The sequence below is a fragment of the Anabrus simplex genome, chromosome 5 (genome assembly GCF_040414725.1).
Source record: "Anabrus simplex isolate iqAnaSimp1 chromosome 5, ASM4041472v1, whole genome shotgun sequence".
NCBI lineage: Eukaryota > Metazoa > Arthropoda > Insecta > Orthoptera > Tettigoniidae > Anabrus > Anabrus simplex.
This window is the reverse complement of record NC_090269.1, coordinates 214,391,280-214,463,368: the sequence shown is the minus strand read 5'-3', so window position 1 is coordinate 214,463,368 and position 72,089 is coordinate 214,391,280.

Sequence of the window (72,089 nt, the reverse complement as noted above, 5' to 3'; positions counted from 1 at the left end):
ATCATGCACCTGTCACTTTTTGTGTTGTAGAGAGACATTATCTGTGTTTAAGAATGTGCTGATAATCAAGGCAATTTGGAGAACTTAGTTGTAGGTTCAGTGTTTCAAAAATGTTGAAAATGTAACCATGTTGAACTGAATTTAATAGTGCATATTTTCCAGTTTGTTTTGCATGTTTTGCCGTATGACAGTGTATGAATGCATGAACATTTTGAGATTTGATAATGCATGGAAATCCGGGCTCTACCCATTTCAGTGACGTCAGTAGAAATGGTGCGATTAAGAGCAATGCTTTCATATGTAATACTCGATCAAATGAAAAACAACACATTTCTCACTTTTCACGCACGGCACTACGCTGCCGATCTAACAGTCCAAAGTTCCAGAGCTGGAATGACCAGGCCGCAGGCAGCCGTGATCCGTGAACACTCTTGGACTTTTTTCGGCGGAGGGTAGGGGGGTGGTGGTGGTTGTTCAAATAGTGGAGAGTCCCAGGGGAAAACTATGCACTTTTACTAATCTGTTTCCAAGTCGGAAAATCTCAATTCTCTACATTGGCGGGGGAAATACTATCTGACTTGGAGGCAATTTTTAATGTATATCTTGACCAGTGCACTACGTAAAGCAACATATGACCTGGGGTAACATACAAGGTAGGCGGCTAAAAGCACTTATTCTAACATTACTTACTTGCATGCGACGATGGGAAGATATCAGCGTTCCCCTCTAGCATGTAACTTAAGGTTGAGCCACGGATACCTTGTTTTTAAAGTGTTTTCTTAATTTAACTTAGTTTTGTAAACTTTAGGTTTCTAGGTTTGCTGGCTACACGTGTAATAACAGGAGCGGATGTGGTGTTATAAGGATGTACGAGTGTAGACCCCCGTTTCTCTTGTTCATATTGTGTTATTGTGACTAATCTTTCCAAACATTTCATGTATTCGTTCTTGCTTTCGATCATTAACTCACCCTGTCTTAGTCGCAATGTAGTTTGGCTTATCGTCTCAAATAGCGGGCCTTCCGCCCCGTTAGATTTTATTGTAGTCATGTCGTGGGATTGCTTGAGTGGGTTCAGCATCCCATTCTACTTGTTTTTGAACTTTCCTATTGATAATTCTATTTAAGTAATTCTTGGCCTTTTAGTACGAGCTACGGTTCCTGTTTTGTCCGGATCCCTCTGATCCAAATCATCTGTTGTTGCTTCTCTGTGACATAAGGGCAGTAAATGTCAAAAGGGTGAAGCTTATAAGCATTCAGGTTCATTGTTTCCTTCTGGAAATGTACTAAGGATGTACCTTGATGTGGGTGATAGGACCTTAGTGTCTTCAAGGTTGCTGTACGTCTCATATGGTTGTGCTATATACCAAAGATTTAAAGGCTAGTAAGTCTTGTGAATTGGGAGCACATACTCTCAGATTATTGATGAAACTCTAAAGCTTGAATTGTAAAGACTGTGGTTACATTCCCTTCTAAAAGTGAATTACCGATATTATTTGTTATTGTTGTTTGTTTGAAGAAAGAAACAAATGGAAAACCAAAAGGTATTTAGAAAATACATTCAAAATTTGAAGGATTTTCTTGTGGTTATTTTGTCCAGGATTCTAGGCTCCGTCGCTTCTTCCCCTCTACTGGCCTTGTGCGCAATACTACTACTACTACTACTACTACTACTACTACTACTAATAATAATAATAATAATAATAATAATAATAATTCCCAAATGTAAAAAATGGGAAGAGGAGACTTAAATCTAGAAGAGGAGTGGTTGAATTGATGAGGGAGAGAATGCTACACTACTATGATACTTTTTCAGGATGGACAATAACAGACTGACGAAGAGAAACTTTGTTTTCTCCTGGAGGGGAAAGAGAGAGCTGAAATGGTTTTGAGAAGTGAGGTTGGACTCGACAAAGTTGGAGGTTAGGGAAGACTACATAATAGACAGGAGATTGGAGAGACACTAGTGAGAAAAAAGAGATACAACAGAGATAAACAGACTGAGGAAGTGGGGAAAATGACGAAAACATACCTGCAGAGAGTAAAGAACGGGAAGGCTAAAATTAATGCAAAGTTTGCCAAACGTGGTCGAAACGAAAGCTATATCATAAAAGTAATGTTATTAGCTTTATGTCTCATGAATTACCTTTATGATTTTCGGTTCTGTTACATGCCTATAAATCTACGGATTCGAGGCTGACGTATTTAAACACCTCAAATACCATTGACAAAGGTGGGATCTAAACGTGTATTACCGTTATTAATTGTTGTTGTTGTTGTTGTTGTTTGAAAAAACAAATCGGAAAACCAAAAGATATTTAGGAAATGCATTCAACATTTGAAGTTTTTTGTGTGGTTATTTTGTCCAGGATTCTAGGCTCTGCCGCTTGAGCTCAGAAGGCCAGCGTTCCACACTTTGAGCTTCTCAACCCGGCTAGTGTTAAATTAGTTTTGGTTGCTTCATATAAGGAGCCTGTGATGGTCAACAGCTATCGTGTACAGTGGCGTAGTGGGTAATGGTGCAATCCTGGCAGAGTTCTGTTGAATTCTAGAGTGACAACTCAGAGCCGTTGGTTTTCGGCACTTTATAGGCCTACAGGGTGGTCGAAAACGACAACTGGGTATATGAGGGTTAGAGTTTTCGTTATACTGATAACCAATTTGAAAGAAATGATCCGCTACCTCACACGGTTGTCATTTTATGAGTTGCTGAATTTCACCAATCCGATCGCTTCACGGTTGAATTCAAATGGGCTTTGCGAGGCAGTGTTGCTAAATCTGCTTGTGGATTGAGATCGCCTTGAGAGAAACAATCACAGGAAACACGAATAACCGAGCTGACATGATCGCGCCATAGCTAATACGGTACGGTGAAACCAGTTGAAACTCACGCATGACTCTCAAACTAGTCATAAGCCACATGCAGATATAGCAACGCCGTCTCGCAAAGCGGATTCGAATTCGCCCGCGAAGCGATCTGATTGGCTAACTTCAGTTGCATATAAAATGACAATGGAGCGAGGTATCGAATTATTTTTCGAATTATTTATCAGTATAACCTATCCTCTAAAGCTCACATACCCAGTCTATGTTGTTTCCGACCACCCTGTATATCTCCCATGGAACAAAGTTTTGACTCGCTTCGGTCTTTAAACTGTTTTGAAGGGGCATAATTGATTAGGCCTGCTATTATTATTATTATTATTATTATTATTATTATTATTATTATTATTATTATTATTATTATTATTATTATTATTATTATTATTATTATTATCAACATCATCTATACTCCCAATGGTCTGATATTACCCCGTGAAAATCTCAGATCAGCCACCGAAATTCAGTCTGGCCCACAATCGAACGATTAATCGTTCGCATGCCAGTATTACCTCAAAGCGTGATACACAGAAAGAATCTGAAACGCATACGGTTAAATATTTATGATTTCATTTCAATTCGTATCGTATCATTTCATTTCATTGTTCAAGCTGTTTTTTACAGTTTTCACCAACTGATTTCCTAAACAAAATCTCGTAAGACGTTGGCTTTAATGCGTTGTAGCCAAGCATGTGGCCTCTTTGCACGTTATGATCGTATAGTTCGCTGAATATAACAGGCATTAATATAGTGAAAATGATTGTAGGTACAAACAGGTGGGACGAATGACACGAGGGCATTCACAATGAGTAGATGGAAGCTAAGTAAGGAGGAAACTAGACGGATGAATCTGTGCTCTTCACTGGGCTTGGATAGTAGGGTCATGAGAGGCGAATGGATGAGGATATGTTACTTAAGCGATTCTGGACTATGCTACGGAGGGTAAGAGAAGCAGAATGGTTACAGGGCGACGATGGTTGACTCAGTTTTAAGTGTAGAACAAGAAGTAGCCAGTGGATTGTGGAGATAGTTAGTAACATGACAGAGGCTTGTTGATTCATCGCCGAAAGGCGTAACGATCGAAAAGGAAAATTCATGAAGTACGTATCGAGTGAATTAACCCATTTCGTTGATCGACAAGTTACAATACCCCGCCGTGCTCTTAGCCACGCGACGGATATACGCATACAAACACACAACATATGTTTATTTTAATCAAGGCATTGGAGTCTAAATAAATTCAAAACCTAGAAACGTTAACAATGTAATCCAGATCTGAGACTGGAAGTTAGGATTCATATTGTCAAAGGGTAAAGTCGTATTCGTTATATTACATAGAGCAACACGCTTTAAAGAGTAGTATGATCGTTCAAGCTGCTGACAATGCAGCGGGCAGGAGTATATGCAATAAATAACATGCGTTTGTACCGAACATGCCGATACCATGTAATGATGAGTCATTCACACCTGTTAACACCTGGCCGCACTCTCTACTACAGCATACGAAACTAGTACGGTACCTGGGCTGTGCGGCAATACGTGTAAGTAGAGCGGGATTGCATAATTCCTCGATCCACAGGATGAGTTGAACACTCAATACGTTACACAAATGTCCTCTTTAAGGTTGTAGAATAGTTTACATGATATTTGAGAAACAATCACATCAATTGAGAAGTTTCTCAACTAGCTATATTTTCCAAACAACTTTATCTGACCAATTTTAGACTTAACACGTATTTCATATCAGAGTGAACCGCCTTTCCCCAAATTTGATAAGAGACTTGGCCACCAAGAAGCCTAAAATATTTTACATAAGTGATAATGTTGAACGCTCTCATATATTTCTGGAAGTTTAAGAACGCCATTCTTGTTCAACTAAACACGTAGTTTTATAGGATTAAGATGTGGTGACTGTATAGACTATTAATAAAAATAAAAATCGTTCAGAATGAATGCATGACTTAAGCATAATTTGGCATAGTTTTAAGGTTTGAATCAACAGATATCACGGGATTCAACATGTACAACGGAAATACTGCCCGCTCAAGTACGCTAATACTGCACAGTTAAATATTTTTCGTCAGAACTGACTGGCCCATATAAATTTTCGCTAACTTCAGCACACCATAATATGTGATTTTTCGTTCTTGTCTGTCTGTATCTTCTACCTTCTATACATATACAAATGAATTTTTGTTTGTATTTCTCGAATGGACTCAAAACTACAGTACCGATTTTGCTGAATTTTTCACAATTTGTACTTAATACTCCTGAGAGGGTTTGGGAAGTGATTTGAACGAAATCCGATAGGTAGTTATTTTAAGATGTGTATTTTTATGTCATTACGTTTATTGGTAAGCCTCACCAAGATTGGGTCGACTTGATGGACAGACTGTCGCTAGGCAACAGCAGCTTACGCTATATCATTGTAGTCCCGGTAAGAAATGCCGGATATAGGACGATGGGAACACGCCGCCATGTTTTATAAAGTACCTTTCTTGCTAGTGGGTCCACGACTGTGCCTGTTGTTTGAAAATAGCAATCCAACATGCCGTGATTGCGATGAACTTTGATATCATATGACCAACTTTTATAGGCTGTCCAGTTTGTAGAATGTAGCTCTGTATTAGGTGTGAAAAATATTTTGGAAACTGTGAAAACTGTAGAATATCAACAGTGGAATGACACGAGTTATCACCCACACCTAACAAAGAGGTTCTGGGGATTCCCAACCAATGAAGGCGAGTCTATATGTCATTGTATGTATGTTTATATAAATATGTTTCACATCTCCTCCTAAACCACTGGATCTATTTCCATCAAACTTGGTACACTTATGACTTTGTAGCAGGAGACAAACCGCGCGGAGGTAAATCACGCCAAGCACTCTTAGGGGGGGGGGGGGGGCGGCGGGGGGCGAAGGGGTGACATAAAAAATAATCGGAAGCAGTGTCGAATCCATACTTTTCGGGGTCGCTGAGATGAATAGTGACACATCAGATTTTTAAAGTCTAAGTTCAGCTAGGGACGCTCTGGTCACTAAACAACGCTGCCAAGTAGATAGCCCACTGCCTGTAGTAATATGTTCTCTAATCAGTACGTGACAGATTTTGGAATGATTTGATGATGATAATATCATTGATTTTACGTTACACACACTGATTTTACGGTTTCCGGGGACGCCGAGGTACCTAAATTTTGTCCCGCAGAACCACTTTCACGTGTCAGTAAATCTACCGACACGAGGCTTACATATTTGAGCACCTTAAAATAACACCGGACTGAGCCAGGATCGAACCAACAACTTGAGATCAGAAGTCCAGCGCTATACCATCTGAGGAATGAAGTAAACGTTGCTTTAGTTTAGTTATTATGGCTCTGCTCCCCTTAAATTCAAGCGGGAGACAACACCAGATTTCTTTTGAGCTTACTAGAAGCCAAGTGCACATCATTTCAGACCCCGAAATCAGTCTTAAAGTTGTGCCACAACTGCGATTCCTTTTTTTCTTTTTTTACAATTTGTTTTACGTCGCACCGACATAGATAGATCTTATGGCAACGAAGGTATAGGAAAGGCCTAGGAATGGGTAGGAAACAACCGTAGCCTTAATTAAGTTACAACCCCAGCATTTGCCTAGTATTAAATGGGAAACCACGGAAAATCAATCTTCAGGGCTGCCGACAGTGGGGTTCAAACCCGCTGTCTTCCAGATGCTAGCTCACAGCTGCGCACCCCTAACCACACGGCCAACTCGCCTAGAAGTTGGGATTCAAACATGGACATTGTAGATGGCAAAACTTTGATGCTAGTCCTGCAATACACTATGCGACTTATCACCTTCGATACTGTACCTATCGAAGCATTTTAAATGTCAAATAGTAACTCATTCTATGTCCAGTAGATATCCCCAGTCATTCCCTTTCATGCCTCTCGAGTAGATAGTGTCCTTCCTCGTAAATAAATTATAGTGTATCTTGTATAATCTTAAATGTGTCCATAGGCTGAAGACAACCGTGGTTAGCCAGGTATCCAGTAATTCACTAATGGTACACATCGCATATGTGGCGTCACTCTGACAGTGTGCACTGCATAGTGGAACTGCGGTCCCTACATCGATGCCCGGACGTGGAAAAGGGTAAGATTTGTGGTTGGGACTGGGACAAGGGGTGGAGAGAAAGAGAGAGAGGAATGTATCATAGTTTCCTTGTTTACAGTAAGATTATTTACAAGAATCCTAATATATATACACTGACTGACAGAGCAAATGCAACACCAAGAAGAAGTGGTCAGAACTTTATGCCAATTGCAGGGTAGACTGACGTCACTGAGCTATGCTCATGATGTGAAATGCGCCGCTGTGCTGCGCACGTAGCGAACGATAAATGGGACACGGCGTTGGCGAATGGCCCACTTCGTACCGTGATTTCTCAGCCGACAGTCATTGTAGAACGTGTTGTCGTGTGCCACAGGACACGTGTATAGCTAAGAATGCCAGGCCGCCGTCAACAGAGGCATTTCCAGCAGACAGACGACTTTACGAGGGGTATGGTGATCGGGCTGAGAAGGGCAGGTTGGTCGCTTCGTCAAATCGCAGCCGATACCCATAGGGATGTGTCCACGGTGCAGCGCCTGTGGCGAAGATGGTTGGCGCAGGGACATGTGGCACGTGCGAGGGGTCCAGGCGCAGCCCGAGTGACGTCAGCACGCGAGGATCGGCGCATCCGCCGCCAAGCGGTGGCAGCCCCGCACGCCACGTCAACCGCCATTCTTCAGCATGTGCAAGACACCCTGGCTGTTCCAATATCGACCAGAACAATTTCCCGTCGATTGGTTGAAGGAGGCCTGCACTCCCGGCGTCCGCTCAGAAGACTACCATTGACTCCACAGCATAGACGTGCACGCCTGGCATGGTGCCGGGCTAGAGCGACTTGGATGAGGGAATGGCGGAACGTCGTGTTCTCCGATGAGTCACGCTTCTGTTCTGTCAGTGATAGTCACCGCAGACGAGTGTGGCGTCGGCGTGGAGAAAGGTCAAATCCGGCAGTAACTGTGGAGCGCCCTACCGCTAGACAACGCGGCATCATGGTTTGGGGCGCTATTGCGTATGATTCCACGTCACCTCTAGTGCGTATTCAAGGCACGTTAAATGCCCACCGCTACGTGCAGCATGTGCTGCGGCCGGTGGCACTCCCGTACCTTCAGGGGCTGCCCAATGCTCTGTTTCAGCAGGATAATACCCGCCCACACACTGCTCGCATCTCCCAACAGGCTCTACGAGGTGTACAGATGCTTCCGTGGCCAGCGTACTCTCCGGATCTCTCACCAATCGAACACGTGTGGGATCTCATTGGACGCCGTTTGCAAACTCTGCCCCAGCCTCGTACGGACGACCAACTGTGGCAAATGGTTGACAGAGAATGGAGAACCATCCCTCAGGACACCATCCGCACTCTTATTGACTCTGTACCTCGACGTGTTTCTGCGTGCATCGCCGCTCGCGGTGGTCCTACATCCTACTGAGTCGATGCCGTGCGCATTGTGTAACCTGCATATCGGTTTGAAATAAACATCAATTATTCGTCCGTGCCGTCTCTGTTTTTTCCCCAACTTTCATCCCTTTCGAACCACTCCTCCTTGGTGTTGCATTGTCACTGTCAGTCAGTGTATTTACAGAGAACTCTTCTTCGAGCCCATCGAACAGTGTGTACGGTGTACTTGTGAGATCATTTTCTCTAACCGTAGAAGAAGTGCCTGTATTAACTGCAACTAGAGCTCCTGGATATGCAATATAGCCTAATAATCGGCAACGGGAAATATTTAACGAAGAGAGCAGTTTGCCTGCATGTTGTAATACATTCCCATGCCAGACTTCTTTGACTTCATAGATAAGCTGTTAAAGTTCACAGATAATCTGTTCAAGTGGACGTTTTTCTACCGCCATCAGAAATTACTAAACTGTTGCTATGGTCGCGTTCCATGGACTCAAACCTGACAAGGAAGGCTTTCTGCTAGTCAGGTAAACGTTACTGACAAAACTGGCATCACTGCAAGGCGATGAAACCAAAAATGTGTTTCGTTGCAGTTTTCATATTCAAAATTCAGCTTACGCGAAATTGACTTCACTATTAATGCAATGGTATTTATTGCGTATCTATTAGTCAATTATATTTTAATTACTTTCTTGTAACAGTTTGCTAGTTTGGAAAATTTAAGTTTTAGTATTACTAAAATAACTAACTTAATGTATTTCTTATAATTACAATAAACGAATACTTCTTCGGCAATTGATCGTCATTAATAATAGAGAGAGAAGTTCATTCTGCTCATTCACACTTTAAAACGACACTGTTGTTACTCCTCCAGCTCAGTTGACTGTGGGTGAAAACTCCACGTTCAAGGGTCTTTCCTGTCCTCATTATTATCGTCCTGACTTTCTTCATTACGATCGACCATGATTGGATGGAAATTCCCGTGCACATTTAGAGCTTACTTTAAAATATATGAGATGCCTTAGTCACTTTACTTCGAACATGTAACTAGTAAGTTTTGATACGTATTATATATACGGCAAGCTAAATATGAAATAAACCGGGCGAACTGGCCGTGCGGTTAGGGGCGCGCAACTATGAGGTTGCGTCCAACAGATAGTGGGTTCGGGCCCCACTTTCGGCAGCCCTGAAGATAGTTTTACATTGTTTCCCATTTGCACACCAGGCAATTGCTGAGGTTGTACCTGTATTAAGGCCGCTTCCTTCCCATTCCTAGCCCTTTGCTATCCCATCGTCACCATAAGACCAATGTGTGTCGGTGCGACGTAAGACGAATTTAAAAAACTGGACTAGTGTCATTATCTGAATTCTTCTTTTCTCAGCATCCAACATCACAATAAGGGCTTGAAGAGACTAGTTTTACTCTCCTCCAAAGCAGTCGGTCTTCCCCTAGCGTGTTCTCCTGAGAGAGATAAATCTTTGTTAACCACTCTATTTCAACGGTCAGATGAGAAAGTTGAAAAAGTAATAATGATAATGACGTCATTTTCTCCCTCATAGAATTAATTAAGATTGCAGTATCACCAAATATAACATTTCATTTAAATAACTTCCGGAGATCCATTAAGATTAACAAAGATATCATACGAGGTGCTGCATGCTTTTTTATTTTAATAAACATACAACTTGAATTCATTTCCCGGTCTAGTTCCGTTACGACGGGGAAAGAGCGAGCGAGAGAGAGAGAGACAGAGAGAGAGAGAGAGAGAGAGAGAGAGAGGAAATGTACACTGCATCTGGCGAGGGGTAATTGGGTCATTTGTTTACCTCGGGACTGAACTGCTGGCAAAGAGAGAGAGGTAGGGTTTTGCATTCAAATTCAATGGCTGTAACAGTTGAGGGTTGGCTAGCCCTCGTCTCTTATGCTTCCAACACCATGGCTAGTCATCGGCTTCATCGTAGGGCAAAAGCCAGTTCTTAATTGTGATATATGGAGATTTATGGCGCACAGGCCAAAACTTCTAATTGCCTCCGTGATTTTAATAGGGCGTTAATGAAATTTTAGCGTCCAAGGTTCGTTAATTTGCTATAAGGAAATTCTATACGCTGGTAATTGGATCTACGCTTATAACGCTTGACAGAAATCACCAAATACGGACAGTTATCACTAAGCTGGTGTTCTCGGATATCCCTGATTACAAACCGGCAGTATACTAGGTCACTTCAATATGAGGAATGTCATATTAGGAAATTAAAAATCTAGAAATTACTTCACTTTCTGTAATGCAGTGACACCTCTCTATATATTGTAGAGCGAGTCAATAACAAAGTGCACGTCAAGTATTTCCCATCTGTTAACAACATCAACACACTGTTCTCAAGTTTTTAAATGGCATTAAAGGGGTATTAAAACAATATAACCTGCATTTCCAATTAATTGTTAATAATCAGTTCCGATATGCATGTGTTCGAGTGGCGTGCGGTGAACACAGTCATTACCCCAGTTGCAAAAATGTAAAGTCAACATTAACATTATATAAGGCTACATTTTTCATGGAAAGGTCTACATGAGAAAGGTCTTTCAAGAATATATTCAACCACACACTCGCACATATTTCCAAATTGATATTCATGGCAGTGACGACACCATAACTTAATCTATAGGAGATTTTTAAAAATATACTTACAGTTTCACACGGTGACGGTTCATGATAGTAAAGTCATGGTGTTCACAAAAATACACTGGGACTATTTGGTTTAACTTAAAAGCCCTAACCAACCTGACTCAGAAAAAATTAACTGGTATTTTACCATCGCCGAAGTTTTATAGTTTCACTCGCTTACTGAGTAGACGTGCATCAACGACAAAGAGGGAAAATATTCGTCACGACGTATAGCATACGTTATATTCATGAAGAATGCCACAGGACTCGCAATACCTTCACCTATAATCCAAGAGTAACACTACAAAAATTCACTATATACCACCATTGCAGACAACCAAATACAACATTCTTCTACTTCGCGCTTAACTCTGTGTAAAACATATCGTCGTTGCCGGGACAAAACCTCCTTTGTGATAATACTTTTGGAGATATACTGACCCGCAGCACATACATTATGAAGAGCGAGAATGCCCTGACAATATTCACACAATATTGCACCTTAGATGACAGAACCTTATCGGCCAAAGTTCTAAGCTAAAATATTTCACGTAAGAGGTTTTGTCCCGGCAGCGACGATACTCTACATGAGCCATCGATGAATTGCTCGAAAAAACTTTATACAATCCGAAATCCAAAATTAAAATATATTTTTCTGTGTTACAATTGATTTCATAAACTGGTTCTATTTTTATTAGCAAGACGATGTGCAAGTGGCCATATTGTTAACATGCTGATATTTTTATTGCAGCCTCTAGCAAGTGGCGCTGAACACTTCGAATGTCAGGTATTAAAACTAACATGCCCTACCTAAGCTAGCTGGTCTATCGCCGTAAATTGCTGTCGGTGTGGGCCCATAGTCCCGCCCCGCTCCCAGGACAAGGATGCTTCAAGTGCATGCGTCAACCATGCGACTTAAATTTCGCTGGGGCCGGCAAGGAATTAAGGCCACGGCCGCTTCCTTCCCATTCCTAGGCCTTCCCTATCCCACCGTCGCCATAAGACATATCCATGTCGGTGCGACGTAAAGCAAATAGCAAAATAGCAATTAAGGTACAGCCCCGGCATTTACCTGATGTGAAAATGGGAAACCACGGAAAACTATCTTCAGGGCTGCCGACAGTGGGGCTCGAACCCACTATCTCCCGATTACTGGATACTGGCCGCACTTAAGCGACTGCAGCTATCGGGCTCGATTACACTCCAATTAGTTAATGAAAAAGGACAAGTTAAAATATTTCCAACTTGATGACCTTATGGTAGAAGAAGTAGACGAGCTAACCTGAGTGACGCAAACGGTAAGTCGTTCGTTCTTTCCACAAGATAACGGGTGAAATCTTGGTTAACGTTAGTGGCATTTGAAGATATTTCAATCCCATACATCCGTCTCGTTGTCTTGCAGCACAGTAAATAACGCGCGTATCTCTTAGTGTCTCTTACAATATTCAAACACTTTGGTGTGCATGAAAATCTGCAACAAATGAGGGGAATTGAGGCAAATGACAAGAAAAGGAGAAGAAGTATGGATATAATCTACTATTATTACTTTGAAAAATTTTCAGCGAAATTCCAAATGCAGAATTACCGACTGGTGTAATTTCACGTGGCGTCATTGCACTTATTTCTGCTGAATTCGATCCATGGTGTGTCCCAATACTGAGAAACTCTCTTGCTATCAGTAAAGTAATCCGTTGTACTGCAATGAAAGAGGATATGAAAGAATTCATGACACTAACTATACCAAACTATCCCTCATCGGTAGCACGCCATGGGTAGAGTCGGACGTCATATGGTGTGTTATAACTTGCTGATCCAAGTTCTGCAGTGAATGTTTCGGGTGTGTTATTGAACTTAACTGACTGTACTTTCTTATTCTTGTAGGCATCCACAAAGCATCCAGATCCTTTAATATTGTTCGTGGCAGTATATTAGTTGTCTATAATATTTCCCTTGAATTTACACGGCCTGTAATATTTTGCAACCGGGATGAATAGCTCGTACTACCGGGTACTAATTCTACCAGTGCTGGCCTTCTGAGCTCAAGTTGATGAGTTCAATACCGGTTCAGTCCTCTGGTATTTGAAGGTGCTGAAATACGCCAGCCTCGTGTCGGTAGATTTACTGGCATATAAAACAACTCCTGCCGGACAAAATTCTGACAATTCGGCTTCTCCAAAATACGCAAAAGCATTTAGTGAGACATAAAACCATTATTATTATAATATATTATTATTATTATTATCATATTATTATTATTATTATTATTATTATTATTATTATTATTATTTAATTTTTTGCTACGACTGATGATTTTTGTACAAATCTGCCTTAAGGATATTTACTCGCAAATATATGGTCAACCATTATAGAAACAGTGCAACTACGAGAACGTACAATGTACAAAAATATTTCATTTGATAAAATATGTTACTAAATCTACACTTTATGAATACGAAAACATAGGCTCAGAAACTTGAGTGATCAGCCTGTGTAACTCTTGGCGAGTAGGAATCCCAACTGCTTTTGCATCAAATCCTGTACCGCAGTAGAATTCATACACATTAACCTGAAGCCTTTTCTACATTTTCACTGAGTAAGCAATTTGTTTAGTGAAGTTTTGACTGTCATTAATATTTCGAAAACATTTGCCACCATTCAGTAATGGCTTTGTTAAGTTCAGCACGCAATGTTAACCTTTGCTGTGTTATTCTGAATGACCTTTACTACGGGTAACAAGATCTGCTTGACTTGCGAGGTTTATAGCTATCTGTATGAACATAATTTCACATTTCCAGTATGCATGGTTTTCACTGACGAATATAAACAAGTTGAGATAGAGATTGGTAAACAACTTCCCTAATGAGCAGGCTACTACAAGAACAAAGGATATCGACTAAAAATATTGCCTTCCAATTTGCAATATAGTATGTGTCGGATAGAAATAGCAAGAATCACAAGGTTCTGAAGTACATTTGGAAATACAGCATTATGTACAAAATGTCATATACTATATACTTGATTGCAGAGTATGTTATTGTAACTGAACCTCGTATTGCGGCGGATGGCGATGTCGTGAGGTCGTGTCCAGTTGAGACCAAGAGAATCCTACAACTATATAGTACATGTTATTTTGTTTTTCTCGGATAGGAGAGAGAAGTATTTTGGTCGTTTTAGTTAACATCTAAGGCTCTTAGGGCCTATCTAAGTTCAAAAGGTATCGGAAGTTACATTAATTTAAATTTAATCTTTCCTACTTGCCTTTCGGTACTGACATAACGAAAGAATCAGTCCTAGAAGTACTAAACTTTGCGAGTTTTGTTGCGTAAATTGTTGGTCAAAAACAGCGAAATAACAGGTGTATTACAAGTTACGCAGCATCCAGCTCATTGGATGAATGGTCAGCGAATGGCTTTCAGGCTTCGATTTCTGGTTAGACTGGAGACTTAGGCCGCGTCTGATTAATTTCTCTGGCTGGGTGTTGGTATTGTTCTCATTTACATACAAAACATCACGCTATCAAACCCCACAGAAACACTCTATAGTGAATACTTCCCTCCTCACACGTCTGGCGCCAGTAAAGGCTCCTGGCCGTAAATCTGGGCTGAATCCACAAAGTGCCGACCCCAAGCAAATGACTAAAGACAAGGAAGAAGAAGTATAAGAATATCAAATTAAACACACCAGTAATTTTATAATAATTACTTGAAACTGATCATGGATATATTCCACTCTCTTTACACGAAGTGACCATAACACAACGAATACAATAGAACAGTTATTCAATTCTGCTGCATGGTAACATACCTCACACAGGCGATACAAGCGGGTGGTCAGCTAAGCTCCGTACAAGCACATGGACTAGAATTACCCTTATAAGCGCGAGGGGATAAAGAATACGAACCTGAAAAATGAAAGAGAACAAACACTTCAATTAATATTATAACTGTAGATGCATTTTGAATTTTTCGGAAGGAAAAAAAGGAAGGAAGGAAGGAAGGAAGGAAGGAAGGAAGGAAGGAAGGAAGGAATAGTCTTCAAAACATTACATTTATTCAGTTATGAATATATCTTCCTTGTGAATTTCCTACTCTTTACTGAAACATGAAGAGTCCTTGGATTCTGATGCTATACTGAAATCATTGCACAGTTTCGCTATCTTAGGTTAGACAAATTTTGTACATTATTTAGAGAATTCTATTAGTAAATTTAACAGTGATATTAGATTTATACAAACATATTTATATATCGGTATATATAACGCTAAGGGGTATCCTTCATAAAAGCAAACTTGTGCACAAGGAAATCCTCAGTATCTTAAAAAGTCAGTATAATTACTTGTATAAAATTTACTTGTGCGCATAGACCATTGTCGTCTTTGATATATGGCCACCGTACTACCAAACATATTGTGTCACGCTATTTGTGCTCACAAGTATGCAATTGATACCATGTTTAGTGAGAACAAAATACCATAGTGCTATAGTGAGACCGTATGAAGCTACCAGTGGTTATAGAACCAAATAGATAAACTTAATCGTACCAGCTAGAGACGAAAATGAAGGAGTGAAGTTTGTGTGTGGATAGCTGAATTATCGGGAACACCGTCAATGATGAACAGGGCTTGGATAGTGACTTATAGAGACAATACTCGCTATTCGGGGTAGTCTACATCCTAACCATATGAGGAGATGCCTCCAATATCATATCGTATTTTGAAGTCAATACATAGTACCTTTAAAATAATACAGTATATCATTTGTTCACGTGTATTTCAGTGTCCTTTGAACCCAAGACCAGATGACTGAGGCCGAGAACGCGCCCCAGTGCCTGCGATATTCCATAATTAAGAAGACGTCGCGGAAGTTCGACGGTTTGGAGATCCGTTAGCAGATAACGTTCCGGTTCATCATGAAGATACCACGACTCCAGACGAACTCAGGACTCTCTACTAACGGGATGGCAGTCATGAAGCAGTAAAATACTGATTGGAGACTTTGGATGATGGTAGGTTATACACCATAAGCAATCTACCACTCTTTAGCATGAAAATCTCTTAAGGTCTTTAACATTTATATAAATTTGCCAGCATGCATTTCCATTTCAGGATAGTGGGTAGATAATGAGAGACGCACCTCCAAAAGGGGTGTGGTTTGTTTATTATAGGTTGTCTTCGGAGTGATTTCTTAGAAAATCTGCATGATTTAGTAGTAGTGCTGTATATGTTGCTACATGTGCTAGTGAAGTACCAGTAGGAGGGAAATTAAAATAAGTGGGTAGATTCTCGTTGTATTTCTATAAAGTAAATTAGTAAGGTCTGCTTAAACTTCAATTATTAATTTGTGTTAAACAGAGTCATGTTAATGCGTACGTGTATTGTAAGGATGGCTGTAATGAGAACACAGAAGACGCCCGGCTCGGGGTGTGAACTTGGCCTAGATAGGTTGCGTGTGCATTAGTGCTATAACAGAAATTCCTATTGGCAAGGATACTCGAGATATACTCTGAAATCATTTGGTTAGGGTGAATATTAGGATCATATGTGCGTTGTGCACGATGGTACGGGAAGATATAATAATTAGGAAGCAGACGAGGACAGTTGAAAGATATGCCGATGCCGCAAAGGGTCACTGAAGAAAGTGAATTTAGGCTACGTGAATGATGTCCGTTGAGGATAGGTTGCCAGAGTAATGTCGCGTTAGAAATGAATTAATTAAGTTTCCGGCTGTGGAGGTGATAAGTGTAGCCGCCCAGCTGTTTTGTTAGGGTGCTGTGAGAGTCCGCTCAGTGGGTCGAGGCATATGTCCCTTTTGAGATGAATGAACGAAGGGAAAGTGAAGCTTCTCGCCCCTTGCGATGAATTTTTTATCTGACTTGGGCCTGAAATATGAGATTTCTGGTCCCGTTCAGAAATATGTCCGTCCACCTAACAACGCACAATGAGAGAATATAGATTAGGAAGTAATTAGTTGTTATCATTGAAAGGCTGTGTATATTAATGAGTCAGTGCCCACGTAGGGCATTATGATAAATTCGTAGTTAGGGAATTTCAGCGAATAAGTCGAGTCGGAACGGCGTGGTTCGTTACCCGATTGGTACCGAAGCTCTTGGGTCGATACCAGATGACCTTTGTTGGGCCACAGACTCCAGTGAGCATTGTGTGTATTTATGTCTGTTAACAGAGATACGCTCCACCGGATTGTGTATCTTATTCTTTGTGTCCTGTGTAATTGTTTGAAGATTCATTTCTGGAGTTACAGGCTCGCAAGCGTTGTAATGTCCACATTGCAAATATAGTACCAAGTTTGTCACCCCGGAGAGATATATATGTTCGGCAGTATAGTAATTTGCAATTAGGTATTATGGGAACCATTATTAATAGGCGACCGCGGGATTTTCATGATTAGGTATTTTGGTGATTCACGTGAAACATACTTATTAAATACTCTCAGAAATACAAAGTACCATTAGAAATGCCAATGATACAACAGTGGTTAACAATTAGACTTATTGTATGTGTGTAATTTTCACTCATGTTCTTAATAAACAGAAAACCTTGAAAGACTAGAGATAGGAAGTTCATATTCATAGGACATGTTCACTAGTACGTTCTCCAGAAACGATTAGCATTTCAGTCACCTAAGTTCAGCATGTGTCTTGTTGACGAGTAGGCACTAGGTCCTCGATGGGCACTGATAACTTGTTCCATGTGTGATGGCATCGACGCGTACTGTATATGGCGCGAATTGCCATCGATGGGGTATAGCCATCCATGCTACATTCACCTGGTTCCACAGTTCATCTTTGGTGGTTGGCATTGGGTCACAGCGCCGCACCCGTCGCTTCACCATATTCCACACATTTTCGGTTGGTGACAAGTCCGGCGATCGGGGAGGACAAGGCAACAGTCTGACATCCTGTGACAACAAGAAGGCACGTATTCGTGCAGCAACATGTAGTCGCGCATTGTCCTGCTCGAATATAGGGTCTGAGATGTCTTGCAGAAAGGGTGTGACTACGGGTCGCAGGGTGTGATTCACGTAGGTCAAACTGGTCACAGTGCCCTGGACACGCACCAACAGTGATTTGTGATTGTACCCAATAGCACCCCACACCATAAGGCCATGAGTTGGCGCTGTATGTCTTGTGCGAATGCACTTAGCGGCGAACCAAAATGCGGCCATCATTTTCAAACAAACAGAACCTGGATTCGTCCGAAAACTCTATCTGCTGCTATTCCTGTCTCCAGTAATGTCATTCCATACACCATTGCTTTCTAGCATGTTTATGCACATTAGTGTACTACTGTCCTACTGTTGCGCCAGAGCCGAGGACGACGCAGACCTGCCCTTCAATGCCATTCGGATGAGGTGTCGATCTTCTCGCGAGATGGTCTGTGTGGTGCGACCAGATCCGTCTCGTCGTGTTCTATGGCCTTCTGTGAACCATTCTGTACACACCCGTTGCACTGCCGACACACTTCGTCCCAAACGAGCAGCAATTTCCCGGATGGATGCATCACGTTATCTCATGCGAATAATGCGCCCCCTTTCAAACTTACTCATTTCACGATACGGTTTTCGCATACGTCTTCGAGCCATCTTGCACGTCTGCTCATGTCTCACTGATCCATTACCTTCAGTTATAGCGACAACAGGAACCGTTGGCACGTTTTACCAGTCGGTGGTGGTGCATCGAAATATCGATGTGGAGCTTGAACCTGAAGGCCGACATGGTTCAATTCTAGTAACTTCTTCAGAACTTATCAATACACGTATTCTGTGAATACGAACTTCCTATCTCTAGTCGTTCAAGATGTTCTGGTTTTTATGGACATGAGTGTATGTTTCCTTCCACGGTAATAATTGCAGAGCGATGGTATATTTGCCATAGGGGCAAACAGGCCATTGACCTTTGTAATGTGTTGTCTGACTGTTGCCAGCTGTTTGAAGTAGTATGCATTTTTGGAATTCTGAGAGCGTATTTTTTTACATTGTATTTAGAAGTAGGAGATGGCAAGCCTGGAGTGACAATTACGAAACACCTACATTAACATTCTCAAGGACGATCTCTGTCCCAATCTTGCATTTATTTTCCAAATTTAGGTTTCAACGATCGGTAACATAACGTGGGTACGTATTTCACGATGAGATCGTTTAGCTCACTATCTGCTGTCAAGAAATAACAAATGCAAATGCTGGGGCCGTACCTTAATTAAGGCCACAGCTGCTCCCTTCCCTTTCCATCCTTGCGTCGCCGAAAACCTTACATGTACTTGTGCGACGTTAAACTACAAGCAAAAAGGAAAGAAAGCTGTCTTAATAAGAAACATAACAATATTCCATGGTTATTTAAAATAATTTCCTAGACGACGCAGCAAGAATACAATCAAAAATGAAAATCGTGTAATGGGTAATTATAGTTGGATATGAATGGACCGAGCTAGAGCTAGCAAATCGAACTCCCTGAGAAAATTAACGAAGATTGTGACCTTTCATCTAGATCCAGAATGGACAGCCAGAGTTTAGTACATAGTAATTGGACAGCTTTCACGTCAATATTTGTATTCACTCCAAACAGTAGAAAGCAGTATATTTACAACACACACCGAACTATAAAGCTTTTAACATTTTATTGCAACGTGAATGACGTGGGTGTGGATAATGTCACTAGTCTACATGGACTAGGCCGTATGCAGAAGTTACTGAAAAAGGAAGATAATAAAATTTAAGGTGTACACTTATAATCTATATAAGTAAATAAAGTTGTCGGGGGTCCGCTGTCTGTAATATCATACAGTATATTTTGTCAGTGTATGAGATAGACCCATTTATCCGTTTTAGTTGAACGCAAGACCGTATCAGTGGTTTCAAGCTTTTGTGTCTGTGTGTCTGTTCCACCATCACAACAAAACCGGCTGGATATATCTCGACCAAATTTCGTATCCAGTGTCTACTCATCTAGGAGCAGATTTCGGTATGCATATGATTTATAATCACTGAATAGACTGGAGGTCTATGGGAGGACCAAAGGAATCTATATATATAAAATAACTTGTCCTGACTGACTGACTGACTGACTGACTGACTGATTCATCATCGCCGAGCCAAAACTACTGGACATAAAGGAATGAAATTTTGTGGATACATTCATATTAAGATATAAGTGCTCGCTAAGATAGGATTTTTGGATATTCCGTCATTAAGGGGGTGAAAAGGGGGGGGTAAAATGTTAAAATGAGTGTACCTATATCTCAAAACTTTAAAAGTGTACAGATGTAAAAATTGGTATTTAGAATCTTCTTTAAAAATAAGGAAACACGTATTTTTTTGTTTTCAGAAAATCCCAACAGGAGGGGTGAAAAAGGGTGAAAATGGGGAAAAATGGGTTGAATGCGTTTAATCAGGATACCGGTACTTATATCTCAGAAACTGAAGATATTACAGATCTGAAAATTGGTACATTTGATCTCTTTAAAAAATAAAGAAACACGTATATTTTTGTTTTTGGAAAATCCAATTAATCGGAGGGTGAAAAGGGGGTGAATTTTTAAAATGAGTGAATCTATATCTCCAAACTTTTAAAGTGTGCAGGTGTAAAAATTGGTATTTAGAATCTTCATTAAAAATAAAGAAATACGTATTTTTTGTTTTCGGAAAATCGCAATAGGGGGAGTGAAAAGGGGTGAAAAAGGAGTTGAATGCCTTTAATGAGGCTACTTATATCTCAGAAACTGAAGATATTACAGACCTGAAAATTGGTGTTTGGGATCTCCTTTAAAAATAAAGAAACACGTATTTTTTGTTTCTGGAAAATCCAATTAAGGGGGGGTGAAAAGGGGGTAATATTTTAAAATGTGTTTATCTATATCTCGAAACTGTTAAAGGTTATAAATGTGAAAATTGGTATTTAGAATCTCCTTTAAAAATAAAGAAACACGTATATTTTGTTTTCGGAAAATCCTAATAGGAAGGGTGAAAAAGGTTGAAAAAGGGGTCGAATGCCTTTCATGAGTCTACTTATATTTCAGAACCTGAAGATATTACAGACCTAAAAATTGGTATTTGGGTTCTACTTTAAAAGTAAAGAAACACGTATTTTTTCGTTTTTGGAAAATCCGAATATTGGGGGGGGGGGGTGAAAAGGGGAGTGAAATTTTTAAAATGAGTGTGTCTACATCTTAAAACTTTAAAATTTACAGATGTAAAAATTGGTAGTTAGAATCTCCTCTAAAAATAAAGGAACACGTATTTTTTATTTTCCTGTAAATCCAAATAGGAGGGGTAAATGGTGAAAATGGGTTGAATGCCTTTAAAAAGGACACATATATATCAGAAACGAAAGATATTACAGAACTGAACATTTGTATATGGGGTCTCCTTTAAAAATAAAGAAACACGTATTTTTTAGTTTTTGGAAAATCCAATTAATGGCGGTTAAACAGGAGTGACAAATTGGGGTGAATTTTTTGAAAGACATATCTACAGAATATCTTGGAAACGTAAAATGTTACAGACGTAAAAAGTGGGTGTTTGGAATCTCCTGTAAATGTAAAGAAACATAGGTGATTTGTTTTTGGAAACTCCACAAAAGGGGAACTCAAAAGGGGTGAAATTTTAAAATGAGAATTTTTACAGTATATCTAAAAAACTTAACATGTTACAGAAGTGAAAGATGGTATTTTTTATCTCTATTAAACATAAAGAAACGTGTATTTTTAGTTTTCGGAAATACCACTTTGGTGGAGGGGGGTAAAAGTGACTGAAAATGGTGTTGAATTATTTTAATTAGGCTACTGATATCTCAAAAATGAAGATGTTACAGACGTGAAATTTGATATTTGCAATCTGCTTTAAAAGTAAAGAAAGACGTATTCTCAGAAAATACAATGAAGTGGGGGGGGGGGGTGAAAGAATTGAAAAAATAATTGACTTAATCGTATGAGAATACAAACATCTAATATAAACTAAAGTTGTTACAGACGTGAAAATTCGTATTTGGATCTCCTTTAAAAACAAAGAAAAACGCGTTTTTGGGGGGGGGGGGAAACCATCTTGGTGGGCGGGAGTTGAATTCCTTTCATGAGGACACCAAAATAAAAAACTGAAGAGGTTAAAGTCGTGATAATTGGTATTTAGAAGATCCTGTACTATTAAAGAAACAAGTATTTTTGCGGGAAAATTCACTTGGGGGGGGGGGGAGGGGTAGTAGTGTGAAACGAAGTGAAAAAAGTAAATAATTTTTATGGGGATACTTATATCTCAAAACTGAAGGTAATAGACGTGAACATTGGTGTTTGGAATCTCCGTTAAACATAAAGAAACAAGCCTTCTTTTAATTTTTCTTGGCGGGGGGGGGGGGGGGTTGGCAGTAAATAAACTTAACGGCGGTGGGGTGTAGAAGGAGGTGAGACCAATTGATTTTACTGTTATTAATGTACTTATAAGGATCTTCCATTGCTCAGGCGGCAGCACGCCATCCTCTCACAGTTGGGCTCCGTGGTTCAAATCCTGGTCACTGCATGTGACATTCGTGCTGGACAAAAGGGAGGCAGGACAGGTTTTTCTCCGGATACTCCGGTTTTTCCTGTCATCAGCCATTTCATTAATACATAATAATAATAATAATAATAATAATAATAATAATAATAATAATAATAATAATAATAATAATAATAATAATAATATTCCAGACCGTCGTCAAATGTGCGGACCGCGCTAGAAACGGCTCCTGGACGGTTAATGACTAAGAATGCAGTCCGGCCGCGGGTTCAGTGCCGCCAAGGCACCCAATATGACACCACGCCGGATCTCCTGAAGGATTTTATCCATATTAAAAATGATTATAGGAAAAGATGGCAAAGATTTACGGACCCAACTGACCGGGAGGAATACCTGAGCCTAGCCCGGGAAGTACGAAATCGATTGCTGGAAAGGAAGATTGAAAAATGGGAGGAAACGTGCCGTAAAATAATAGAAAACGAGTCCGATCGCGAATTTCAATTCATTCAATTATAAATTTCAGTATAATACCGTAGCGAATCACGGGTATCTTGCTAGTTATTTGATATTTTTCCACATAGGCCTACTTTTAATTTTCTGTAAAATCTATAGATTTCAAGTGAAACGTCACTTTATTACAAAAACCTCTTGTACTCTTCAAAGGACTGAGTGACTGACAGTCTTGCAAACCGACATCGAATCTATTTGTTGCCAAGGTAAAGTGCCAGCAGGGAAGTATCTTAATACCAATTTCGTTATCATTTATGATAACTTATGGCTGTTTGTTGGGTAGAAGGCGAGAGAGACGTCAATCTGCCATTCTGTGGGATATTTTCGGAATAACATTGGAGGTTACAATCGTTTCTGAACAGCGTTAAGTGAGGCCGTTAATATTTATACAGTACCGTGGAGTGTAGCGAATTTTTTCCCGCTGTAAGGTGTTATTTAGAGGTCTAAGTAATTCCAATTGATACTAATGCATGAGCATGGGTTAAATAATAAGACAATCCTAAAGTTTCAGAGTGCTTTAGGTAATAAGGGTCAATTGTTATTTTGTGTAGGATTTCAACAGAATTTTTCTCTGTGTATTTGGAGCATTTTATTTCATATCCTTAATACCTTCGCTGACAGATGTAGTGGCTGTCATGATCAGATTTTCAGTATGAGCCAAGTAATCGAACAATGTTACGAGAGAAATAGAGAGTTGTGTTTATGTTTCGTGGATCTGGAGAAACCAAATGACAGGGTACCGAGGGAAAAGGTGTTCGCCATGCTGGGGAACTGTGGAATTAAGGGTAGATTATTAAAATCAAAGGCATTTATGTTGACAATTGGGCTGCAGTGAGAATTAATGGTAGAATGAGTTCTTGGTTCAGGGTACTTCCAGGGGTTAGACAAGGCTGTAACCTTTCACCTTTGCTATTCGTAGTTTACACGGATCATCTGCTGAAAGGTATAAAGTGGCAGGGAGAGATTTAGGTAGGTGGAAATATGGTAAGAAGTCTGGCCTATGCTGACGACTTTATCTTAATGGAGGACTGTGCCGAAAGCCTACAGTCTAATATCTTGGAACATGAAAAGAAGTGCAATGAGTATGGTATGAAAATTAGCCTATCTAAGACTAAATTGATGTGAGTAGGTAATAAATTCAACAGACATGAATGCCTGATTGGTAATGCAAAGCTGGAACAGGTAGATAGTTTTAAGTATGTAGGTTGTAAGTTCTCCAAGGATGGTAATATAGTAAGTGAGAGTGAAACAAGGGGTTATAAAGCTAATGCAATGAGCTCGCAGTTGCGATCAACAGTGTTCTGTAAGAAGGAATTCAGCTCCCGGACGAAACTATCTTTACATCGGTCTGTTTTCAGATCAACTTTGCTTTACGGGAGAGAAAGCTGTGTGGACTCAGAATATCATATTCATAAGTCAGAAGTAACAGACATGAAAGTAGCGAGAATAATTGCTGTTACGAACAGGTGGGAAAAATTGCAAGAAGGTACTCGGAATTAGGAGATAAAGCTAAGATAGGAATGAAGTCGATGGATGAAGCTGTGCACATAAACTGACTGCAGTGATGGGGTCATTTGAGGCGAATGGAGGAGGATAGATTACCTAGGAGAATAATGGACTCTGTTATTGAGGGTTAGAAAAGTAGAGGGAGACCAAGACGACGATGATTAGACTCCGTTTCTAACGATTTAAAGATAAGAGGTATAGAACTAAATGAGGCCACAGCACTAGTTTTTATTTATTTATTTATTTATTTATTTATTTATTTATTTATTTATTTATTTATTTATTCATTCAGGAGCAGCAACAGCATAACGCCGAATTTCAAAGATCCGAGCTATGTACAATGTAAAATGAAAGATATACAATTATTTACAAAGGACACAAATAAACACAATAAAAACTGTACAATCATATTTAATACTTTTTTTTTTTTTTTTTGTTTTTGCAAGTTGCTTTACGTCGCACCAACACAGATAGGTCTTATGACGACGATATGACAGGGAGGGGCTAGGAGTGGGAAGGAAGCGGCCGTGGCCTTAATTAAGGTACAGCCCCAGCATCTGCCTGGTGTGAAAATGGGAAACCACGGAAAACCATCTTCAGGGCTGCCGACAGTGGGGTTCGAACCCACTATCTCCCGAATACTGGATACTGGCCGCACTTAAGCGACTGCAGCTATCGAGCTCGGTAAATACATAGTTACATAAACAACGATATTAACAAAGAAAAATACATTTACAGTAAATACAGCAGCAGAATAGGAAATAACAAGAAGGCAATAAGTTATATGAGAAATATCTTCACAGAAGGAAGGAAACGTTACGAAGATGTCCAGGTTCTTGTTGATAGGTAATGTATTAAACATTGCTGGAATACGTACAGAAAGAGACCTTTGGGTGAAAGAAAGCCGAGAGTAAGGAATACGGACTAACGTCTTCATTCTGGTGCTACGGGATGGGACGAGGAGGGGGAATAAGGAAGATAAATCTGGAGACCTAAATAGACCATTAGCTGCTTTGTATAGCAGCTTTAGGTCGGCTACTTTCCTCCGAGTAGAAAGAGTCTTGAGTTTCAGTTTCCCAAGCAGTTGTATAGTGCTTTGGTTACGACTTGCAAGGAGCCTGGCTCTTACGATAGCACAGAAAAAAAATTGTACATGGTCAAGGTGGTTGAGGTTTGAAGGAGCAGAAATAGAGCAGACTGGAGAGACGTACTCAACAATAGGTAAGATACAGGAAACGTAGAGTGCTCTGAGGGTATTTACATCTGTGATGTCAGAAAACCTGTAGAGTAAACCAAGGAGCGACATAGCATATGAGGTAACCCTGTTTATGTGCGATACAAACAACAATTTACTGACAAACTGCACTCCTAAGTCCTTTTGATTGTCAACAAGAGCAATCGATTGGTTCAGTAGGTGATATTCTTGTAGAACAGAGGATTTACGAAGTGTGAACAAAATGGTGGAACACTTGGAGGGATGATGTTTAAGACGCCATATAGTATACAAACCTGACAGTGAAACAAGTGCATTTTGCGGTTGGGTTGTATCTGTAGGAGAATCGATCCCTTTGAAGATTTTACAATCATCTGCAAAGAGAAGTATTTCACATGAATGGTGGGAAACAGTATCGATAAGGTCATCAATAAACAGTACAAAAAGAAGTGGACTTAGGACACTGCCCTGTGGGACACCAGAGAGGGTGGTGGTGGGAGAAGAACTGCATCCATCAAGGACCACGCGCTGTAGTCTTTCGCTCAGAAAGATATTAATTAGAGCTAGGAGTCTCCCATGCACGTTAAACCGTTCAGACCGGACGATAATTTGCGATATCCGACCTCTATCCACCTTTAAGAACGGGTGTGATATAAGCAACTTTGTGTGCAAGAAGCGTGTGATCCACGGTATCGAAGGCCTTCGCGATGTCGATATAGCATACATCAAGTTGAGAGCCCGCGTGGATGGCAGACGTGGCATGATGGAGGAGGATAGCCAAGTTAGTTACGCAGGAGCTTCCAGGAAGGAAACCATGCTGCTGAGGGGATATACAGGGTGAAGCGTAATTCGCGCACTCGGGCGTCGCAGCGCGACTCCTCATATGCCAGCAATAAAAAAATGTCTCTTACAAATTTTCGTCTTGCGAGTATATCCGGTAGAAAACGGACGTTGAAGAGTAGCAATCTGGCAACACTGTAACCACATGTAGGTAAACTACCGCTATGAGCACGTTCTCGTCGTGTTGTGAAGTTGGTGCAGTGGGTAGAGTTTTTGGTTGGCATGCAGGAGGTCGATGGTTCGATCCTGGGTTGAGGCGCATTTTTTATTTGCTAATTTCCATCTGACATTACCTACTGTAATACAGTAAGACACCGTTTCTGAGGTCACATGTATCCTACATTTACAACATTTTGTAACGCTGAAACAACAAATACCTGGTTAGACTAATAAGAAATAGACAGCTGAAACAAACAGGTTTCGCATCTAGTAGATGAAGTGGTGCGAATAAATTCACGCCCATGACGTGGAAAGGGCGCCTTTCAAAGCTGACCAATGAAAACGACTGTTCGTCCATTTCTAGGATCGTAGTATGTAAGTGCAAATGGTTTCTAGAGGACCCACTGCAATCGCTGTTGACGATTAAGATGTCAGATACCATACCACCTGGATTACATTTACGAAATAAAAAACAAACGCCTCAACCCAGGATCGACCACTCGACCTCCTGCATGCTAACCCAAAACTCTATCCACTGCACCAGCTGTACAGTACAACTAACTTCCGCTTACAGAGGTAGTTACCCTGCATGTGGTTACAGTGTTGTCAGATTGCTACTCTTCAACGTCGTTTTTCTGCCAGATATACTCGCAAGACGAAATTTTGTAAGAGACATTTTTTTACTGCTGGCATGTGAGGAGTCGCGCTGCGACGCCCGAGTGCGCGAATTACGCTTCATCCTGTATATGCAATTGTAAACGCAAGCAAATGCTGGTGGATGATGCTTTCACAAATGATTGATAAAGCAGGTAATATAGAGACCGGGCGATAATTTGCGATATCCGACCTCTGTCCATCTTTAAGAACGGGTGTGATATAAGCAAGTTTCCAGGAGCTCGGAAAGTAGCCGACTGAGAAGCACCGATTGAATATCATGCTAATAGGGTATGAAGGAGTTACTGCTGCTTTCTTAAGGAAGATAGGACTGAGACCATCAGGCCCAGTGGGTTTATTTTTTGACAAAGACGAAAGTAGGGAGTACACTACAGCTTTAAGTGGTAGAAATATTACTGTGGCTATGGGAAGTAACAGGTTTGATTTTAGGAAAATTAGCATACTGCACAGTTTAACAAAATTAGAGGTAAAATATTCATTGAATAGTTCAGGTCTATCTGCTCCACTGGCTACAGAACGGTGTTCGTTTTTTGTCTCTTCTGTTATTTGTAAGTGACCAGAACCTTTTACTGTTGTGTCGTACTTCAAGGCAGGTTCCGTTAATATATTCTGAGTAATCCCGCTTTAATAAATACTTGTGGTGTTTGCAAAGGTCAGAGAACATTTTATAACTTATCTCGGAAGGCACATTCTTCCATTGTCTCCGGGCTACCGATTTATTTTTGTTCAACACTTTTAGTATCACTCTTCTTCCATGGAGGGGATTTTCTGGACATCGGACGAGTAGGAATCAGGTCACGGATCACAGCAAGCGTCCAATCATAAAGTAAGTCCACCGCACCTTGAACTTCACCCACATGCAACAAATGCCATGGTAACAGGAACAGGGTACTATTCACAGCCTGCCAATCAACTTTATCCCACACAGGCACAGAGCTAAGGACAGGTCGATGACATTCCGGAGCACGGGGAGGGGTGAGAGTGAAAGTTGCTTCAACGGATTTGTGGTTGGAGTTGAAAATATTTTGTCCCACAGAAACATCAAGGCTCGTTATATGAAAGCAGGTAGTCAAGAAGACTATTTGCGCAGGTGTTTTCCAAGACATGCTGTTTGAAATTCAGTCCAGTAATATAGTGGTCCATATACCATTTGTCAAGGCTGACCTGTTGAAGGGGAAATCCAGGAGACAGACAGATTAAAGTCTCCTAGTATGACAATGTTACCTTTGGAATGAACGGCTTTAAGCACAGAGGAAAGAAAAGCTTCCGAATAGTTGAGATAAGAACGAGGTGGCCTATAGAAACACGAAAATAGATATTTTATGAAATGTAACTTCAACCCAAACAGCTTCACAGTCATTGATCAGGTCGGAGAGTAGGGTTGCAAATAGAGGATTGTGGCGACGTTTAGTAAATTCACAGAAGCTTGCTGACTGAACGCTGAAATGCATAATAGTCTATAATATATGGATGTGGTTTCAATGTAGAATTATCGGCGAAGTCTGAGGACTCTGGTTTTATTCCCTACTGGGAAATATGTATTGTAAGAGAACAAGGAGTGATAACCCTGAGTCGTTTCCCATTCAACCTTGCATTGGTGTCTAAAGCTTTCAACCTCTAATTTTCTTAAAGCATGTCTTGGTATTAATGTTTCCCCTTTCGACACCCCGGTGTAGTATAGGGTTAACCTATGTATCTTCGAGCCGCAAGCCCACTTAGGGTCTTAACGATTTCTGTAAGGAGTGCTGGTGTCTCAGCTCTTTGCCTTTTGTTTATGGCCAGTTATGTGCAGCCCGTTCTTTTACAATAAAGACCACGTAGTATGGGCAATTATACCCCTGTTTATTTATTTCTGCGTGTAACATTTTCCTTGTGTTAGTTGCCTTTGGGAACAGTGACTATTGTACCTGTTGAGCAAGCAAAACCGATAGGTTGTCAGGTGAAATTTTAGTGCGCCATAAGAAACTATGGTCACTATGTCGACCATTCAGCCAAAGAGGCGCTCATCATTATTGGAGAATGGATGTTTATACACATAAATATATTTTATGAGATACGTAATTATGTTATATGTACGGTACATATTTTCAATAATTCTGCTATAAATACAAACATTACTTTTTTCTTAATTTTTTTCAGTTCAATCTAAAAACTCATTTAAATAACTGTACATGATAATGAAAAATAATATGAACGCATCGTAACGTGAGCTTCACTGCACGTACTGGCTCGCTCATTCTCCGTTCAAAGGGGAATCCCGTATTCTGTGGAATGAACCATTGCATTGTATTCGAAAGTTCTTCAGTCACTGGTGTTACTTTGATTAACTCGGAACATAATACAGTATCATTAATTAAGTTCAACTCCGTGGCAAAATGGTTAGCATGCTAGCCTTTGGTCACAGGCGTTCCGGGTTCGATTTCAGGCAGGGTGTCGGGAATTATAACCGTATTTGATTAATTCCGCATACACTGGGGCTGCGTGTATGTCATCTTCATCCTCATCACGACGCGGAGGTCACCTACGGGTGTCAATTCAAAAGACATGCACCTGGCAAGCCGACCATGTCCTCGGACACTGCCGGCACTAAAAGCCATACGGCATTTCATTGCATTGTTGAACAAGTGAAGTGATTGGTGACATAATTCTGAAATTGTTCATTCCCGTTTGCAGCAATATTTTGCTGCATTTAGTGGAAATTTTAAAACTGACAGACAATTTTTGTTGTGTCATAAATTTGAGAAATATGTAAATGAGCAGCATCATACTTAGGTGTGGCAGCATTTAGCAGCTGGTAAACATAGAAGTAAATTCCACTTCACATTGTGCAATTTCAAAAATCTCTAAATATTCAGATTAATGCAAATAATTTTTTGCATGTGATATCCCTGCTTAGGGGCTGCCTGGCCGAGGCGGTAAAGGTGTGCTCGGTTCGCCCGGAAGGACGTGGGTTCGAATCCCCTTCAGGGAGTCGTAAAATTTAAGAAACGAGATTTCTTCTGGAGGTGCACATGGCCCTGAGGTTCACTCAGCCTACACCAAAAATGAGTACCAGGTTAATTCCTAGGGGCAAAGGCGGCCGGGCGTAGAGCTAACCACTCTACCCCATCACGTGCCGAGGTTAACAGTGGTGGAAGCCTTTACCTTGGACTCCTCCAAGGGCCTTCATGGCCTGTACGGAGGTGACTTTGCTTTTCTTTGATATCCCTGCTTATAAATTGAAAACCCCAGAGTTTAGAAAGTTTCTTACAAAATATACACATGTTGAAACACTAGAATAATCAACATTCAGAAAATTGTATGTCGCTGTATAATACGAACATTAGAATGAATCAGTCTCGAATGTGAAAATAAAACGAATATGGCTAACAATGAATGTATCAATATCTTTCCAAGCGGTGTTTTCTGTTAGCATGTAGAGCAACAACCTTCAAAACTCCAAAATCTGACACGTGCGAAGCCTGGTGCAGAGGCTCTGTGCACCGTGCATCAGTCCGACTCGGCTCGGTTCGGAGACCAGCGTTTAGTCTGGGCTCAACTCGGCTCGGATGGTGGAACGCTGATGAGCAAGAGAGAAAGGGGGAGATAGGCCGAGCGAGCGAGACAGGCGCAGGGAATGAGAGAGAGACAGCGCTATTGCTCAAAATCGAGGAGTGGGGGTCTGCACTCCGGTCAACCTAGCGAAGTCGTCTTTTGTACCTTGCGCCGCGCAATGCACCGGTGTATACACTCTGAGACGTGCTGATGTAGAGGATTGTCTGAATCGAATCCTGTAACGATGGCTTACGTATTCAACGAATGAGGGGTATTTCACCATTCTACGAGACTTAACAATACCTGTGAGTTTTATTATTATTATTAATATTATTATTATTATGACTAAGTAGGGTCAAATCTGATAATGTTTCACTGACGGATTCTGCTCCGTACATGATAAATTTGTTGACTGCAGCAGAAAGCATTTCCTATGATAATGTAACTTGTATAGTATATGGTATGCACTAAGTATGTGAGCAGGTACGTACCTCATACCATGAAATGGAAACATTTTCAAACGAACAAGAACGTTTTCGTGAAGACCCTAACATGAATTGATTGGTTGAAGGTAAAAAACTTAAACCTTGCAATTCCACCTAGACCGATAGCTACTCGTTGGGGAACAAGGTTGGAAGCAGTTATGTATTAAGCATACAATGTTTAACATTTTACATCAGTGATGAAGGAACAAGTTAATGACTCCGCATCATTAATTAACATTCTATGGAACTTGCATAAGGATGATTAAAAATGATCTTACATATCTACATATGTATTATCTGATGGCCAGGCAGGCATCAATTTTTTGGAAATGAGACATAGCTCTCATAGTGCATTGGCACTGCTGGTGGCTTCAAGTAGCCTATGCAGTGGCCTCCACGGTATGCACTAGCCTTGCGTCTTGGGTGGTGTGCTAAGTCCCAACTGATGAGCCTAACTTAGCACACGAGGGCGAAACGCAGGCAACAAGAATGTGTCACTCTATAAAAAAAATCAGAAACATCAGTCAATTTGTTGACTGAGCAGTTTAATGACGTACGTGACACTATGAAAATAATGTATTCAAACACCCCCAGGTAGGAGCTATTAAACAGAAATTTAACAGAGTGCTTCAAAAATGGATTTGTACTATGTGTAACGTTTTTCACGTATTTAAAAAGGGAAGATTATGTTGGTGAATGTGAGAATTTGTGTGTCAGTAACATTCCTTTCACACTGAACCGATGTTGATTGTCGCGTAACAAGGACGGTTAAGTAAATTCCCTCAATCTGGGTTGTATGAGAACAGCACAAGAGTACTCAGCGCTTCATGTCAATCCGTCCAAGGCTACGATGAATATGTGAAACTTATTCCTACATCCGTGAACACTTTTAATCGGTACATTCTAAATATGTTCTTGCTTAAAGCTGGAATTCATTTCCATATCTCTGTTCGAGTGCCTGGCATTTTATTTTCATCACTGTAAGATGCAAGTTCCCTAAATTGTTGCTATCGGTTCGAAATCTTTGGTAAATAATTTTCTGATGCTCTTTATTTAGCTATGTTGGAGGCCCCGATTTAGATTCCCGGCAAGGTCAGGGATATTTACCAAAAACTGAAAGCTTGTTCGAGATCCATTCAGTCTACGTGAGAACAACTGAGCAGTTATCTGGTGGTGAGGTAGCGACCTCGGCCTAGGAAACCAAGAACAACGGCTGAAAGTTTCGTTGCGCTGACCAAGTGTCACCTCATAATTTGCAGGCCTTCGAATTGAACAGCGGTCACTTGGCAGGCCAACGCCCATCAGCGTTATGTGCCATAGGGTTTGCGGTTAATTATCCATAAAATGGTTAAGAATTGTTTTTTATTAAGCTTTTGTTCTAATATTCATATACAGTTTATTCATGAGCGACATTGTTTCAAAATTATAAAAAGTTTGCTAATTTTTAATGTTATTTTCTTTACGTCCTACTAACTACTTTTACGGTTTTCGGGGACGCCGAGGTGCCAGAATTTAGTCCCGCAGTAATTTTTAATGTGCCAGTAAATCTACCGACACGAGGCTGTCGTATTTGAGCTCCTACAAATACCACCGAACTGAGCCAGGGTCGAATCTGCCAAGTTGGGATCAGAAGGCCAGCGCCTGAACGGTCTGATACACTCAGCACGTCAAAATTTAATATTTAATCACTTAACTTACAAGTCACTGTGTTCTGAGGATAAGTACCTTCATCAGACCATTATTTTTAACCTAGGCAGTAAATTTTCCTAGGTTACCACCTTGTTTTATATGCCACCTTGTCGAATGCTACTAAACGTAGTAATCTTGTGGCTTCAACAATTTCAACTCCACACAGTAACTTCGACTATTATATTTTACTTCATCACTGAAGCGATTGCTGAGTGAGTGTACGTGCTTTATGAGTATATTATGTTGCACACAATTATTCCTAACTCGACATTCAAACACATCAAGTTACAAAGGTGTTTCACCATTCTACGAGACTTACCAATATTTGTGAATTTAATATATGAAAAAATTGACTCGCTTCGGGGTTCTACATTCTGCAACACAAAAGAAAAATCTATAAATTAATTTTGGGCGCTTTGTTTTCGCTTTTGTAAACATATTCAATGAGAGTAGAACCCATTAGCTCAATAAAATGAATGTAGCGAAAATTATTAATCTGCGGAATAGACGAGAGAGAAAAATAAAATTCATTATGAATAAAATGAATGAAGCGAAAAATTATTAACTGGCGGAAAGGACGAGAGAGAAAAGTAAGTTCAATATCATGATACAGGGTGGCGCACAAAATGTCATACATCGGAAATGTTTTATAAAATGTGCAAACCTGGGCGCACAACCATGTCCTTTCGTGAACAGAAACCTTATTTCATGCGTGATCTGACAGGCAGCACCACATCTCGCGCATGCGTACCGGCTGCCAGTTATACAGCATGGCGGACAAAGAGAGATTGACGCGTGAACAGAAGGTGAAGATAGTGTTGTTTTATGCGGAAACAAAGAGCGAAGCTCGGATCCAGGAAGGTTTCGTGTTCATTTCCGCACTCGGTATACAAACTGGCCAGGCAATTTGAAACAGAAGGCAACATACTGGAGAGAAAACGGCCCCGCCTCAAGCCGGTCCGCTCACCGGAGAATGTTGCTGCTGTGAGAGCGGTTGTGGCTCGGAGCCCCTCCAAATCCACCAGAACTGCATGTGTTCAGCTGGGCATCTCTCGTCGGTCAATTCAGAGAATACTGCAGTCTGACCTTAACGTGTTTCCATACAAAATGACAAATGTTTTGGACTTCCTGAGTGAACATTTCAGGCCCCATGTGATGTCCTATCGATATCCAGAGCGTTTTCAGAGCAGCTCAATCTGGCCACCGCATAGCCCCGATCTCAATCTCTGCGACTTCTTTCTGTGGAGATATTTGAAGGAGACAATCTACCGCCATAAACCAGAAAATGTACAGCAATTGCAAACGGTCATTGTGACTTTCTTCCGAGGGTTGAGTGAGGACTTGTGTCGTAGAGTGATCGCGAACATGCAGGTTCGTCTCAAAGCTGTTTTAACACCGAAAAGGTGGACATATTGAACATGTCCTGCACACGGACTAACCATGCACATGTCATTGAATGTTGTAACGCCATTTTGTATTCAATATATTGTATATTACATTTTCTATAAACAATTTCTCGAGTATGACATTTCGTGCGCCACTCTGTATATAGTTTCAATATGAAGAATGTAACTCGTTGTACGAGCAATATTTGCACTAAATTTGAAGTGTTAAATGGGTTTGTTTCTGCTAATCAAAGCAAAGACTTTGTTCGTATGACAACATTTAGTAGACTGTTGCACTGATCTAGTGATAGCTTTATTTGACATCTATATCCAGTTCGTTACCCGTTCAATTCCGAGCCTATATCTTATTTTCTTGGCGTGACGGTCTGTAAAGCGGCTGTTTTTGATGTCGGTTATAGTAAACTAAGTTTCTGTAACAGACTTACAAAGTGATAGCATCCTTCAAGCTGAGTGAACGTCACACAAACTTACGCTGAGAATAATAGCAGTCGATCAGCTGGCCAAGATTCTCCTCAATTGCAGTGTCAACAAATTTTCCCTAGATATAAGTAGGATTTCCGTTATGCCAGGAACATTGTAAAAAAATCTCGGGGACATAAAATATATCTTCCAAAGGAAACTTAGCTAAACGCGACTCGAACTTACACGTATTAGACATGAGGAAGGACATCAACAATATCCCTTAAACAGAAAAATGTAGGACCTCGGATCACGTTCCAGCATGCACTAATTAGAATAAAATCTGGTGTTTAACATCTGAAGTGGCGTGTGCTAGGATTCGTAGGTGTATGCTAGGATTTTAGAAGGGTACTATCAAAAATATGCATGGAAAAAGCGTACACTAATTGCCAACTGAATGCTTTCAGCCGTATTACGGACAGTGTTTGGGGTGTTCTGCGATACGTACGTTGTCGTTAAGACAAGAAAATAAAGTAATTTCAACTTACAATATTTGCTGAGACGTTTGTGTCACTTGATTACTGCACATGATTGACTGAATGGAATAAGATATTTATCAATATTTCCTCAAAAGTATTCTCACACATCTATGTTCATAGGCGAAACACTAGTATAAATATACAGTATGCTATATCTATTCAAATACTATTGCCATTATGCAAGTAAAATACAATTTTAAAATATATCCGGATCGCAAAGCAACATTACTCTCAAATTACATTCACCTCTTTCCAATCGTTTGGGAGCGGTCTGACTTTGAACAAATAAAAAATTCAATATCACAAAGAACTGACGTAAAGTACCGGGATCCACTATCGGCAGCCCTGAAGATGGTTTTCCGTGGTTTCCCATTTTCACTCCAGGCAAATTCTGGGACTGTACCTTAATTAATAATAATAATAATGTTATTCGTTTTTCGTCCCACTAACTACTTTTTAAGGTCTTCGGAGACGCCGAGGTGCCGGAATTTAGTCCCGCAGGAGTTCTTTTACGTGCCAGTAAATCTACCGACACGAGGCTGTCGTATTTGAGCACCTTCAAATACCACCGGACTGAGCCAGGATCGAACCTGCCAAGTTGGGGTTAGAAGGCCAGCGCCTTAACCGTCTGAACCACTCAGCCCGGCTGTACCTTAATTAAGTCCACGGCCGATTCCTTCCGACTCCTAGGCCTTTCCTATCCCATCGTCGCCATAAGACCTATCTGTGTCGGTGCGACGTATAGCCCCTAGCAAAAAATAAATAAATAAAGTACCTGGATCAGTCGACTGCTATGTACCACCCCCGTAAAATCAATGACTACCAATTATCAAAATTCTGATGAGCCGTCGTGCTTTGAAGTCGTTTCGTTCTCTTCTGCAGTACCTAGATTTTCGATTCTCACGTACAGACTCATGTATAGCGTGACCAATGAATATTTCATGAATGTTATTACTAAAGGAATAACTTGAAGGAGATAAAACTGAACCTTAGACATAAGCAATCTCTGATGAACGAAAATACAACACATTATCGATTCGAACATGTATAAAAAAGGGATGTTTTGAGCGGAAGTGACTAGCCGATGATGATTATTTTGGAAAATTACTCTGGCGCAATTCCTGGACCAGGTAATAAATATAATTAGATGTTGAAACATCATGGTGAAGAAAGCTTTAACTATTTCAGTCTCTTAATAATAAGAGGTTGATGTTATTTGCAATTAAATAAAAAAATAAATCGATCAATAAATAAACAACAGCAAAGGTTTCTGAAATTATTAGGAGCAAGCAAGCAAGCAGGCAAGCAAGCTTTTAATTTTACATGACTAATTGTCGAGATCATAGGCATGGAACATTCAGTTTCCGTGGAAATCCAACCGCAGAGACGTGAGATTTAATTTAATTTTATTTATTCCAGATTCATTGGCCGGGATTCGAACCACGGCTGGTTCGCTCAGAAGCCTGTGATGACGTCACACCACTATGACGCCCTTTAATTGTTAGGAACTAAGGTTTTTCCGTTTCAAATACAAACTGAGAAACATTTGTTTTACTATTTACATTGATTACTTTAATGAAAATAATGTAAGTTATAAAACAAACGTTTTACACTTTAACATGTTTTTCCTTTGAAAATTCAAGTGTTCCATTAATTTTGCCGGTCAGTACATATCCCATCGCGTGGAATGGCTCAGACAATAAAGCGCTAGCCATGTGAGCTCAAGTTGGTGGTTTCGATCCTAGCTTAGTTCATTGGCAATTAAAGGTTGCCGAATACATCAGCCCTGTACCCTGTGAGACAAACTTCTGACATCTAGGTGACTGCGAAAACTCTTAACGTAGTTATTGGAAGATAAAAATATTAAATAACTTACCATAAAAAACGTGCCAATAAAACTGTAAAATATATGTACACCTTACATATCATGTTGTTCTTAATGTTTTGAGGCCACTAGTCGATAGCAGCCTACAGAATATAGGGTCTACGTTAGAAAATCAACCACTGCTTTCCCCAGGGAGTGCTCAAAACTTCCAATACGTAAGTGTGTGGTATTTCAATCCTTGCTTTAGTACAGCGTAGGTTACTGACTGGGGTGAAAGAAGACCTTAAGCTGGATAAATTATTACTTTCAAACTGTTCTCACGAGGCTTTCTTCTTGTGGCCAGAAGTAACTTTCTGCAAGCTGGTTATTTTGCGGTGAGTGTGGCTCAAGTACTTCACCACAGCTTTCAACTTGAGTGCATCTGGGAATCGTGTTTAAGGCTTCGTCATCTTCCACATAAAGTTGTGCTCATTGGTTCAATCCTAAATCACACGAAGTTATTGACCGCAGAGAAAGTCATATTACATTTTCAAATCCGTAACAATGATATCGGTACTACTATAGGTATTTAGATTCATGTCTTATCAACCGGATTTTAATAATAATAATAATAATAATAATAATAATAATAATAATAATAATAATAATAATAATAATAATAATAATAATAAAAATTAAGATATGACTGTCAATGTGGCAAATATTTATTAAAAGCTTTCCTTATATAGACTATGACATTTCTAGTAACTTACATTTTATCTAAATTTTCTTTACGTCGTACCGTCACAGGTAGGTCTTATAGCGACGATGGGATAGGAAAAGTCTCGAGGTAGGAAGGAAGCGGTCGTGCCCTTAATTAGGGTACAGTCTGGGCATTTGCCTAGTGTGAAAATAGAAAACCACGGAAAACCATATTCAGGAATGCCGACAGTGGGGTTCGAACCCGCTATCTCCCGAATGGAAGCTCACAGCTGCACGACCCTAACCGCACGAACAACTCGCTCGGTGTGAAAACAGTCTGACAACCTGAGAGGTCAGTCTCTGTGCTAATGAGTGGTGACAACGATTATTATTTTCAAGAGAAATACAACTAAGAAACCATTCCACCTTAACATTAATTTGAGGAAAAATAAACGGAGTAAAAATCTTCGAAAAATTAAGGTATCGGTAACAGAGAGAGGGGACTTGAGGGGCGTGAAAATGAGAGTCTCCCTACGCTTCGTAAAACTATCACCAGGAATGAAGGTCAGTGGTGGTCGGATAGGACAGATGAAAGCGAGGAGGCTGGCACAAGTAAGTGAAAGCAATGGCCAACTCATCCAGGAGGTGCGTGGTCGCCATGAGACTCTGAGGTTTCCCTCATTTAGTCCCTCCTGCGTGTACTAGTGAACCTTTACGGCTAACTGCTTGGTACCACCCCAGCACACTACTGGGATGAGGAAAGGAAACAAAAATTCCTTGAATTAGTAGGAGAGGGATTGAACCCATTCGTCTTTCATTTGTATGTATTAGGTCTAAAGAACTCAGTCTTAATAGCCTAGATCAACCTACTAGATATTCCAACATTTCTACCTTGAGATCACGACGGTAGTGAGTAGAGTCCATGAGAGTGTAACTCAGGGCCGCTCAAACGCCCAAAATCTCACGCGTGCTAACAGCGGCGCAGAGTTCCTGTGCACAGTGCATCGGTTCCACTCGGCTCGGCTCGGACCAACGCTTCGTCTCTGGGCCACTCGGCTAAGCTCGGCTCAACTCGACTCAACTCAGCTCGGATTTGGAGCGCTGCGGAGCAAGTGAGGAAGAGGGAGACATGGGGGAGCGAGCGAGACAGGCGTGGGGAAAGAGATAGACAGCGCTATTGCTCCAAATCGAGGAGTGCAATCATGCGAAGTCGTCTTTTGCACCGTGCACAGTGCATGCACCCTGAGAGATCCTGGTGTAATTAATCACCTCAATGCGTGTCGAATTTAAGTGATGATCGGGTGTCGAAATTTTTGAGTTGAAAATTTTCTATGTAAAGTTTCAATAAATCTGTTGTCACAAATCTTGTTCTCTTCCGACACTCTCGGTATAAGGTTTGTGGGGCCTGTGGAGACATTTACACATCCTCATGTGACTCCTTCCTACCTTTTACCGATACTCCAATTCTCCGAAGGGTCAGACCTCTTCCGCTCTTTTGATTAGTTTTCAGCTGCGACAGCTATAGCATACAAGTACTGTACTACTTCTTACAACAACAATAATCACCAATAACAAACATTTTCCAATACATACTAGAAACCATAATGCTCTTTAAACATTATATTTCACCGGAGATAGATCTGGAGATTATTTGAAGAATAAAGAATGTTTAAAGTTTAATGCTTAATCCATTCCACTAATGGAAATGCTCAACCTTTTCAGGACAATTTAATAGTATCCGTTGATCATCATGCCAGATGTAACACTCATGGTTACACGATATAAACGTGATGTTCTCATCTTCTCTGAGATTGTAACGAAACTACAAGTCCTGCCGACCACCCTGTCTGATCGATATCCCTGGGAGCTGTCAACACTCGACCACAAAAACTGCGGTGGGGCATTAAGCTAATGGGAAGAAAGCTAGTGAGCTACAGTAGATGGGCAAAAAGTGTCCGGAGTGACGAGTAGGGTGGAAGCTCGTTTTTCTCTCTGACAAGGATTTACATTGTCAATCTTCTGCTGCGAAACAGATTAGTTTGTCTCCCGGAGGGTGGACGTAACACAGCTGCCTGTTGTTAAAACGTGACTTTAACCCAGTGAGAATGAGGGATCAACTGTCGTAGTAATCTGTTAAGTTACTACAAATGGAGAGAATATGAGCTAGTAGATAATGGAGACATCGGGACTTAGGGCATTGTGTTACTGACGTAAACGCTGCTCATACATGAGCCTTGGGATATCTGAGTTAAGTGATTTGTGCATGTATAATAATATACAGTAATACCATGTTAAAACTGTTTTCAAGGGATCACGAGATAACCGCGTATTAAGCTGTACACTGTATAAGCCGGCAGACAGCATTACTGGATGAGTTTCTGTTCCCTGGCAAAATGCTGGGAGATGACTTGGGCGATTAGAAGAAGGAGAGTAAACCAGTAAGTACGGTCCTATGCACTTCTATTGTTCAAATCTAGAGGAGAATTTGCATCGTCCCTAGCGTGCCGACGAAAGTCACTTGGAGAAACTGCTGTGAGCTTCTCGCCCAACCCAGCGTAGACCCTGTTAAATGAGGCGCACTCATCAAGTCTGCCCGCAGACTGTAGTACGAAATAATCTCGTATACAATCATTGCATACCCTTATACTTACAGTTCATATATTACGACATGAGTGTTACTAGGGATTAACAGTTGCTTTAGCGTCGTCAGATGCAGGCCTGGATGCACAACTGCTGTCTTAGCAATATACAGTTACAGTACAAAATTGGTAGCGAAGTATGGTTTCTATCATGGCTTTTCCATTTTCCTTTTTACCTCCTAAATCATCTTCTTGCTTTCTTCTTTAAATGAGAGACCCACTGTGTATACGTATAACATAAGAGATTGAAAAAGAAGATAATGTGTAGCACTTTTACTGAAATACCGCACACATAGTATTATAAATTCTGCATGCAGAGTACGGTATGCCAAGTTATTACTCAGTATTTGTTTCATAACACTAGACCTATATCATAGCCCTACTACGCTTAATTTTTATGGAAAGGAATCTGAACAATGAATAATAGCATTTTCTACACCATTTAACTGCGAATTCACAAGAATTGTCACATCATCAGAAGCACTGACAAGTCGTCTTATCACTCGCATTGCTGCAAGGACATCTTGCCGTGTGGGAACCGGTTCAACTGATTCTTCTTATCCCCTTCGCCGTCGGCTGTGGCACCGATTTGATTTTGTGCGATTTCCTCTAATTCGAAAATTTCTGTGACTATGAATGGTCACAAATACATGTAACGATAACAGAATGAGAGTCTTGAATATCTCTAGGGTGTGAGGTAATAAGCTTACTTTGACAGTATAACATATAGGTTCTGGGAAAAGGACATTGGAGTTTAGTTTCCCCATTAAAATTTGAGGTTATCTGATAGCTTCCATGTCGTTCTTAGGGCATATTGTGTCGCCCGATGGTGTTTCCATTGATCATTGTAGAACACCGTCCACCCGTGATTTCAAACCTCCTAAGGACATGAAAGGTATTGCCAGGTTCATAGGCATGGTGAATTTATTCAGGAAATTTATTCCTAACCTCGCTAACAGAGCGGCGCCCTTGAAATTACTCCGTAGGAAAGGCGTCAAATTTGAATGGGGGCCGTCTCAGCAAGCCGCCTTTGAAGATCTGAAATTAGCTCTTTGTAACGTCCCTGTTCTAGCAATGCCAGATTTTTCGAAGAAATTCATTGTCAAAACCGACGCCTCGTCTTCGGCGGTTGCTGTGGTCCTTCTTCAGGAAACGGAAGTCGGAAGGCGACCCATCGCCTATGCTTGTAGGTCCTTATAGGCTCAAGAGACCAAACATCCCATCTATGAACTTGAGGGTCTGGCAGTTTTGTTTGCTCTAAAAAGGTTCCGTCTTTATCTGGAACATGTCAATTTTAACTTCGAAACGGATAACCAAGCCTTAAGTTGGGTACTAGATAGGCCGCGTCGTACTGGGCCATCAGGATTTCTGCCTTCCACGTTGATGTGAAGCATATTCGAGGATCTGAAAATGTTGTTGCGGATGGACTAAGCCGCATGTTTTCTCATGAAGTGGAGACCACTGAACTGAATATTCGGATATTTAATCTCTATGTTAGTCGGAAAGGCTTTCTGTTTCATCGAAACCACAGACTGTTGTAAATATTGTTCATAAGTAATTTGCTCCCCATCAAATATGACTGGCACGTGCTATGTTTTCGATAAACTTCGCTTCAGTTTCTGGCACTGTGATCACGATAAAGGAGGATTTTCCTCATTTTAAAGAACCATGGAGGAAAGGTGTATACCTACGGTAATCATACATTAGGTGCGATTAGCTCTATTTTACGTTTAGTAACGATTTAGTTGATAACCATCTTTACGTTCTATGATTGATTGGTTGGACGGTCTGTCGGTCTCGCAAGAGGTGGCCAAAGGAGGTCGGATATGATAGGTGAAAATGAGGAGCCTGGCATAAGTGAGTGGAAGCACCACGAGAACTTAGCTTATTATTATTATTATTATTATTATTATTATTATTATTATTATTATTATTATTATTATTATAGATAAATAAGGAGGTTGTCTTTGACGATCTACTTGTGGTCACTACAGAGGGGACTAGTCTACTAATTATACAGAATCTCCATCTCAAGTTTCAACAGACTTCTTTGACGGGAACAGAGCTAAAATACAACCTGGGGCATTCATTCGTAGATGGACCGCAAAAGAAAGATAAACACATCTGTTAAATTCACAGACCCACAGCAGGGAAATGTTTTGCTACAGTATAACGGCTTTCTAAGGAATACATACTTGGCTTTCTTGTTTCTTTCAGGACGAAGAAAAACGAGGTTTGAAGGTCAAGTCCCTCCGAGATGTTGCCTTCATACAAGATGGGGCTTGCCAAGAAAATGTTTTATTTCTCTACTTTATATAAAACACTTCCATTTGTTTCTCTAATACTCCCTCATTCAAGTTCACAAATAGTATCTCTCAGTGTTAATTATCGTAGTAATTCCTAGATAACGTCACTGTAAATGGTTTCACATTAATCATATTGGTCTTCTCAATGCATATGTAACTATATATTATATTAAATATGCATTTATTCTATAAAGTTTAAAAGTATCCACTAAAAATTCCGGAAGATTCCTCTGGTGCCAGTCATTAATCATACAACCTCTATATTCCCACAAGCAGCGTATAATTCTTTCAGTTAGGGAACTGAGTGCTCGTTTATACTTTCCTTCTCTAGTTTAACGCTGTGGCTTCTCAGCATTGTCATCAAACCTAACTGTTGGATCAGTTACGAGTAAAGTGGACATAGTAAATATCGCCACGTAAACACGGACTACAAACAAAACGTATTTTGTATACCAGTGATGCTCACGGGAAATTCCATGAAGCTTGACTCGGAGCACGGATGCAAGGTGTGGTAGGGAGCGTGGCATGACTGAATGTATACTAGACTTAACTAAAGTTGGTGTCTGACAGGTAAGGTTGGAGGGAGGAGCACTGCACGTGCCATTTCACGATGTTTCACGATGCTCTTACCCCTCGCTTCCGGCTCACTTGTTCCCTCCTTGATTCTGACCGCTGTGATCTGTTGTAGACTACCAAGCCAGGCGGTGTCGTCCCACTTGCGATCACTTTTATACAAACAATCAGGTTCTTATCAGTGACAGTGACAGGTTTGGCAACTCCCAGCAAGACGACCTGCCCTGAAGTTTTATCTCCATGGCAACCGCAGTCGCCCCACCCTCGTTTCCATGGCAACCACACAGCCACTCCGTTTATCCCGCCTCGGCAGGCAGTAAACGGACCTCCCTCTAAGAAATGTCAGACACCAACTCTTATTATTAGCAGTATAGTGATGGATTATTCAAATGTACCTGTACTATGTTATTCTGTAAGGTATTTCAATATCCTAGAATAAATACTTTCATGAATTACATGAACGGTTACTTTCCACAATGACTTAATATGAAAATATAATTACATAAACAAAAAGGCTTAGGCCCTACTTGCTTTTAACGAAATACTAAGCTAATTATTTTACAAAGAATGTATTAAATTTAGCGCAATTATGCCTTTGTACCACAAAATAAGTTATAAAAAATGGACATACTTATAATAATGATATATAGTACGCGCACGTTTTAGTGATACATGAACACCCTACGGCTGAATCGGTTGACCTCGGTTATCTTCGAGATTTGTATTGGCAACCTTCGAAACACAAGCTATGAATCACTTAGGTATACATCGCTGTGCGACATCTGGCGTACACTTTACGTACTAGTACTGTTGTTGTTTACACAGCAAAGCCAAACTATAGAATTCATGCTAGGAACAAGATTCCCATCGAGAAAATTATATAATGTGTGTGGGACACAGTTGTTGGCTTAAGAAAATAAAGGTTTTGGAAAATTCATATCGATCGATCATAGTGTCGATTCAATTCAGATTTCATTTCTATTCAGTTGGCAGTATTAACGGAACCGGGGGAGCTCCATCCTTACTCCTCACCCCCGTACAAAGCAATATCGTTAAAAGTTGTGGACTATACATATGAATTACTTGATACGATGCTACGAGGGGTAAAATGTGTGGACAAGTCGATTTATTTGAAAACTGATGAATTATCTTTCTTAACAAAATTCAGGTTCTCAGACTTTTTTTAAAGATTAATCCCATTCATTGACTGCATACGTAGCGGAATGCTTATTTCTATTGCGACCCTCTAAATTATATATCTGTTTACCAATAATACTCCATATGAAGTATCTCGACCTTTCAGGTATTTGTTTAGAGAAATACTTTCCTTCTCAACCTATATCTGCAATTGAAACTTCCTAAGCTTCTACTTTTGAACCTATCAGCTTCGTACATGTGCATGTTGTAATGTTAAAATAACTTGAATCCATCACTTCAGTTCAACTAGTGCAACGTCACTGAACTTAAACGCGCAGCCCCAATTAGCATGCCCTTTGCCCTGCTCCCGCGGAGTGAGTTGTCCTCTATGGGCACGGGTGTTTTATACAATTATGCAGGCCGAGCTCGATAGCTGCAGTCGCTTAAGTGCGGCCAGTATCCAGCATTCGGGAGATAGTAGGTTCGAATCCCACTGTCGGCAGCCCTGAAGATGGTTTTTCGTGGTTTCCCATTTTCACACCAGGCAAATGCTGGGGCTGTACCTTAAGGCCACGGCCGCTTCCTTCCCACTCCTAGCCCTTCCCTGTCCCATCGTCGCCATAAGACCTATCTGCGTCGATGCGACGTAAAGCAAGTAGCAAAAAAAAAAAAAAAAAAAAAACAAACAAACAATTATGCAGGACCCATTCAACCAAATGAAATGGATTCCTCTGAGTGGGAGGTATTTGCAGCAAAGCAAACCTGTACACACATTGAAATTACGGTTTTTGTACAGGCAACCACTATAAATTCACTGAAAAAAATTCAGGTGATGAGTACACGGTTGTAGTAACATTCTATGGTAGTAATATTATCTTTAAATAATAATAATAATAATAATAATAATAATAATAATAATAATAATCGTATGGCCTCAGTTACCGTGTGCAAGCAATTTAATTTGACGCCATCTGGCTGCTTGCTCATCAACTTCGACGTTCCGTTTAACTTTAGATCTGCTAGATGACACAGAAAACTGAACCTCTGTTGGGCGTCTATGACTGAGTTTTAGTAAATTTTGTCGGATAAACACCAAATGTGTCACAAGAGATCTTTTACATGCCGAGATCGTACGACATGGAGTGTCGAATGGACTTTTTTCCACCCTTCAAAAATCTGACTACCACTGCCGGGTTTGACCCCGCTATTTTGGGATCCAATGGCAGGCGTAATACATGGGAGGCACGAACCTTATAACTAACAATAAAAATGGGTTATTGGACGAAGGCTACCGACTTTGGATGTTTCGAACATATTGCAACTGAAATCACTCCGCAACATGCTGAAGTTTATCAAAGTGGACCATGATAAGCACCTGCTTCATTAATCAGCTCACTGTTAGTCAAAGAATCGAATATTCATCCACAATCCCATCACCCCTCTGTTGTAATAACTAAACCCACAACAAACATAGCAAATACAGTAGATTGTGTCGAATTGTACAACCAAACCAAACCAAACCAAACCAAACCAAACCAAACCAAACCAAACCAAACCAACCAACCAACCAAACCAACCAACCAACCAACCAACCTTGTAAATCTCCTCAGGACTATGGCCACCTGCAATACAGGGACAGTGCTCAGTTTAACTTACCAGGTGGTCGGGTCCTAGGAGTATTATTATTATATAGGTTATTTCCTAGGTTTTTTTTACAACTTACTTTACGTCGCACCGACTCAAATAGGTATTATGGTGACGATTTTCTAGGTTGTTCCGTGAGAGAATATTACATCATGTTGTACACTTGTGTTCTCGTATCACCTCCGAGTGGATGCAATTTCGAGATGAACAAAGCGAAAACTTATTATTAGTTTATTGGCACTTGTAGAGTTTTCCCCAGGGAGGATTGAGATTCCTTATTTGTGAAAGCATACCCCTGCACATTTCGTTTTTGCGTAGTTTCTCCTCAGAATCTTTGTAAAGGTGTCTTGAGTTATTGAGCTTCTCCCCTTGTGAAAATTCTCTATTACATACTTGCGTGTCCACTTTTCACTGTGTGTTCCGTCATGACATGAAATCAATACTTCATGCGAACGTCTTATTTGCCACCAGTCTTACTACTTCTCTGAGTGATCAGAAGATGACCATCATGATTCCCTCTTCGTGTAGGCGTACTATTGTATGTTGTATATTTCTCCCCCGCCCTGAGGATGTACTGTAACCCACTGTAACCTGCGCGGCTTCTTTCCGCAGTGTGCACCAATGATGAATTTTATGTTCACCTCTTGTCGTATTCTTGGCACTTTTACCGTTTTATCCCGGAATGATCAGGAAGGTGACATTCAGATTTCCCTCTTTGTAGAAGAGCACTGTTGTGGACGAGTACCCTTGCATAATTTCTATAATACAGTATGTATTTTAATCGGCCTAGTATATCACAGGGCTTGAACGAAATATGTATCCTGTCTGAATGGGGAACTCGTAAAAGGTTACTGATCTGCACACTATTTTTCGCAGGTTTTAGCACTCTTGCCTTGTCTTTGCTGTTTTTGTCCATTATATTCCTCCATATCTCGCAAACCAGTCTGCCTATCTAGTTCTTTGCCTTCCCACGTTCCGTCTTCTCTGGAATATTACATTGTAATTTTGTGAGTCCATTGATTTTAGTCCAGTCTCGCTATGTGTCCTCCCCATTACCATTTTAGGTAATAATAATAATAATAATAATAATAATAATAATAATAATAATAATAATAATAATCGTATGGCCTCAGCTACCGTGTGCAGACATTTCGATTTGACGCCATCTGGCTGTCTGCTCGTCAATTTCGACGTTCCGTTTTACTCTAGGTCCGCTACATGGCAGACAGAGTAAACCGGATCTCTCTTGGGCGTCTATGGCTGAGATTTAATTAATTTTGTCGGGTAAATACCAAATGTATCACCAGAGATCTTTTACATGCCGACATCGTACGACATGGAGTGTCGAATGGACTTTTTTCCGCCCTTCAAAAATCCGACTACCTCTGCCGGGTTTGAACCCGGCTATCTTGGGATTCGGAGGCCGACACTCTACCACGGATCCACAGAGGCAGCTACCATTTTAGGTGATCGTCTGTCGTCAGGGCATCTTTCGTGCCGGTTCTCCTTCGATATCACTTTCCGTGTTCTGTCTCTCAATGAAACCTGGTGTATTTTTCTTTCCATTCTACGTTGGCATCTCTGGATCTTTTGCCTCTGTTTTAATGTTAGTGCCCAGGTTTGAAATCCGTGTAATAGTACCGGTATTACACATTTGTCTAGGACTTCAGCCTTAGGAGCGAGTTTCTGAGTCTTGTCAGTCATTATGGATTTTAGGGACCAGAACCTCTTCGCCATTTCCTCTTTCTCCGAACAGTTTGAGAATGATATGTTTAGACCAAGGTATATATATTCCTCTACGTATTCAATGTTTTTCCATTTACGCTGAATGGGAGTTTCCAATGCAATGGTCATCAACTTCGTTTCCTTTGGGTTAATTGTCAGGCCCACTTCTTTGCTGGTGTTGTCTAATTCTATTATCATTTGTTCTAGCTCTGTTGTCTACTCTGCCACCAATAGTCGAATTGTATATGCCATCATAATTACTATTGGTATTCATTACTGCGGCTCACGTGGGAATGAAATGAATGAAAAAATTCAGCCAATACTAGGTTCGAGCCTATAACCCGGGCCAATAACTTGCTGTATGCATGTAAAAGAGCCGTCGGGAAGACATGGGGTCTAAGACCATCAATGGTAATGTGGATATATACAATGATCATTAGACCGTTGATGGCCTATACTGCAATAAACTGGTGGCAGAAAGTAAGCCAAGGAAAAGTCAGTAATAGATTGGATAACCTACACAGAATGGCATGCAATGCCATAACTGGGACTATGAGAACTACGCTGACAGAAGCCTTGAATACTTTACTAGACCTCCTATTACTATGCAATTTCATAAAAGGTCAGGCTAGGATGAGTTGATATAGACTGGCACAATCAGAGTGCTGGAATGCACAAAGACCCAATCTAGGACACCTTAAAATTAACAGAGTAATAACAGAGGAAGTTCTACACATGCCTTCGGATCATACGATGCAACACTGAAAAACCGCTTGAGACCCAGATAATTAAAAAGTAAGACTGAGATATCAACAAATGGAATACTGAAAAAGAAGATATACTGTAGTGTGGTGGACTGATGGCTCAAAGACTGTGGATGGCACAGGAGGAGGGATCAACGGGGGAAGACCTGAGAGATCAATCCAGATGAGCCTGGGCAAACACATTACAGTCTTTCAAGTGGAGGTGATAGCTATCACAACACGTCTTGAAGAACATCTGAAAATGAACTATAGGAATAAGAACTTTTTCATTTTTACGGACAGCCAAGCAGCCAGTAAGGAACTAGAAGCAGTCCTGATAATATCCAGAATTGTCTGGTACTGCCATTCACTTCTCCTGTAGCTCTCAATGTACCAGGGCATTCAGGTATAGGAGGAAATGAAAAGGCAGATATACTGGCCAGGAAAGGGGCAGAAACACATTTTGTAGGCCCAGAACCTGTATTCGGGATTTCCTATGGACAAGCCTGACACTACATAGGAAAATGGGTACAAAAGAAGCAAACGGATAACTGGAAAAATACTCCAGGACGCAGGCTTGCAAAGGAACATATATATAATTTCGTATGGCTATTTCTAGCCGGGTGCAGCCCTTGTAAGGCAGACCCTCCGATGAGGGTGGGCGGCATCTGTCATATGTAGGTAACTGCGTGTTATTGTGGTGGAGGATAGTGTTATGCGTGGTGTGTGAATTGCAGGGATGTTGGGGATAGCACGAACACCCAGTCCCCGAGGCATTGGAATTAACTAATGAAGGTTAAAATCCACGACCCGGCCGGGAATCGAACCCGGGACCCTCTGAACCGAAGACCAGTACGCTGACCATTCAGCCAACGAGTCGGACAAAGGAACTGATAAAAGGACCAAACAAGAAGCATACCAAAGAACTGTTGAAACTCAGCAGAGAAAATATAAGATGGGTAGTAGGACTGTTGACAGGACACTGCCATCTGCAAAAACACCTACATAGAATTGGAGTAATAAGAGACAATATATGCAGCAAATGCAAGGAAGCAGAGGAATCAGCTGAACACATACTTTTCAAACGTGAGGCGCTGGGTAGAATCAGACTCTCCATTCTAGGACAACCAGGTGAAGAGAGAGAAAAAGCCCACGAAGCCCCAATAAGAACAACCTGCAGATTTGTGAAGGGAGGAGGTATATCTAGGTGGGAATGAAGGAAAAACACGGTAGCAAAATATCTTAGAGGTCGACGCTAATTAGGAACTAATACTTAGGGGTACCATGAAGAAAAGAAGAAGAAGAAGAAAAGAGAAGCAGAAGAAGAAGAAGAAGAAGAAGAAGAAGAAGAAGAAGAAGAAGAAGGTTCGAGCCTCCGAATACACAACTGATAATCAGCCCCTAAGCACCGTGGCTACGGAGAAGTTCATTGTTCATTGTTAATGTATTTATACCGTAACATTACCTTTTATACGCGTAGCACAGTTCTATGCCTTCATTCATTATTGCATCCTTATTTTTGGCTTATCAGCAACTAATACATGTTTTTCGAGCCATATGCATATATAATACATACATAAATGACAACTTATCAGATTACAGGGGAGTGGTTTCCACGTTAGAGTATAAAGAACGGGTTGCATAAACACGAGAAAATAGGAGTGATTGATTCTCGTGGTACATTTACCGTTATTAAATGGAAAAAGTGAAACAGGCAGGTATACAAGAACTGTTAATCAGTTTTGTGAACAAAACTGATAGTGTTACACCGTGCTTTCTTACAAACACATACTCTTCTTGCACTTCATTAAACATGCACATAATGTTTTTTTATTAACAAAACAAATTGTGTATTCTGTTTGTGAAAAGTACCTCCTCCTTTTTTTCCTACCACTTACTTTGTAATAACTACGAAGTCGAATGTCAAACGTTCCAAACCGAATACGCTCTTATTCCAATCAACCAACGATTACATACCGTACAGTATTTTAATATTTAATAATAATTTAATTTGTTTTACGCCCCACTAACTATAGATTTTAGGGTTTTCAGAGGTTCCTAGGTGCCGGAATTTTGTCCCTTAGGAGTTATTTCACGTGCCTGTAAAGTACAGACATGAGGGTGACGTATTTGAGAAGCTTGAAGTACCACCGGACTGAACAAGGATCGAACCTGCCAAGCTGGGCTCAGAAGGCCAGCGCTCTACCGCCTGAGCTACTCATCCCGACCATTTTAATTTGTATTAATACTTTGGAATATTTTTTTACTGTAGTCTTGCTCATACGGAATTCTCTATTTTCGGATTATTGTTTGGGAGCACATGTTAAAATGTGATCAGGCAACAGACGATCGTTGCACGAATACAGTATGTGTTTGCATATCTGAACAGCTGTGATAATATTTAATGTATGCATTTAATTCCCTATGTATACGAGATTCCAATTCACCAGAGCAAAGAACAACTCCGCTTAGTGATATTAACTTGAAATATATTTCGAAATGTTGGTTTTGTTCAGGCAGTAAATTTCTAATACTTGTCGGTATAAATGGCTTACTTGTTCAGATACCGGTATTTACTTGTTCATGGAAAGCTAAATTACCGTAGTCTGGTATCTCTACGGTTAACATTGTTGTGAATATTGCCCATGACCCCTGTCACACACTTCCCGCTCCTAATATCCATAAGGTTATTTAATTAAATTTTACTTCTCACAATGGTATCTTTGCTCATAGTATGTTAAGTATCTTTCGCGTCCCAGCTGAAAAGAGAGGTGAAAACCGGTTATAATTTTATCTTTACATTTCACCCAATTCATTTTACGATTGGGTCAGTTTCATATGAGGATGGAGTAGGTGTTTTGACTTCAGTCATAAGGTGATAATTGTTTCCCTGAAACGTTCGATACCACAGTCTAATTTCTGTTGCTCTCCAATGCCAGTAACGAAGGCACAATATTAATTCTGGATGCACTGTTATTCCAAACAAATTCGATTAAAATGAACATTAACAATGTAAAGAAACCTATTACTAAGTCTCAATTCTAACAATATACTGAATACACTATGTACACTTCATGCAATATCTTGCTTAGTCCAGATATCCGAGTTGGCCGTGCGCGTAGAGGCGCGCGGCTGTGAGCTTGCATCCGGGAGATAGTAGGTTCGAATCCCACTATCGGCAGCCCTGAAAATGGTTTTCCGTGGTTTCCCATTTTCACACCAGGCAAATGCTGGGGCTGTACCTTAATTAAGGCCACGGCCGCTTCCTTCCAACTCCTAGGCCTTCCCTGTCCCATCGTCGCCATAAGACCTATCTGTGTCGGTGCGACGTAAAGCAACTAGCAAAAAAAAAAAGGTCCAGATATCGTTCAGGAAAATGCACCACTCGACCTCTCCTTGTTCTCGTCTCCTGGGTATGATAAGTAGCTGGCTGATCATCATCTTTAATAGTTGAAGGCTGAGGATAAGAGTCATTTTTGAAGTCAAAGTAAATGCTGGCTTTAACCTATCGATGGAGATATTAACTCTGCCCTTAATATTGATAGTGAAATATTTATCTTGTCGTTTAACAACAGGAAATGGTCCATCGTAAGGAGGTTCGAGTGATTTCTTCACTATCAACCCTTACGAACACACGGGAACTAGTGAAGAGAGTTTTCAGGTGTTATGAGGTAACCGAAAAATTCAAGTTCCGGAACACCAATTATAGACGAAACCGACTTTCAACCTATTAGGTCGTGTTACGTACATTTAGTACGTGTTGAATAGATGTTAAGTACAGAACAAAAATGGCCAACCGGACCCCAGTAGGATCCGAACCCACAACCTCCCGATTTCGCGTCGGTTGCTCTACCAATTGAGCTATGGTGGCCAAGGCCATCTTTGTTCTGTTTGAAAGGATCTGAGCTACAGGTCTGGTACTACTACCATCACACTGTAGAGTGCGTTTAAGTCGCCCGTTGAGGGCCAAGTCAATGAATATTGAATTTTCACGACCGCATTGTAATCGAAACCGACTTTCAACCTATTAGGTCGTGTTACGTACATTTAGTACGTGTTGAAAAGATGTTAAGTACAGAACAATGGTGTCCGGTTGGCCATTTTTGTTCTGTACTTAACATCTCTTCAACACGTACTAAATGTACGTAACACGACCTAATAGGTTGAAAGTCGGTTTCGATTACAATGCGGTCGTGAATATTCAATATTCACCAATTATGGACTTTGCAACATTTATTCTCAAACCAAATTTAGCAAGTCTATCCAACACAAGTTTCAGATGTTCATAATATTCTTCCTCTGACTTTGATGCAACGAGAATATTGTCAAGATACGGGGACACGAATTCTAGACCTAGCAGCACTTCATTAATAAAGCGTTGAAAAGTTGATGGGGCATTGCTAGAGGCATGATATTTTCGCATTAATTTATATTCGATTTCGCGAAAAGGAATCCATTTTTCGCGTTATTTCGCGAAAAAGGACAGAAAACATCGCTTTAGTTCCGCTTTAATCCTTTCATAAAGTTATTCATAAAAAGTTCAATTCGTGAGATTTGTGAGTTCTTTATGTGATAGATGTATGAAGAGAAGCAATACTGACAGTCATTCATTATTCCTTATGTAATCTTGATTAGAACTATAATGACCCTTTCACCCTACATGGCCGTAGCTTTCATCTTATATGGCCGTACCATAAAGGGATTTTATAGAATATTAATACGAAGACATACTCCTGTCGAAATGAGAAATCCTTATTCTGTCCTCTGTTTCCCTTCACACACGTGACATTGAAATACAATTTCAAGATCGCTATTTTCCATGCATTTTGCTGCATTTTCCCACTTATTGCAAAGTAAGTAAATTTCGCTTTAAACTGGCCTTGTCGCTTTAATTCGCTGTAATTCGTGAAAAAAAATCACTAATTTATTAACCAGAATCATATGATTCGTTAAGGAATTTCAAAATCGCTTCAAAATATTTTTGGTCGCGTGTATCGTTAATGCGAAAAAAATCATGCCTCTAGTCATAGTACTGCCTACCTATCGCAAGGGCCGAAAAAGAAAGGGCTGACTCCTCCGGATCTTTCAATTTGGGAGCAAAGATTGGCGACCACGAAGCCTTCAGCTGAGAATGCCATTGTTGCTACTTCTGCAGGCTTCTCACTTTCGCCCTTCCTATAAAACATTACTCTTTGTCATTTCTTTTTTCCAGTTTCGATCGCATTAGGTATTTTTCTTCTTCTTCGTTTTGCCTCATGACTGAGGCGTCGTGACTATCATAATATTCAGCCCTCTAGCCGATGAACCATACTCCGCCATTCTTCCCTATCTAAAGCTTTCAATGTGGTTACTCTGAGAGAACACTGTAGGGGGACGTTCACCATGTCAATCCATCGCGTTGGTATTCGTCCTCGTTGTCTGGTTCCCTGGACTTTGCCCTCAACAATCAGCTTTTGTAGACTACCATCTCGGCGCATTATATGTCCAAAGTAGCGTACAATTCGTTGAGAGACCTTACACGATAGACGAACTTTTATCTGAAGTTGGTTCAGGATTGATGTGTTCGTGCGATGAGCTGTCCAAGTAATCCTTAACATTTTCCACCAGCACCACATTTCAAAGCTTTCTATCCGTTCACGATCACGTTTGAGGATGGTCCACGTCTCGGCGCCATACAAGGTATGCGAGGCCTTGTAACACTCATTTCCACGTTTCTTATGGCCATTTCCTTTCCCATATCATCACTCCTTTCCTCTGAATAATATTAAAGGAGTATGGTGATCTAGTTATTCTTTCCTCTAAAGCTATAATCACTGCCACCAAAAGTTATTATAAAATATATTTCAATAGTTAGATTGAATAATACATAATAGGATTTTTCATTAAAGGATTTACGAGATGACTGATTGTTTAATTCGATCATTTCCTCTAATATTTTACAGAGAAGTAGAAAACAGACAAAGTGACAAAATCAAGTGTTTATTTGCAATTCTCTGTTAAAATGTATTCAAAGACTACGAAATTCTAATTTCGCGTCTAAAGTACGGCCCGTATTTGTGAAGTAAGATCTGCTTATTGATCCACCTGTCGTAAGTCACTGGAGGTAACGACTGAAAAATTTGACAATGATGCATTTTACGCCATGTTAAAAGAATCAACTAACTAGCTATCCAATCACCATTTAATGACAAGAGTGGATGGAAGAAGGAAATAAGACGTTTAGAGTAAAACCATTTCTGGGTAATCCATAAAGTCACAGAATATTAAGCTTCGCCATTATGTATGATAGAGTACCCAGTGCCATGCGTCTCTCCATATGGGATAGCTATGTTTCCAGATTTATCTACTCTGTGAAGGAGTATGGAAACCATGTCATCCTGTGTAAGTTAAGCAGGAATTTTAGCGACTAGGTTATAGGGAATGATCCGTATTTGAAATGCTTAGTTTTCTATTTTCTCCTAACCTTAAACACCTAGTTCATCTTCGGATTTTCTTGCTCTAGCAGTTACAGATCTTTTTAAAGTTAACATATACTTTTGAAACTTTACGCCTACACAAAGGACTAAAATTCTGAAATGGAATGTTCAAACGAAATTAGGCGTTGTTCTAATCAGTTACTGTCAGTCTCAGGACAATGTCCGGACTGAATAGGTCATTCCTCAAGAAATATACAAATTTCTCATTAAGAACCGGCAAGATTTGATACTGTGACGGCCGTCGATTGATTGCAGTGGATGCCCCTGGCACGATACATTCCATGATGAAGGTAACTAATCATGTAAAAGGCTCATTTTAAGGAAAGCCACTATATAGAGTACCTACTCACACCTTGTGAGAAGAAGAAAATCAAATTTTTCCTCGGCGTCTTGAGAATGTAATCTCTCAGAGAGACTCCATCTGGTAATCATAGCGAGGTGTGTACTCTCTCCAAACGAAGTAAAAGAAAGAGTAATTTATGAGAAGAGAAATTCCATCTTGGTGTACAAGCAAAGTGTGGCTATTCATCTGGAACAAGAAGCACTCACTCTGATCAACTGCAGTCTTCTTGCGGTATTCTATATAATTACGCCTGCAAGTCGTGCGAACTGAGTTGACATTTTAGTCAGAATTATAGCGTTTATGTTGAAGTAGAGGACAGGCAAAATTATATTCCCAAATACGACGCAATTAATTAATATTTTAATGTGCATTCTTACTTAAAGGCAGCTGGTGACCATTGTCTGAAAGCAGATTGTTGTAATAATACCTCGTACATTTTTCCAAGTATTATGACTAGATACATTTCGCTAACGTAAAGCAAAAAAAAAAAAAAAAAAAAAAGAAAGAAGAATGGACAAACAAACACACACACACATTTGGATGTCTTCGTTTTACTAGTATCGGTGTCAGTCGGAAGACATATGATACATAAATACAGGTTGTCCGTTAAATAGTAAATGCGCGCGTGCAGTGTACGTGCCATCTGCAGATATTCTCAGCTATGCGCGACTGACAAGCAGGGCTAATGGAACGTCTGTTTGACCGAGTACGTACCAAGCAGCGTCTATGTCACAAGCCAGCCACAAACATTGCCAGCCCGGCATTTTCATCACAGTTTCAGCGGGCTCTATCTTCGAAACTACATCTCACAAGATTTTGAAACAAACTGTGTTTCCTTTACAGAGACATTTCATTCCCTTTCGGCCTGTTCTACCATTCATCAGACACTCTCTGTAAACGGAGAGAGAGAGAGAGAAAGTGAGTGAGTGAGTTGAGTGAGTGAGAATATAACTACACCAACTCACAGACTACAGTAAACGCCGTAAGTGCGGAAGATGATAAATTATTATAACGAAGAAGTGTGCGATGATTTAAATCAGTTGATTTTTATAATGAAAATATGCGATTTAAATCAGTAGATTACTATAATAAATATCTATGATTAAAATCAGTGGAATTATATATTCTCATCTTATTACCTGCTGTACAATGTTCAAATTCGCATAAAAATCGTCTACTTAAAATCAGTTTGTTTTCTTACTGTTATCTTATTGCTTCTATCTTTGGAATCGCAGAAAAATGGTGTTTTACGATACTTTAAGTAGCAGAGATGAGTGATCCTTACTTTATCCTTTCCAGGGACCCTTCAGCCCATCCTAAGAAATATTTTTAATTATATAGAAGAATTAAAAGTGAGACAGCATATAACAATACCGATATAAATAATTATCAAATGATTCCCCTTCGCCGAAGGACTCTTATATTATTAAATATTCTGTGTGATAATAAGATTGAACTGACTTGGATGAAAATTGATGTTAAGTGCAAGCAGTGGTTAAGTCGGAAGTAACGACACTTGTTTGAAAGGCCTAATTATAGCATGCCTTCGTCCAACTATGGTAAAAGAAGTAAAGGAACATGTAGTAGAAATTGTGAAATACTTCCACAATAATAATTTTGCCAATGCCTAATATAGAAAATAATGGACTCGGCCATTGACAGTAAGGAAAGTAGAGGGAGACGAATGAGACGATGGTTAAATTAATGATGTTAAGGTAAGAGATTCGATACTAAACAAAGCCACAGAGACAGTTGGTGAGAGAGGATTGTCCATGCGTTGAGTTAATTCACAAAGTATTGCAGACTGAACGCCGAGAGTTATAACATACTGTTAGAAGACGTATCCAAGTTACATATGTATGTATTTATGTATTTCAGTCTTACCTAAGCAGCGGGCGGAAGCAGACGTTCGGAGCTGACAGTGCCGGTAGAGCGGGAGCGCAGTGTGTGCGGCGAGTGGGAAGAAAGACGGGAGGGAAGAGGAAGATGATTGGTGTGGACCAATATCGGGTGATTATTGGAAGATGGCAGGGAAGATGGAAGATGGAAACAGCCTGGAGTGAAGGAGGTAAAGTAGAAACGAGAATGATGGGTGAGATAATACAGGTGGCAGCGGTGATTATGGTACTGTCAATTATAGGGGGTGTGGAAACAAATCCTGGTCCGACTCACAGTGGCAACATGAACTGGGAAGACGTGGAGGTCATAAGAAAAGTGGTCAAAGAAGTTGTAGAAGAAGTTTGCCCGTTTGAACAGATTAAAAATGTGATGAAGGAACAAGTGAAAGAACTTGAAAATATAAGGCGATGGATACAGGGAAAAACGGAGGAAACAATGACCAAAGTGGAAACTAACGAGAGAGAAATTACATCCCTCAAGACGAAAATAAGGAAGATGGAGGAAGAGATGGTAAAGTTGAAGTCAGCAGTAGAAGATGGTAACCAAGAACGCAGGAATAAATGCTTATTCATATATGGGGTGCCGGAAGAAAAAGGTGAGGACAAAGTGCTGACTATATACAAAGTGGTGGAAGTCATCCAAAAAATGATGAAAATCAATTTTAGCGAAGCTGATATTGACGATGTGGGAAGGGTAGGTAAAGCACGGGGTAACAGACCGATACAAATGAAGTTGTTTTCCACCCTGATGGCGGAAATAGTGATAAGAGGAGCGGATAATGTACAGGGAGCAAAAATTCGGATTAAAAGAGATATGGGAAGAGATGGGATCAAGAATATAAACACCCTGAAAAGACATTTGGTCCGGGCGCGATTGCAAAGGTTAAGAGCCTACATCAACGGTCAATTATTAGTGGTAACCAATGGTCAATGGACCAAATATTGGACAGTAACGAAATTACGTTGAATGGAGCAGAATGAGAAGGAAGTGGTAATGGGGAAGAGGGTGGAAGAAATGCGAATTACAGATAGTATAGTTGGTGAAGACGGGCATGGAAACAAAAGAAAAACCAAGGAAAATAGGGCATTAGAAAAGAGCTCGCAACGAGAAGGAGACATCACGGTAGAGGAGATCATACCGATTGAGGAGATGAGGTCGGAGTTCGGTGCCAGAGACGAAAGGAAGAAACACGGAGTGAACGGGGGGGGGGGGGGGGAGGAACCACAAGACGTGACGAGTGCACATAAACGGAGTGAAAGGGAGAAGACAGAAGCACGAGGTGGCTTGGCAAAAGGGAGGAGCTTGAGCCTGAAAGAAATGTGGGAGAAGACGAGTAACCTGGACGTAGGTGTAATGACAAGAAGTAAACAAGCAGTAGTAGCAAGTAAATTGTTTAAGCTAAAGGGAATAGTGGCGGATGTGTGTTATTTGCAGATGAAATAAGAGTGAACAAGTATTAAATTAGCAGGAGGTGAACTGTGTGTGGATAAAAGTAAATAAGTGTAGCGAGGCAGTGGAATTCAAGAACGGACAATAGTAATGAAACCTAAGGAGAAAAAGTGCACAGCGACACGGCAGTGGAGGTAACAATGAAACGGGAGGAGAAAGAGTGCTCAAGGACACGGCAATGGAGGTAACAAGATAGCTGGGTTTGCAATATAAGTAGAAATACAGGAAGGTCAGTGTTCAGAAAAGATTGTGCTGAGTAACGTACCAGGCCGGAAGAGATATGCCGCGTGTTTAAAGAACAGACACCGTCTGCTTACACTATTGCATCCTACATAGCAATATGCTATTGTGTAGACACTCTCCACAGCAATGTGTTATGGGTTTAGTTCGCACTCTACATAGCAATGTGTTATTGTTTAATATCTATATGCAGCAATGCGTTATTGTTTTAGTTTCTGAGTATTATACTCCCAGACTATATTTTTGCCACGGCCATCAGACTATCAATAAGGGTTGATCTCGGGTCAGGCGGCAGTGTTCATTCTGCCTATTACCATTTTTTCTATGATTATTATTATTATTATTATTATTATTATTATTATTATTATTATTATTATTATTATTATTATTTGTTTTTGTTCATGTGTCTGTTTGTTTATCAGGTGACAGTATTTTCCTTATCCTTTTGTGAGCTGGTTTAGGTAAGATTTGTTATTTTTTCTCCACATAAATGGATCATATACATATTATGTAGATCTGGAGAAAGAATAAAGAAAGAATAAAGTATTTATGTATTTATGACTCCAGACAACAACGATTGATAATTCGTAGATATATGTTTTATTGTCTACTGTATTTGCAGCAGGTCCACTTGCCAACTGACAACCAACGGGGATACTTCGAAAGAGCTGTACTGATTGACCAAATATGTATCCTTACCACCTTAACATTTCAAAATTTTCCCTGAACGATTTCTCTGGAATTGATGGTAAAAATTAATTTTGGCTTTCGATAAATTAAAAATCCAAGAATACTATAGGTCATCGCTTTGAAATGAACGGAGTAAAAAAATTGCCTCAGGCTCCTCGGGAAGTTTCGATTTCTCTAGAGATCTCGAGTGTGTAAGGTTGTCTGGTTTCAAGATTTAATTTTCTCCTGGGGTCTCGCATTAATTCATGTTCATTATCATTTATATACTTACCAGGGGAGACAGTTAAACTTCGACATCAGCTTTTTAGTATAAGCGCTGGATTAAAAATATATTAGCAGTTGAATAATTATTTATTTCTAAATAATTTACTTAATAATAATAATAATAATAATAATAATAATAATAATAATAATAATAATAATAATAATAATAATAATAATAATAATAATAATAATAATAATAATAATAATAATTGTACCGGGCGGTACACCTCCACGCCGCTAATTTAAAAGTTGCGCCTGTTGAAACTCCTCTGCTGGAGGAAGTCTGAACTTTATTGACGGTATTAAGTTTCAAGTTTCTCAGAAGATGTCACTACCTGTAAATTTTGGAGTTTTAGAACTGTGTCATTTTCGACGTATTTTTGTTTTGCTTGTAGTAAGAAGTGTGAACTTTCTCTTCTAGAGGACACTACTGAAGATCAACAATAGTGCACCCTAGTGCGGAGTGAAAGAACTGTTTTTTGGAGAAATTTTTATTTCAAAAGTTTGTTTCTTGTTAAATTTATTTCTGTTATTGTTTAAGTTGGCTGTATACCCCTCTCTTTCCCCTTGTTTTGTATTTACCCAATCCCGAATTTCCTTTATTAATTGCTGACCAATCCGAGGTATCTTCCCCCAACTTGAATATGTTGCTGTATCCTACCCAATAAAGACTTTGTGGGAGGGTGTTTTCATTCCCCTAACGCCTCGAACCTTCCGCGAGAGGATATAAACTGCTGATTTTAGGGTCTCCGGGCCACTTCTGTTCCATCTTTCAGTGTGTAAAGTACATAGCAGGGGGCGGGTAGCGCCTCTTTCTCCGGCAGCGGTCAACAACCAGGTAATGGCCGATTAATTAATTCTATTCTTGCTTGCTTAGCAGTTTAACTCTCGGGGCGGGTCCGAAGTTTTTCCATTATGTAACCTTCCTTAAAAATGTAAAGAAACTGGTATCTATTCTATATTTTAAACTACGTATTGGGATAGAGAGTGCTTAACCCTCTCGAGCTCCCACTCATATTGGTTTGAGGTGAACTTATTTTCTCACCCTATTCTTCCTTAACATTATGTAAATTTGTTTCTTTTCTAAAGTCACCTCCGTAGTATGGGATTAGCCCTTGCATCAGTGGCCTAAGAGCCAAATTAGGTTTTAAAAACAAAGTGTATTAGGAGTGCAGATCGCCTCCTCTCAAATTGTTATTTTGGAGGTCACGTAATCAACCTTCTTTTCATTTAATAGACCTCAGTAGATTGGGTATTTTACCCCTGTGTCTATGTCCAGTGAGGACAACTCGAAGGTGGAGTTTGGTGTGGCCTTTGAGAGGCTTAAAGTTGAGAGCGAGTGGCTCTTTTTGAAAATTGAGTGCTGTATGCCTCGTGGAGGCTTTTCAGTGTAATTTGGAGCAAGGGCTCCTAGGCATGAATGGGGTTTTCTGCCCCTCTGTTGAAACTTGTGTTTGGGGTAAAACTGAGCTGATTGCCCAAGCATTGTGAAGTCAGGGCGCGAAGCCCAAATCCTGTAAATATGGTAACTACCCTTTTGACTTGCTACTTTGTACCTGCCATGCTTGTTATTTCCTTATTTTGAAAAGAAAATATAACCTTGTTAAATTTTAAATTAATTTTACTTTCGTAGCTTGAGACCCGTTCACACACGCACCTTCTTTCACCTCTACCTACCGCTAAAACACGGTAACAAGTGGTAGCAGAGCGTGGTTAATGGGTCTCAATTTAGCCCCTTTTGACGGCTAAACATTGTTTTGTTCCGAACTCTAACAATTTTCTCAGTTGCTGGAATTTTTTGATTTTTTTATTGTTCTGTCATCATGCCCGGCCCTCGCGATGTTCTCCATCTTAACTATTTGCGCAAGGAGGAGTTAATCTACGAATTGACTATTAGAAATGTGCAATCTGGAGGCACGGTTGCGATAGACACAAACAAGCTTAGAGAGTCCCTTGAGTTGCCTATTTCCATCCCCACCTTGGGAGAGAAAGAAATTGACGACTCTCTTTCCACGATCGTCGAGAATATTACTGGGCTAGCTTCTGTAGTTAGTTTTTTTGATGAAAGTGATCCTTCTCCTAATCAAATTAAGCGTGTGCAAGCCAGGCTATATCATTTCTCAAATAGAGTTAACGATCTGTTGTCTCTAAAGCTGAATGACGTTCAGAAGAAGGAAGCTAGTACGCTGCTTGAAAATATTTCGGAATTGTCTAGCAAGGTCACTCAATTGTTAACGGGGGAGGTTCCTCCCAAAAGCGATCTACCCACCACAGTGAATGTAGGTAGTGAGGAAGAGCCTCCTAAGGGAGAAGCAAATAGGAAAACCATTGCTGCACAAACAACCTCTGCCCCATTGGACGAGTCTGAACGCCGTAACTCATTAAATAATGTACGTTCTGAATTAACTTCCTTGCCATTGAAACCTTTACCTACTATGTCACCAGGGTTTAGCAGCTTGCCTCATCCATTGGCAATGTTGCTCAGAGGTATCTCTAAGTTTTCCGTTAATACTACCAGTGACGTAATTTCATTTTTAAGATTTCTAGTTGAATTTCAGGATAATGCCCCTGTATTTTCTCTTTCTCCATGTCAAATTTTGCAAATTATCTATCCTTATGCAATTGGTATTCTCTCTGACAAAATAGTAAGAGCCATAGCTGAACAGTCATCTATTGAAGATTTTCATGCACACTTGCTTGCAAATTTTAATCCCGCCCGCGCGAGGTCATCTCTGATTCAGAAGTACTATTATCGTGTACAGCGCTTGGATAAAAACTTGGCTGATTTCATACAGGACATTAAGTTTTATACTAGGGTGTTTGCCCTTCATTTTCCTGAAGATCAGATTGTACAGGCTATTGTAGAGGGAATTTCACCTCCCTATAGGTCATATTTGTGTTTCGCGGCGTGCCCGCAAACTTTCTCTGAACTTGAAGCATTGGCCGTCTCAGCAGGAGGAGTTAGATACGCCGATTCTTTGCGTGTAGCGAAAGAACCCCCGCCTTCCTTTAGTAATACTCGGCCTCCACCTCGCCGATCAGTCACCCCTCGTAAATGTTATGCTTGTGGGTCGCCTGACCACCTGCGAAATAAGTGTCCACTGATCAAGTCGAGTGGGACAAGGAATGGGGCTGGTTCATCACAAGGCTGTTTTAAATGTGGGGCTTTCTCACATATCGCCAAGAATTGCCCAAACTCAAATAGCACCCCCTCCTGCTCAACTTCTGGTGCAAATTCCACCTATGCCAATAATAAAAAGTGACTAGTGGCTTCGGCTGAGTCGACTAATCCATCTTCCCGAGACTCAGCCCCTGGTAAACAGGTTGTAAATTCAGGGAACGAGCAGTCTTCAAATTCATCTTTTGAATGCCCTAAAGAATGTCTTAGGATTGCGGCGGATACCCCCGCACCTATTCCTTTTCTTAAGATTGAGTTAAATAACGAGCCTATAACCGCTCTATTAGATTCAGGTACTGTTTGTTCAATTATTTCGGACCAATGGTATTCAAAATTTAAGTCTGTTTGTAAACTACCTGACTATGTCTCCTCTCCTGTTCAATATGTTTCGGCTAATTCATCCCCATTAGAAATTCTAGGTTCCTTACTGGTCAAAAATCGTATTTTTAAATTTACATGGAAAACCAAACTGTTTGTGGCTAAGCACTTGTCTTGCCCCATCATACTGGGAGCGGACTTCATTTCTCACACTGGTCTTGTGCTCGATCTTCAGAGTAAGTCGTGCACATTCAAATTTGCGTCCAAATGTAAAATTCCCTTGTTAAAGTGTAATTCTGTGTCATGTTCATCTATTTCGCCTACCCAGGATGAGATGTTGTTAGACCTTAGACATCTACCTGAGGAGCAGGCTGATGGTATTCGTAAATTATGTCAGTCATTTCCAGAGGTGTTCTCTGATACTCTTGGTGTTACTGACCTTATTGAATACAAAATTGAGGTCACGGATTCGATTCCTGTCCGTTTTCCACCATATAGGCTATCTCCACCTAAAATGAAGGCATTGAAAGAAATCATCGATCAAATGTTGAAGGATGGTATTATTAGGCCCTCTAAGTCGGCGTATTCTTCGCCTATTTTTCTAGTCCCGAAACCCCAAGGAGGCTTCAGGCCTGTCATTGATTATAGGGCTCTCAATCGGAAGGTGGTGTTACAATCTGTGCCCCTTCCCGACCTTCATTCTTGTTTTTCATGGTTCCGTAAGGCCAAGTTCTTTACTATCTTGGACCTGAATCAGGCCTATAATCAAATTCCCCTTGCCGAAGAGTCTAAACACCTCACAGCGTTTGCCACGGACTGGAACTTATACGAATACAACCGCGTGCCTTTCGGGCTCCCCACGGGAGCAGCTGTACTCACTAGGCTACTAGATAGGGTCTTCTCCGACATCAAATTTGAGTACTTATATCACTACTTGGATGATGTCGTCATATTTTCAGAGACTTTCGAAGAACATCTAGATCATCTGCGAGAAGTTCTCAATCGCCTTCGTAAGGCTGGGTTAACTGTTAAGTTGTCCAAGGTTGCCTTTGCTAAGCCCTCTATGTCATTCCTAGGGCATATTGTATCACCTGATGGTGTAGCAGTCGATCATTCTAGAACACAGGCCATCCGTGATTTTAAACCTCCCAAGGACATTAAAGGGATCGCCAGGTTCATTGGTATGGTGAATTTCTTCAGGAAGTTTATTCCTAACTTCGCTAATAGAGCGGCGCCCTTAAACCTTCTTCGTAGGAAAGGCATCAAATTCGAGTGGGGACCTTCTCAACAAGCCGCTTTTGAAGACCTTAAATTAGCACTTTGTAATGCCCCTGTACTTGCTATGCCTGATTTCTCGAAGAAATTCATCGTCCAAACCGACGCGTCGTCGTCAGCAGTAGCGGCAGTCCTTCTTCAAGAGACTGAACTAGGGAGGCGACCCATCGCCTATGCATCTAGGACTCTATCGGCTCAAGAAGCCAAGTATTCCATCTATGAGCTCGAAGGTTTGGCAGTCTTATTCGCCTTAGAGAAGTTCCGTCTCTATCTGGAACACGTCAAATTTGACCTGGAGAGATAATCAAGCCTTAAGCTGGGTCTTAGGTAGGCCGCGTCGTACTGGTCGTATAGCCCGTTGGTCCATCCGTATTTCTGCCTTCCAATTCGATGTCAGGCATATCAGAGGTACCGAAAATATTGTTGCTGATGGACTCAGCCGTATGTTTTCCAACGACGTCGAGACCCATGAACCGGTCGATAGTTCATCACCTTCCGAGTCCATACTATCTGATGTTAATGCCATCTTAACAGATGTTCCCATGCTCTTTAGGGATATCGAGAAATACCAACGTGAAGATCCGACGCTGGCTCCGATAATGGAAACCCTTTCTTCTGGGGAACATGTCGTCCCTTATGTTCTGAGGAATGGTGTTCTATGTTGCCCCTAGAGGCATGATAAGATGATGAAAGTTGTCGTTCCAGCTGTTCTTGTACCTATGATCTTCAAGTATTATCATGAGACCCCATTAGGAGGGCATCTTGGAATCTTTAAAACTCGTGAGAAGATTCGTGAAATGTTCATCTGGAAAGGTATGGACGGTGAAATCCGTGAACTAGTAAAAGCTTGTAAATCTTGTTTGCTCAGTAAACCCACCATGTCCACCAAGGTAGGCCTTTTGTCTTCGCATCAAGCGTCGCGTCCCATGGAACGCTTGTATATTGATTATGTAGGACCCTTCACCCAGTCTAAGGGAAATGCTAACAAGTTTATCTTTGTATGCGTAGATGGCTTTACTAGATTTTCCTGGTTATTTCCGACTAAGCTGGCTACCGCTCAGTCTACCATTACTTGCTTAAATTCTATTTTTGCCTCTTTTGGTCCGTGCCAATATATTGTGTCTGATAATGCTAAGGCGTTCACATCTAATCTTTTTCGTAAATTCTGTTTCGACTTGTCCATCTCTCATGTAACCACTTCTGCTTATTACCCTCAACCATCTCTGGCTGAACGGGTTAACCGTAATCTCAGGTCCGCGCTTATTGCCTATCATCATGAAGATCATTCCAGGTGGGATACGTCCCTGCATTGGTTAGCTTTTGCTTTGAATTCGGCGGTTCATGAATCACATAAATTTACTCCAGCCTCTTTGATGTTCAAGTCTGTTCCCAACACGCCGCTCTCTAACCTCTGGTCTCTGAGTGACATTCTGCCCGAGACAATAGATCCGGACAACATTAAAGATCTTTGGAAGAAGGCTAAAGCCAATCTTAAAGTGTCTCATGATAAGGTTAGGGAAAGGTATGATCGTGGACGGAGACCCACCCCTTTGAAGGTAGGTGACCAAGTTATGGTCAAGAACTTTGTTCCCGCGGGCAAGCTTGCCCCCAGATTTCATGGGCCTTGTATCATTCTCGATTTTCTTACGCCGGTTACGTTGTTATTAAGTAATCCAGCCACCGAGAGGATATTTAGGGTTCACCTGTCACAGGTGAAACCAGTGTAAATTTTGTGTCAACTTGCTTCATATAATCGTGAAAGGAATATGAAGGTTATATTTTTTTGAGTTTCACCTTTAAGGCTTTCTGCCCCTTCTATAAAATTTAGTTTCATATGTAAGTATTTTTGTAAACCCTCCCCGCACCGTTAAACTGCCATTCTGTCCTTACCACGGCCATTACCACGCTCCCGTCTCCTGCTATACACACTGTGGCTTGATTATATTAAATGCCATGGATATCTGCACGCCGCTGGCCCCTCAACCTCTCCACCAAGCCTGTGCCCTCAAAAAATGATGATGGTCCAACAATTCTGCCGCCTAGTTTTAATGTTTCAGTGCCCCCGCAGCCGCGTGGCGCCGTGCCGCGACTGGGCTTGAGGAAGGGCCCCCTCGACCCCAGCGAGGACGACATGTGCACGGCGAGCGGGAGCTCTCCTCCCGGCCAAGGCTGATGTGCGGCGCACGACCTGCTACTTGCCCGCAGCCTGTATATGTTCACCGCGGGCGCGGCGTGTTTCAACACCACTGCTCCCCTCATTGTGCGGGCGAGCGGTATCTCAGGGTACTTGAGGGGTCCGAGCGGCCTCCTCTGGACGCAAGCTGCAACGGCCGGTCTGGCCATCCAACTTAATCAACATCAACTACATGGACAGTTACTATAAGAGATGACTACACTTGGGAATTCAACAATAAAATCTGGTGGACTTAGAAAATTTTTCCTCGATGTTAAAACTAAAGTTTTCCTTCTCAATTCAACTTCAACAACCATAAAAACTTTACTTCTCCAGTTACAACAAAAATTTTGAAACTGAATCAAACCACATTAAGAAAATCTTATAAATTTTTCGGCAATTAATCTCCATATCTACATCAAAACTTGGACCTTGTTTTCAAACAAATTTCATGTGTCACCCCTGGAGGAACTTTTGGGGGGGGGAGGTCTGTACCGGGCGGTACACCTCCACGCCGCTAATTTAAAAGTTGCGCCTGTTGAAACTCCTCTGCTGGAGGAAGTCTGAACTTTATTGACGGTATTAAGTTTCAAGTTTCTCAGAAGATGTCACTACCTGTAAATTTTGGAGTTTTAGAACTGTGTCATTTTCGACGTATTTTTGTTTTGCTTGTAGTAAGAAGTGTGAACTTTCTCTTCTAGAGGACACTACTGAAGATCAACAATAGTGCACCCTAGTGCGGAGTGAAAGAACTGTTTTTTGGAGAAATTTTTATTTCAAAAGTTTGTTTCTTGTTAAATTTATTTCTGTTATTGTTTAAGTTGGCTGTATACCCCTCTCTTTCCCCTTGTTTTGTATTTACCCAATCCCGAATTTCCTTTATTAATTGCTGACCAATCCGAGGTATCTTCCCCCAACTTGAATATGTTGCTGTATCCTACCCAATAAAGACTTTGTGGGAGGGTGTTTTCATTCCCCTAACGCCTCGAACCTTCCGCGAGAGGATATAAACTGCTGATTTTAGGGTCTCCGGGCCACTTCTGTTCCATCTTTCAGTGTGTAAAGTACATAGCAGGGGGCGGGTAGCGCCTCTTTCTCCGGCAGCGGTCAACAACCAGGTAATGGCCGATTAATTAATTCTTTTCTTGCTTGCTTAGCAGTTTAACTCTCGGGGCGGGTCCGAAGTTTTTCCATTATGTAACCTTCCTTAAAAATGTAAAGAAACTGGTATCTATTCTATATTTTAAACTACGTATTGGGATAGAGAGTGCTTAACCCTCTCGAGCTCCCACTCATATTGGTTTGAGGTGAACTTATTTTCTCACCCTATTCTTCCTTAACATTATGTAAATTTGTTTCTTTTCTAAAGTCACCTCCGTAGTATGGGATTAGCCCTTGCATCAGTGGCCTAAGAGCCAAATTAGGTTTTAAAAACAAAGTGTATTAGGAGTGCAGATCGCCTCCTCTCAAATTGTTATTTTGGAGGTCATGTAATCAACCTTCTTTTCATTTAATAGACCTCAGTAGGTTGGGTATTTTACCCCTGTGTCTATGTCCAGTGAGGACAACTCGAAGGTGGAGTTTGGTGTGGCCTTTGAGAGGCTTAAAGTTGAGAGCGAGTGGCTCTTTTTGAAAATTGAGTGTTGTATGCCTCGTGGAGGCTTTTCAGTGTAATTTGGAGCAAGGGCTCCTAGGCATGGATGGGGTTTTCTGCCCCTCTGTTGAAACTTGTGTTTGGGGTAAAACTGAGCTGATTGCCCAAGCATTGTGAAGTCAGGGCGCGAAGCCCAAATCCTGTAAATATGGTAACTACCCTTTTGACTTGCTACTTTGTACCTGCCATGCTTGTTATTTCCTTATTTTGAAAAGAAAATATAACCTTGTTAAATTTTAAATTAATTTTACTTTCGTAGCTTGAGACCCGTTCACACCCGCACCTTCTTTCACGGTAACAATAATAATAATAATAATAATAATAATAATAATAATAATAATAATAAAAGTTTACTGAAAATATATTCAACTATGCCTCCTAACTAAAAGTCAAGAAAAATTGGATAATCGGAATTGAAGAAGAACCTCAAGAAATCAGCATAACAGGTGAAAATATATGGGACAGGCCTAGCTTTAGAACATTGGTGAACAAACATCATTTTGCTGAAAAACCAAGATAAGGACCACCACTGCATGAACGGAAGAACGGAAGAAGAATCACAGCGAGGGAAAGAAGAGATTTTGGGAAGAGAAGAAAGCAAATTAATATGCTAGATAAGTTCAATCACGTTCCTTAGTTGGGCACAACGTTCTAAGAAGAAAAGAAATAATTAAAATAAATAACAATAATAATTAAAAATAGACTAATAATAATAACAATACAATAACAATCGCATGCACTTATGAAAAATGCAACCAACCAACATTTTATGGATTTCTATTGCTACATGTTCCTGAAAATATGATGTATTTTATTATAAAAAATGAGAACGAACTTCTATCTACAATACGTTGCTTTCTGGAGAGAAGTGAACCCATCCGTAAAAGCAGTAGCGCAACGAGGATTGACCGATGGTGGGGGCGGAGTTATATTTACAAAATGATGATAGACCACACTGAAGATGCTTATGCATGTGCGGTGCACGCATGGAAGACTAGTCGTTATAAGAACATTGATACCAGTGAATTATGTTGATATTCAGATTGCAGTGAACTACAAAATCTTACATTAAAATGCAGAACAACAACAATGTGATCAAGGTTAAAAGCTTTACAGCAAATGGAATGTTCAGTTTACAATCTAAAATCCAACTTTCGAGTGTTCTTAGAACATAGATTCCACAGATCTGTTGGTTCTAGAAGTATGTTTCTAAATGTTGATTTTATTGTTTATTGTCAGTTTCCGTATATTTTCCTTTTGTAAAATTTGCATATGGGGGGGGGGGGATTCTAACCCCAGTAATCCCCACTCCATGGCTACGCCCCTGAGTAAAAACAGTATCCATTTTGCAGTTATTTGTAATTTAGATCCGTGATGTGGATGCAACAGGATGGCTCAGCCTGCCATAGCGCTGAAACTAAGCGCGAAGCAGCGAAAGACCTCCTTCCTAACAAAACAATGGATATTTGCTCTAACTGTCCTAGACTTTTACTTTAGTGTGAGATATCGAGGGAGCCATCGAAAATATCTTCTAAAAATTACATTTTGATCGATAAAGGTGTTCTTCTTCCATTATCCACTCTATTGATTCCATGTTATCAAATGACTTTGGACAAGTAAACGGACTACTACTCGCACTACAATAATACGGGTTATGGGGCAATTAAACAGACTTCAATTATTTCAATATAGCACCGGGTATTGCAGACTCTGTCAACTTAACGCTAACACATTAGCTGCAGTTTTTACTCTCTGAAGTACAAGAAGCCATGAAAGATAATCATGACAACATGTTAGGGGAGTATTTTTTTTTATAGTTGCTTTACGTCGCACCGACACAGATAGGTCTTATGGCGACGATGGGACAGGGAAGAGCTAGGAGTGGGAAGGAAGCGGCCGTGGCCTTAATTAAGGTGCAGCCCCAGCATTTGCCTGGTGTGAAAATGGGAAACTACGGAAAACCATTTTCAGGGCTGCCGACAGTGGGGTTCGAACCTACTATCTCCCGAATACTGGATACTGGCCGCACTTAAGCGACTGCAGCTATCGAGCTCGGTGGGAGTATTTTTAAAGTGAGAGATGCCTCTTGCCATAATTTATTGATTCAATGGATGGAGAATCAAACACTATAGCCTCAGTATCTGATACGAGCAGGGGTGTAATTCTGGTTGATAGAGATATCAATTGATGATGTGATTGAATACTGATGTGCATTCAGTCACGCGTCTCACTAGATAACATTTGCTCGTGCAGTGCGGTTATCGGTGGCTCCTGAGCACCGAGATTACATTCATGCAATAAACTCACGGTATTGAACAGACCACACACTTTCGCTAGTTTGTATATTAGAATGTACAAAGGAGAAATCCCCTGTTTCATTTTGATAGCTGTGCATTCATCAAGTTGGTTATTATAGTGCAGTAGCCTTCATTTCGACTATTGTCCAGCTGATCCTGAATATGACGTCTACCCATGGTCAGTATTACCAGGTGGATGGTAAATGTTTAGCCCAGCCAGAAAGTTTTCCTCTAAATCTTTTATTTGTCATAAGTCTGTACAGAGTTCTCGTCCATATTCAACAGACACTATGCATATGGCTACATTAATGTATGAATTAATTAATGAATGATTCCATGATTGAATTGTCATGCATGCATGAATGAATGAATAAACACTTCTCTCCCAGTCACGGATAACCACCAACTAAGGAGAGAGCATTCCATGAGTTGATGGAAAAACGCATAGGTGGATTTATGAATGAATGCATGAATAGCTCTATAATCTACCTTAATTTGTGACTCCTCACAAGGGCTGAAAACCATTCCACATGCAAGGGCCATGCCTGTAACTTCTGCCTGGTCGTGTTATCCACCCCTGGTGAGAAACAGATTTCCTCTAAATCTCTGTTCATAAATATCGAATAAGACTTTTCCGTTGTAATTATTTGATGGAGTTGCAACCAGTTAATTTTTGTGTAACTTTTTCTGTTGAATGGAGATTTTTCTCTCTCTTGCTCGTAAATGCCCAACAGTTCTCTTTTGTTATTCGGTGGAAAGGTGGATGCTTCTTACACAACTTTGGCATGACACTGACATGATCCTCTGGTGTATAAAGCGTTTCTTGTACTTTCAGTGCTGAATATTAATAATAAAAAATAAAGCATATTTTAAGAAAATGTTTTAACAAGTTAGTAAACTTTTGGGCTCGAGTAAGTTTTGCTGTATCGCCTGCCAAGATTTTAGGGGAGGAGTGACGCAGATATTTCATTAGACATCCTTCCCTCCTCTGCTAGAATCACAAATAGCACACTGCTCTGAACTCTGAAGTTGTAGCATGTCGTGTGAGGTGTCATTACATAATAATAATAATAATAA